Source organism: Schistosoma mansoni, chromosome W, assembly GCF_000237925.1.
Source record: "Schistosoma mansoni strain Puerto Rico chromosome W, complete genome".
In the NCBI taxonomy this organism is placed as follows: domain Eukaryota; kingdom Metazoa; phylum Platyhelminthes; class Trematoda; order Strigeidida; family Schistosomatidae; genus Schistosoma; species Schistosoma mansoni.
The window spans coordinates 18,130,438-18,194,276 of NC_031502.1; the positions used below are offsets into that span (position 1 = coordinate 18,130,438).

General features: G+C 37.7%; 2 protein-coding genes and 1 non-coding gene across 3 annotated transcripts; 2 read left to right on the top strand and 1 right to left on the bottom strand.

Annotated features, from left to right (window-relative positions):
- Positions 1-8,625: 8,625 nt before the first annotated feature.
- Smp_094980 (putative smile protein) lies at positions 8,626-27,023 on the top strand (the record flags this gene model as incomplete). The annotated part of the gene is made up of 2 exons (XM_018788841.1): positions 8,626-8,799; positions 26,925-27,023. The coding sequence occupies 2 exons, from the start codon at positions 8,626-8,628 to the stop codon at positions 27,021-27,023; spliced, it is 273 nt and encodes a 90-aa protein (XP_018654344.1).
- Positions 27,024-29,774: 2,751 nt separating this feature from the next.
- Smp_tRNA_00747_Gln_TTG.1.1 lies at positions 29,775-29,840 on the top strand. The gene has a single exon. It is a non-coding gene (tRNA).
- Positions 29,841-35,727: 5,887 nt separating this feature from the next.
- Positions 35,728-50,482, bottom strand: Smp_174220 (hypothetical protein; the record flags this gene model as incomplete). The annotated part of the gene is made up of 4 exons (XM_018788843.1): positions 35,728-38,703; positions 40,551-41,192; positions 43,586-44,005; positions 50,054-50,482. 4 exons carry the CDS (start codon positions 50,480-50,482, stop codon positions 36,214-36,216), a joined length of 3,981 nt encoding a protein of 1,326 aa, XP_018654345.1. The 3' UTR covers positions 35,728-36,213.
- Positions 50,483-63,839: the final 13,357 nt, after the last annotated feature.

A 63,839-nucleotide genomic window follows, 5' to 3' on the forward strand; every position in this document is an offset into this window, starting at 1 on the left:
TTTGAATCGGTGTAGAGATTTCGTCAGACACCAACCCATTACGGCTGGTCAGACTTCCAAGACAAGTGAAGTTATTGACGCGTTCGACTACTTCACCCCAAAATCCTTAGTTCAGGTAATGACGCAGACCAGTCTTGAAGAAACAACTTGCATTAAGAGGGGGAGAAACGCATCCCAAACATCCTGGTAGTAATCTAGTAAAGAGTCTTTACAAGGCTTATGTACTTCTGAGGTACGCCTTTCAATGACAGACACTGCCACTGAACTTCTCGGTCTACAGAGTCAAATACTGCTTTCACATCAAGAAAAACCATCATTGTCTGACGCCGATAAGCATGCCTGACGAATAGTGACTATGTGGTCGATGCAGCCACGACCGTGTCTGAAGCTAGCCTGGTTTTCTCATGTTTACAGTTCACCAGTCTTTGTTAGGCACCCGATAATTATTGAGGCTAGCATTTTAGACGCTATATTAACCAAGCTAATCCCTCTATGGTTATCACAGAATGGTTTTGATCCTTTCTTATATACTGAGACGACCAGTGATTGCGACCTGTCAAATGGGATTACGTCCAGTTCCCAGGTTTCAGCTGCAATATTAGTCAACCTAATCGCTAATGAGGTGTGGCAACTTGGACCGGTGCATATATATCCCTGGTCCTACGTTGTAGCTGACTGACATCTGGACCACCTGCTCTTCGTTGTTTCAGATTACCTATAACTTTTTAAACTTCAACTAGAGTAGGTAGGTCTATTTCAATGTTTCATTCAGGTTGTCTGGGAATGGTGGGCAGCTGTAGAGTAGCTTCAAGCCAGCTGAACTGCTCCTTAAAGTGTTCCGTCCATCGTTCTAAACATCTGGGCTGAGAGCAGATAAAAGTACCGTCTTTTTCCGATATTGTCTCACTTACACTTGACTTCCTAATTCCAGTTTCTTTTATTAGTCTGAAAAGCTTTCTGGTGTTACCTACAGCCACTGCCTTTTCCACCTCTTTTGCTTTCGTTGCACACCACTGCTCACGATTGCTCTGTAGACTTTCGGTTAACCTAGATCTGATTTGTTTACGCTCTTCATCGTGTTCAGAGCCTGATATGATGAGTTTACGAGAATCCATCAGTGCAATAGACTTAGTAGAAGTCCATTGGTATTTTGTAACCCTTTGTTTCCAAAGCTGATCGTATATCTTTCCAAGCAACATCTGGTTTAGCCTCGTTTCAGAACTACCTAAGTGTGACCTCAGTTGTTCCTGGAGTCCAATTCTGACTTTCTCGTTACTGAGTTCAATTCTAGTGGGTCTTCTTAGTGTGGGTTTTCTGCGTCCAGTGAGGCGCAAACAAACGCGTACTCGTATTAGAACATGATCAGAGTCTAAACATGTATTCCAGAACGAGTGACAGTCTTCTATTGAGCCTCTCCAACGATGACTGATGGCAATATGGTCTATTTGAGTTCATCGTTGGTTTGGTTCAGGGGGTCACTATGTTAGACGATTTCTCTCCTTACGCTTAAAATTAGTGTTTGCTAAAAATAAACGATTGCCTGAGCACAGTTGCAACAGACCATCACCATTATCTGTTCGCTGAGCCAGAATACCATAATATCCACCTAAATGTATTTCTGTTTGGTTTAAGCTACCTACTCGGGCAATAAAGTCACCTGCTACGAGTATTATGTCTGAGCGTTAAGTTTTTTGAAGAAGTTCAGAGAGCATTCTGTAGAAGTCATCTTCCACTTCACCCGGGCTGCAGTCAGTGGGAGCGTAGGCGAAAACGACCAAAAGACAACGTGTGTCCTCATCCTTCCGAGTTCTTATGGGGCCGTTTAGCCGAACAGCATGTAGGTGACTGTTAACGGGGATCCATTCTAATAGTGCTTGTTCTGCCCTCATACTTGGTGCTATGCCTACACCTACCAGTTCGCAAGAATTTGCCGTCGGGTTGCCAGATAAACGGAGGGCGCATCTCATCAGCTCCCCGTCTTAGCTAGGTGAAGTCAAGTGAATGACCACACGAGGATCCTGTATGTGTGTTTCGGAGACAGCATGCGTCAACCGTACGAGATTCTGGGGTGTTAGCCAAGGAGACCTGCTGGCGCACACTGTGGAAAGCTTCTTCTAAAGGTACCTGTAAAAGAAATTAGGTTAGAGTCGGTCTTAGTGACTAGAGTGCCAAAGGGACAACTGTTTGAGGTCGGTCACATAAGACCTTCTTGTGGGTAATTTTTGTGTTAGCTCTGTACTTGTCGAGACCTTACCGCCGGAGACGGTAATCCTTGGATTAAGGTGGTGTGCACTTTTGAGGTCGACCTTTTCTAACCCCACCCCTTCTTGTGGGGAGGCGGCATCGCTGTTATGCTGGTTGTCTGAGAGAAACACCTTACTGCCGTCACACCTCTGTACAGTCAGCAGTACGACTTCGCCTTCGGATCTTGAGTTTGCTGCTTTTAGTCTTACCGCTCTTCAACCGACCTGTCCGACATGGTGGGAACTTGAGGAACGATAGTTCCAGCCAGTATAGCTCGATTGGTTCATCACGTTAGGCAAGCCCGACCACCACGTCAAGGTAGCAGCAACGGTCGGAACTTGTCTCAATACATCAACTCCCCTGACTATGAGAACGCGCTTGAAAGCGTGAATAGGAAGACCTTATGGGAGTTTTCTTCGAAACTACCGTATACCTGAGAAGTTCGTTAACATCATCCGAAATTCATACGACGAACTACAGTGCAAAGTCGTGCATGGAGAGACAGCTGACAGATGCATTTTCAGTAAGGATCGGGGTCAGACAAGGCTGCTTACTCTCCCACTTTCTCTTTCTTCTAGTGGTCGACTGGATTATGAAGACCTCGACATCTGAGGAGAAGCATGGAATACAATCGACAGCTCAAATGAAGAATAAGAGGGAAATTTATACGTGCTGGTCATGGATAAATTATCGTCCCAATACACATTATTAACGTAAGGATGTAATGGGATTATAAAACTGATGTTGATAATATAAGTTTAGGTCGAGATAACACGTGTAATGACCGTACTGAAATTTAGATTAGTTAAAAAATATGAACACTAAGACAGTTTCTATTATTTAACCTATGACCAATTAATTAATATTCACTACCCAAATAACTTTTGTCTGACATCGGTAGCTTGCACCCTTATGCCTGTTCTGCACACTCTCTTAACGTTATCCAGTCGATGGTAGAACACACTTCTGATAGCATTTGGATCGCAATCTACCGTGTGAGTGAAGATAAAGAGTAGTCCAACCCTCCAATTCTTTGTAAGTTTAACTAAATATATTTTCACACCAGACAAAGTTTTAGTAAATCACAGTCCTATTGCAATGTTAACAATTTATTTGCCTTAGTGAAAGTCGATTTATTCTGGAAAGTATAAAAATTAGCAGCTGTATGTAAGTATGTTTAAACTCTACTCACCAGAAGACTTTCAATATTCGCCATTTCTGTGCGTAGCGACTCATATTCAGAAATGTATGTTTCACTAGATTCTACGTCCAACTTCAACTCCCCAATACGGTGTTTCATGTAGTGGACCTTTGACTGTAGCATTAATAATTGAAGCTCAGCCTTTAAATCATCTCTTGACACATTACATTTCTGTAGTTGAACGCGCTGGTAAGATAATAGATAAAAACAGATAGTTAAAACTTTGATGACACCGGCTATTACATTTGATTTTCTATTAATTACAATGCTAAAAAGAGCATTCTATAAATTGTAATTTAAGGCTAGACAGATAATATACTTGTGTTATTGTAAGCACGACAGAATCTAATCCACCTTTATCTGGCGATTACATAAGCAATTAAACAGCTCATCATTTACTAAATAAAGCAAGAAAATATGAGCAGTTTTGTCAGCATTTCTTAGGTTTTAACCTTAGAAACCAGTGACGACGCGACCCACTTAGTCTAATGTGGTAGAATACATGTATGCAAATATCTACTACCAATACTTTGAGTTGATATCTCTCAAAGTAATAGCTATATATACGTTTGTGGAAATGGTAGAAAATATGGTGAATAGATGTCAACTTACAATATTCAAAGATCCTACGTTCGTGTTGTTTTAAATTGAGAGTAATACTTGAACCCGTGCTCTGCACATTAAATGACAAAGTACGTTTAGTGGTGAATGAGCTTTTTGGTAGTCCGTGAAAATTTACACTGAAGATTCAGAGCAGTTGGAGAATATTAATTTACCGAAAGTTCGTACTGCATAGTAAATACAAGACTAATATGTATACGATGATAGAATCGGGATATGGAGAAAACGACTGGGATCAAAAAAATCCGCAAGAGAACTACTAAAATTAATAACTTGCTTTTAAGTTTTGAAGCTCAGATGAGAGATTAAACAGATGTTTTCTCTTCCTGCTGATTTCAAGAAAACTTCTTATATGGGACAGTTGCTTGTCCTCCAGAAATTTACAATATAAATTGAACTTACAACTGGATCATTAGTGCTAGCCCTATAATATAAGAAAAGCACAGTGAAAAAAACTTGTATTCCAGCTCTTACTTCTTGTAACACACCGATTCACGTTTTGTGGATTCAAGCTGATCAAGACTACGGATAACGACTAACTCTAGCCGTTTTACCAGGTCACTGTTTGTTTGTGAGACATATAATTCACCCATACTTTGATTTGAGTCAACGGCAAACGTCTGATCAAATATAACTGTCAGAACATAGTAAAAATAGAATATATACTTGGTTGAATAATTCCTTGACCGATAAGTTTTGAGCACTTGAGTCGAAACGCAATCAAGATTGTAAAACGACTTACTTATTCATGAAAAGAAAACATAGTAACTTTTCAAGTAAGCTTGAATTAGATTTTAGATTCGACAAATGATTACTTATTGTTGTAACTGCAGTCTTCATTAAAGTTGATTGCATGAGCGAATAACTCATACTATCTTCCATTGTGCTAAAAACAGAGTGAGAACATACTAGCACGTCGGAATAGTAGGCAAACTTGAACATACAATGCTGGACGTGCAGGAACGGTTAAAAGCCAGGCTTCCTTAAAGTCACCCGCCGTTTTGTCCAAACGACCTTGAACGGCCATTTCGTAATTCATTAGGGTGTCCTATGGGTTGCACGAATATTGGACGTTCTCGTAGTAAAGTAGTTTTATGCTGCAGCAAAACCACAAAATCATTGTGAAGAACATTGATTTAGCTCTGTATCTTGTAGTGCGTACGCTGAGTCGATTTTTTCTTCGTAACGTCCTAACCTTCCTATTTTTGGGAAAATTGTTTCCGGTTTGGGTGAATTTTAGGGAAACGGCTATGTTCAACTTTAGATAAATGCCGTCAAAATCCCAACATTTCACAAGATCTGAGGAAAATCCCCAAAATGTTAGGGGAAATTTTGGGGTTTTTCCCCAAATTTTGGGGACAACTATCATATTTCTTACAACTTTGGGGAAAACCTCAAAATTTACGCAAAGTTCACCAGGCGTTCCACAAGGTAATGGGATTGAGCTGATCTGGGATACCGATTTCTTTACTGAACCTCAGCGTCCTTGTTTAGACCTTGATAAGATCCAGAAAACAACGTAACAAAATAAGAATAACTTAACGATTCTAGATACGGGAACTTTGTGTTTATCTCTGTTTTACTCAAAAATTAAGACGAAATATCAAATAACCGGTTAGTCATAAATGTTAGTAGCACTTTTATCAGTTTGTAAATTATTGTTGCTACGAATAACTGATTATTAATGATTACCCAGTGTTCTTTGCAGTGCTTCATGTTCAAGATATACTGTGTGCTGAAGAAATTCTAAAAAATAGGGTAGAATAATCTATCCCCTTCTCAGACTAGCCATAGTCGTTAAATTTATGCCTAAAATAAACTGCTTTTTGATCAATTCTACTTTGTAGTTATCGTGGTTTCAGCTGGTAATTTTGGTCGAGGGCATCTTGTTTTGCTTGCATGGAAGCAAGAAGAGTTGCGAGCAGATGTAAACTTGATCGTGGATATAATGTGATATGCCAGTGTCCTTGCCGTCATACGCTACTGGAACACATAAGAAGACGAACTCTTACACGTAAGTTCGATCAACTACAAAATATAGACTGTATAGTTCATCATATTCTTAGACATTGAAGTCGATGCCACAGGTATCCTTAGCTTAAATGTAGATGGTTATCTATAATTTCAGGTCACCGTACAAGTAGTACAGATTTGTTCAACTGCATTTGCCTCACAATTCATGTATATACTTCAGGCTAAGCGCATCTTAAATATGACTGAGTACATTTTCTTCTGTGCAATGCGGTTGTTTGTCATGGCGTAACTTAAGCAGTTTCAAATATGATGTTGAACAGTACTAACTAGTTCCCGATCTATAGAGCTTTATTAAGAAACTTCAGCTGTCACAGCAACTTTTGAGGAAAACAATATAATAGGCAGTGTTTGGTGAATGAGCGATATTCATATATCGTTTTTCCTCTCAATAAATACACCATAAACACCTAAAATAATGAATTTCTTCAAAACATCCGTCTTAATATTGTCATTAAGTGAATGACAAACACGATTTGTCAGGTAGTTCGATTTCAAGGTTTTTAGACAGTCATACAAAGAAGAAGGTTCTAAATATTTCAGCAGTCCATTCCGTTAATTTTTCAGTGATTGGGAGAGTCTGATAATATAACTCTTTGATTGCCATTCTTTGATAATCAAAGACACGATGGAAAACAATACGTCAAAGAATTAGCCTTGTAATTGGTTGGCTCGAAAAATGTCTGCCCTAGGATAACTCGAGAGGTATTTTCTTCGAAAGCCTTCAAAGCGTCATAAAAGTGTTTGTGTTATATACAATATTACTGGACGAACAGTGGGAAGACTGGCAACCTTAAACATTACCAACATATGAAAAGTAGTTTATAGAAAGACATACCTCAAGAATAAATCTTCAGGGATGAACATCCTGGTTGCGTACTTCTTGTTCCAAGTAAATTCCCTGAAGAGTTTGCGAGAAATTGACCTTTTCAAATTCGACATGCATCAGAAAGAAAACGCCAATCTTCAGTATATGTTATCATCGATAATTTTGCAACTGCCGGTCGAACAAATGTACACAAGTAATGATACGTTGCCAAGTGATTCATAATAATAATAATTTATCCTCAAATAACAGTCTGTTACATGAGGCATGCCAGTTTACAGAAAAGACCAAATTGTTACAGAACCGACAATTTTCACAATAGTAGATTACTTAGCTGGGTTTATATTTTATAGGATATGAATATAGATAGTTTTAGTAAGAAACGTATTGTCAACATCACATTTGCCGCGCTATATGAATGTGGCGTTGTGACATGAAGTTGATGGTCAAGCATAGATCCATGTGAAGTTGAGCGCCTCTAGAAACCACAACACTATATCTCTCTGGAATATGGTGCTGAACGAAGATACCCGTTCCATATCTGTTTTCGATGGCGTATCTCAAGGGAGCTGAGAAAAGGTGTAAGAAAAAAAAAGACGAGAAGCAAAACAGACAATGTTCACGGAGGAATAGTTAAGGTATAACTACTTAGTCTATTTCTCTGCTATTAAGGTACTTATTGAGCAACAGTATTCTAATATGTTAGGGAAAATATGTGTAAACAAAATGTGAATGGATAAGCAACTGTATAAATGAAAGTGGTTCTGAAAGAACTGTTGGTTCGTGACATCCAACTTGACACAAGGAGCCATAAGTTAACATGTTCTGCCCTATAGAAACGGGTGGATTGAAGTTATCTCCCCACCGTCATCTATGCTGGTCAGTAACGTCACTCCCCCCCTTTTGTGATGTTAGGCTCTCTTACGTTCGTGGTAAGTATGAATATTGGTTTAATCAAGACCCATAGTTCGAATACACTGTCTCTACTGGTTCCATGTTACAAACAAATCAGGTGGGTAAAGCATTTGTATTATGGGTTAGACATCCACTAAGTATATCACACTTCCATGAAGATAACTAATGGTATAAGCTATAAGAGACAGGTCAGATTATATGTGGTTAAGAGATGGTAAAAATTAATAACAAATCAAAGGATATAAAAAAGAAGATTGTAGAATTTTCAGGGTAAGATAAGTGAACATTGAGCACTCCACAAGAATTTAGGACATTCTGAGATTCTTTCGATCGGCCTTAGTTGATCAGCATCCATACGATTAGTGAGCTATCTGTCTACTTGCAATAGAAGAGAAGAAAAAGACATGACACTTAGGAAGGATGATGTATCTTTAACAATTATAGAGATTCGGAATCTGAAAGTGAGGGTTAAGAGCAGAAGGCCATGAATAATAATCAATGAATGGTGGGCGAGGACAAATCATGTATTTTGCAATTCGGTTATATTCCTATTAATACCAATGGAGTTCGTTATATTCCCGTTCCGTCTAGATATTAGACGGTCCATAATAAATTGCCTCATTGGTGGGCGGGAGTTAAAGGACTAGTTAATGAAGCTCATTTCATCAACTCAAATGCAGTTCTCAAGAGACCGATAATTCTCCTTTTTTGTTCATTGAGGTTTGGGTGAGTAAGAAACTAATGACCTTGGAAAACGCACCAATTTGGTGTACGCTGCACCTTTGTTATGTGGAAGGAGGTTTTACTGTGTCTGTTCTCTTCAGTAATTTACTTTAATTCGTTGGGTTGTGGATTCGTCTTTGATGATGTATCTGCTATTAGAGACAATCAAGATTTACGTCCGTCTACAAGCTTAACAGAGCTTTTCAAAAATGATTTCTGGGGGACTCCTATGAATGAGGTCTGATGAAAATTCTTCCAAGTTTTATTTTCACAGGAAAGAAGCCATAAGTCATATAGGCCGTTCACTGTCCTTACGTTTAGAGTTAACTTTTTGTTCCACGAGCTTAGCCCCTCAGGATACCATGCCACTAACATCGTCCTTCATTCTGTAGTCGTGTTTTTGTTTTTCAAGTATCTTTGGGTTTCAAGTAACGCTTTAGATTGTGTTTGTGCTATTTGCAGAAAGAATCAGCGTTTTTCAGCTCCATTTTATTCTCTGCACATCCTGTTCACACGGAAGCTGTATGAAGAGATTAGCTAAATGTATCTTTAACCATTATAGAGATTCGGAATCTGAAAGTGAGGGTTAAGAGCAGAAGGCCATGAATAATAATCAATGAATGGTGGGCGAGGACAAATCGTGTATTTTGTAATTCGGTTATATTCCTATTAATAACAATGGAGTTCGTTATATTCCCGTTCCGTCTAGATATTAGACGGTCCATAATAAATTGCCTCATTGGTGGGCGGGAGTTAAAGGACTAGTTAATGAAGCTCTTTCGAGTCTGGTAACAAGGTTATTAGTCTCTTAAATGTGACAAAAGTGTCACAGTTACAGATAGTTATTGGCAACCTTTTCCACAATAAACTATACTGCACTGTGAAAAACTTACAACGCATTTGTTTTGGGTGTTTTACGGTAATAGTGTATATGTGTTGTTTCTTAGTCTATAGGCTGGGTCATGGATCATAGTTGGGCAGAAGGTTAGGATTGAGTCCATTTATTGATGTGTAGACTATTATCAGATAGCTCCCTAGCCTACGGCGCTATAAAGGCTCTAAAGAGTTGTGCTTACATCTACCCGTGCAATCAAGAGTAGAGTCACTCCCTAACAGTGGGGGTGTGAAGCGCCATTGATGGAATCTGATGGCTTTAAAATAGCCTACATCGAATCCTTCAGTTTGTTTAGTTCAGACTTATCACATAATAGTAAGTTTACGTTTGAGTGAGCGTAAATAAGACAGATTCCACCTCGTCCTTTCATTCGATCACTTCCATATAGGAAAACGTTTTCAAGGGATATATTTAAGTCAGAAATATTACTGTTATTTCATGCTTCAGGTATCATTAGGGGGAATAATTTTCGAGTGAATGTGTTCAGTTGGATATGCGTCGTCACACGGCTCACATGTTAGTACTTTACTCAACGAACTGCCGGGATCATGGATGTCTTTATGCTTTATGGTGACAGTTGGAATGCTTATCTTATCCAAAGGTTTCTGATCTGCAGACTCCTCCAGATCTACGGAGTGACCTGCCGTTTGTGGAGTGACATCATGCTTATTGTTCATGAGCTTTATATTATTCGCTGTCTTTTGGTGGTTATTTACTATAACACTATCATACGATTCTATTGCTTCGCGTCTTCTTACAAGACGTTGACAGGGCGTTAGTTCAGGAGTGACGTTTATGCTTGTTATAACGTATGCCCTCTTAATACATAAACGTCCAATGATACATAAAATACGTACGAGCAGTCTTGATTGCGTATCGGCCCTGCTACTGCCTAGCCCAGCCAGTTGAGTCCAGAACACAAATAACAGCCTCAGCAATATAAATCATTATTCACAAGCATACTGGGTTAATATACTAACCAAACAGACCACATTATACCAAAAAATAGAAAAATAACATTTGTACAATAATTGGCCAATGTGGCTGTGGATAGGGGGAAAGTAATCAATAATAATAGTTCAAAGGTCAAAATAAAGGTTATGATAGGAGGAACACGAATACGATTAGGTCAGTTATTTAACAACTATACAATAGGAAATAGGCATATTACATTTGTCCATAAATAGACCTCAGATTTACCACTCATAATTCACCAGGGGATATAACAATGCTCTTGCATGGAATTAATGAGCGAATTTTTTGCTCGAATCAATAAATTGTTTAGCAGCGTTACAACAGCCAAACCTAAATATCCGATGGTCGAGGTGGTTTTGTCATTACGAAGTATTGTCGTTTTGACATCTTATGCAGGCGTTCAAGCTACCATCAACCTCTTTATAAAAAGATTTAGCTGGCGCGGTATGAATAAAGGAGTGAGGGAGTGGGCACTCTTCTATGTCAGGCACTAAACACTAAGGTGACTAAACAATAATGTCTTTTCGGTTCTTACATAGCCTCCGACGCATTTTACGTCTTCATTTGATAAGGCTTCATAGGGATGAAAGTGATGCTCTTATATCCTTGCACGTGTATATCACTTAAAATGATGGTCAGAAGCAGTACACATATAAAGTACATAATTTCTAAATCAGAGGCCCACGCCTTCGTCGAAATATGGGTCCCAAATTCTGGTTTACCTTTTGAACTTTTCTGCAGACCACAAACGCCAGTTGATGTTTGGACATTTCCATTATTACTTAACTTCATGGAGTCACTCGAATCTGAGTTACCACCTATTATTTAAAAGCCCATGACCTGGTGGAAATACTTCCCGTTGCAAAATTATTACAATGAACTGACGCTTTTCCACTTGTTTCACTGGAGATTCGTGATTCAGTAAGAGCACAATTGGAAACAATTTGTGTTATAAAACAACAAACTATTATCTTTTGAACGATTTTTGCTTGATCTATCCAGAAATGATAGAATAACACTTATTTTTTGGTGTGTTCGGTAATTTTCTTATATTCCTTATCAATTTGTCTATTTGTTGTAATTTTGATCGGTTATTGAGGGAACAATTATTGGTTGAATAACTGAGCGGTAATATTTATTTAGGTAATAATGTACATTTGTATTTATAGTGAAACTTAGAGCCGTTATTTCCCCAATCACCTTGTTCTGATTTCAAAGGGGTAATAGTGGGTATCCAAACTACCCAGACAGTTATTATTCAGCCAACCTTAGCTTGGATTTGACAATGTTAGAAGAAAAAATTTTCACTTTTATTACACAATAATGTAGAAAGCAGGGTACAGCGAAATACTAGTGATGCGCAAAAAATATACGATAATACAAAAGATCTACCAGTGTCCTACACCCAGTGATCGTTTAATTGTTCTGGAAACTTTACTGTCCTTCAGAAGGGCATCGTTTTGAACGGATTCTGAGATACCATAAAAGTTTCTTCTTGATTTTTGATTATGGAGATGGGTATCTTGATTTTAAGGCGCGTATCTTTCGACTGTACATGAAGAAAATCGATATAATTACGGTCATTTCCAAGTAATCGGCTTTAAGACTGTGTATGGTGACATTATCATTGTTTCCGTCCTTATTGACTGTTTAGTACTAAGATTTGTGACGTAGGGTTTTGAAGGGTTCTCTGTATACCATTTCAAGAGAACGTAGTAATAAATTGCAATGTACAAAAACGTGTACTACCTCGTAAGGCTGGTTGAACGAAAACATCAGTTGACTGTGATCAATTGGAACCTGGTTTAACTGAACGTATAGCGTTTGTGAGCCCACACGTCTATTAGTTCAGATCCATTTTCTCTGAAGATGAAGGATCCACAAATTTTTCTGGAAGTCGGAGTGTCGTTCTTAAAACGCGTTGTACTGTAGTGTATCCGAAATCAGTTTTCACTGTACTGCGAATACCGAGTAAAACTAGTGAAAAAGCGTGAGTCCACTGTAAAACATTTGCATCTGAGAGTGAGGCTTAAAACTGTATATGAAATCGTCCTGGTTGGTAGGAAGTCGTTCGAAATCGTGTGATTCCTAACGGCGAAGTATTGTACTAACATCCACGCCTTTAAGTGATAACTGAAGAGCAGTCAAACTTGCTACTAATCGTTTGATGAAGGCACAGGTCTCTGTTTTAGCGGCAATGTACTTGATCGGTACTACTTTTGGCCACTGTGTGATCGGTCAACACCAACCAAGATGAAAGTGATCCAAACGAGCGTCGAGAGTTCCGAAAAAGCCTAAGGGGCATTTGTTGTGTCCAATCACATTGTATTTCCGGTCTTTTACACAGGAGCTTGTCCACTCCCCCATATCTTTATTCAAACTAGACCAACAGACTCGTTCTGCCATGCGCTTTATGGTTGCACAAACACCTGAATGTCAAAACTTGTGCGACGTATTAAGGACGTTACGTCGACTGTGTTTGGGCACGATCGGACGATCCCTACATGAAGATATGTCACATAGTAAAGTCCATTTACCTGTTCGCATCCGTCTCACTCATAGTTTTAGGTTTGTCGAAGACCACTGTTGCTGAAGATCAACATCCTCTTTTCGAAGCTAGAGAAGGTTAAGAAAGTCGATTCCTTAGAAATTATTTAAGGAAGTTGTAAGAAACAAGGCGTCTGACATTACATTGTTTGCCCCAGAAGTTTGTTGTATACCTGAAGTAAACTGCGAAATGCGGGCGAGTTGTCGAAACTCTCGAGTAGAGTACTTATTTGAAGGCGAGCTTAGGGAGATGTTGAGGGAATTATGGTCAGTGAATAGAGTAAATGCTCGGTCTTCAACAGAGTGTTGAAGTGCCGTAAAACACAATACATGGCTAGGAGTTCCCTACCGAAAGTGCCATACCTCTATCATCTCAGGAGGATTGTCAAAGGTTATCAGGTTGTGTTTACCAATTGTTGTAAGACTGCTCCATTTGCCGAGTCGGGTGTCTCTATTGCAATAGTAATAGGTTCTTTGATGTCCTGGTGTAAGAGCATAGTTTTTTGCAATAATTTCCCTAACTATGGAGAACGCTTTCGCGTTGTCATCCAAATTGATGGGTTTTGCGTCTTCCCAAAGTTGATCTTTTGAGGGTTAAGAGACGCACAATTCGGTCAGAATCATCTGTAAAAACTTACTAGGCCATTGAACGTACTTAAATGCTTGAGAGTGATCAGTTCTGGCAATCCGGAATGGCCGCCACTTTTCAGAGGGCGAGTACGTGGAACAGCAATAGTGTATCCGAGAGTTAATAACTTAAATTGACCTTCGTCAAGATTGTTCGTTTCCCCTATCTTCATACACATTTATCATGGACATTCTTTTTGTGGCAACACTCTCATCATTTGACTCATTAGGAATCCATCTCCTTCTACGACATTCTCTTGTTTACTTGGAATATGTAGATAATATATTTCTGTTTAATGTAGATGCACTCTACCACTTATGATACGAATGTCTTTAAAAATATGGTTCTTTGTTTGGTGTACTGTCATTTCAAAGATATTATTGCATGATAGAATTGAGTGCAGTAGTATGATAATTAGAAGTATTTGAATTGTAGTATAAACTAGTAATCCCCGGAATAACGCAATGTAATCAAGAAGTATTAGATGAGCCCGAACGAATGTATTGTATTTGGAATTCAATTAAACATCACATCCGCCACAGCTCGAATTGGAGTGTAAGTGTCTGTAATCGATTGCTCGTCTTCTTCTTAAGTTCATCTTACATCTGTCCGACGGTGTATTGGATGTAGACTCTGTATTATCTAGAATGCACTCATTAGTATTAGAATTAACAACCGAAATTGGAACAGACTCACCTGGGTTCTGGAATTGTATACAATCAGCATGCCGGCTTTGTAGTGAAACCATTGATATTTAGAATTTGCATCATGGACTTTCCAACAATATCCTCCCCCACGAAATAATGTTGGGTCCTTACTTCGCAATGTTTTAGCCAATATGACGTTCCCAATTTGCATTATCTTCTCAAATCTTACGCATCGACTACTGCATGTGAGTATTTGGGAATAAACACTGATATATGATTTGAGGTATTCCATCATGTGACTTTGACTTGAATAAAAATCATGATACATATACTTTTTGTTATTCATATTAGAATATACAGATGGATATGCATTGATATATGTAATTAACACATGTGATTTAACTAGGCTTGATTTACCTGCGAAACAATCGAATAGAAAACATTCATCTGCCTCATATTCATTAGGATAATCTTGGACTTGATTTGGATTCTCTGTCTGTGCAAACTTCACTTCTGGGCAAACTGGTTCTCTGGTTGCTCCGGGAAATTTTGCTTTCCCATCTGATTCATCGTACCACTGACTAGGGATTCTACTCGAAACACATTGTTCGTGAGAATATGCAACATCTGATACGAGAACATCGGAAATGTGACTAGAATTCGACTCATTAGGAACATATTTGTCACATTCATTAGGAATATCATTAGAGATAAATTGATTGTGAGGACCACTGACACTTGACATGATATCAGAATTCGATTTCTCTGAAATATTTTCCTCAGATTGAATAAGAGTTTCATTAGAGAATAATGGATCATCAGGGAATTCTGCATCTACCAAAACTGAATCTGGCTTTTGATCATGATTTGACTCATTCAACATTTTGTTCTCAGAGTTGTAAGAAATTCCATCAGAAGTATGTGAATTATCACGACAAACCATATTTGGTACAATAACATGAGAAATCCGATAAGTTTGTTGACTAAAAATTTTTGTCTCACAATGATTCTGGGTTTCATTCAACTCTGGACTGTTATATGACGTTATACTACTTCTAGATAAAGATAACTGATCATTGGAAGCGTCCATCTTAGCATTACTTTCAGCGAAATGAACCATGGTATTACAAACTGACTGAATGTGTCCAGTTATACCACATTTAAAGCATTTAGAATTACGAAATATACATGAATTACATGGGTGAAACTTGCCGCAGAACAAGCATTTACTAAACTCGTGCTCATCATCATGGACTGTTTCACAGCTCAATGAAGTATTATCTGAATAACTTTGATTACGCATCGAACTGCGACGACTTATTAAAGTGGAATTCCTGAAGTTCTGGAGAGTCATTTTATCGGATTTTTCTCTCTTACCGCATCCGGAATTTGTATACTTTATATGATCCAACAGTAGTTGCTTGAGAGTTGCATAGGGGAGTGAAATCGGTTTGTCTGGAAGTGCCAAAATCTTTATAAGGCTGTATGCTTCTTTCCCGATGAATGTAAGGAAATGGGCCACAATATTAAAATCCTCATCATCTTCCTTGGTCATAGCCCAGATTTCGAACCTTTCCATGTACTCCTCAAAAGCATCAGAAGTTGAATGAATGTCCAACTGTTGTATCGCAGGCTCCATCGCGACGCCAATATGATAATTAGAAGTATTTGAATTGTAGTATAAACTAGTAATCCCCGGAATAACGCAATGTAATCAAGAAGTATTAGATGAGCCCGAACGAATGTATTGTATTTGGAATTCAAAATTACAACAGTCATCAATACGAAGAAGTCATTGATTTATTTAAACATCACAAGTAGACAATTGGTCTACTCGCTATCTACTTCTTCTTATTGGCCACAGAGTTGAAAGTAGCTCATGGACCAACAAACGGTGAGGCCTCCATTGTGATTAATCGGTCTATGTGACGATTGATACTTAGGTCAACGGTAATACTAGGAATATAGATAAACTGGTCGGTAATCGGAATTCCGGTTGAGCAACATGGCATGAAATGTCCATCAGTAACTCAAGTCTCAAGAAATTGGAGACAACGAGACAACAATAACCGACAGACGAGTATATAGTGAAGCTGCTCTAGCCGTTCTTCTTCATAGGTATGAAACATGACCTTTGAAAATAAAGGATATTCATAGGTCATTACTATTAGGTCGTAGGTGTCTTTGAAGCGTTGCTCGTACACTTTTGAAACATCGATTCAACAATCATGAGGTTAGACAAAAGATACCAAGTGAGCATAGAAAATCAACTGACGTGGTTGTGAATCTTTATCGACTGAGATGATTAGGACACGTAATACATATGCCCATCTATTGGTGATCTTGATCGGCGATGATGGCTAGTGTCGGAGTTGGCTGGAAGGAAGCAAAGGGTAATGAAACGAAGACATGATATCAGTCCATGTAGACATTAGTTGTTAGAATGACACATGCAGGTATAAACTAATCCATTGGGGTTCGCATGATTATCGCAACCAACGATTAGGATCTTTGAATGATATGGTTCAAAATGGACCAGGAGCATTCTCTCTTTGTCTTCTTTTAAACTTTTAGTTTCTGAATTCCAAATAATTTTCTTACTTTATTGATTTACTAATGTAGCTGTAAATAATTCCCCAAAATCAATAGCTCATTAAGTGTTCGACATTGGATGCTGACCACGTTGTTTAAGTGAACTTGTTTAACTGAAAGCTTTCGGTCATGCATCCGTACTAGATCACGTTTCGACTCAGAGTGGGACAATGCTCCTACGTTCACTAGCCAGCTTAGAATAAACGCTTCGCGATATATTGGTAACGTATCAAATATATCTTTCCTACCTCTTCTCGTCTGACTTCTGATTTCCATTGGTCGGGGATAAGCTTCGCATATAGAAGGTGCTACTGGTAACAGGTTGTAAAATCAGAATATTAGTCGTATCTTCACTAATTTACACTTCCTTCTTGAATTTTATCTTCAATGTCTAGTCAATTCCATTACCATTAAAATTATTACTATCTCCACTACTTTGAGATTCGTCCTGACAGTTTATTTTGATGTACCAGCGGGTGATAATAACTTGAACCGATGTACACATTTACTAACTTCTAATTTGCCTTTTACTAACTGACTAAATTAGTAATATCACATAAATTATAAAAGCAGCTTTGACTTTTCATTTGTTTTCGGCAAAATATGTTGCATATCAAAATGAAAATGAACCTAAAAGTTTCAATTCCATGGAAACATTAATATAATTTCCTAATCAGTGAATTTAAATACACCATCAGGTCATTCAGAGAAAAGATTTATTTTCGGAAACAAAATTGTGTTATTCAAAGGTTGACCTGGTTTTTCGTTATAAAATACATTTGTTCATGTGGGTCCGCATTTCAAACTTTTATGTTGAATACATGAGAGTAAATAACACAAAATGTCATTTGTAGTATCAGTTTATTTGTTAAGCCCATATACTTTATCCTAGCTACTGGCCAAGCCAATTCGCCTGTCATGAGTCATATTTTGATCTTGTTCATTATTCGCTTATTAACCTTGGCTATATTTTTATATGAGCGCATGTGTATACACATTTCGTATCTTATTCATCGCATGTCTGTCACTCATTTTTGTCCGACTATAAATGTTGATTAACGCTTGCTTAAATCGAGTTGGCTTCCCAGCCATCTCCAATATGCATCATCTTTCGCCTCGTTCACTTCCTTCGCTTATTCGCCTGTTCACTCGCTCGTTATTATTCGCTCAGGTGTTGCTAACTTTCTAACTTGAGTTATTCGACAATAAACTGTATTGCTGCTATCCTTTGTCTTCTGATTTTACGCGCCGTTAAGATTAGAATTATATCGATTATCGAAACGAACGATTAACGAATCGCGGCACTACATAATTGGAGGCCTCGCCGAACGAACACGACGCAATATAATTGGTTGCCTCGCCGTACGAGCACAACGCTACAGAATTGGATACCTCGCCGAACGAGCACGACGCAACAGAATTGGATGCCTCGCCGAACGAACATGGACCAGAATCGACAACCTCTACGTACGAACTCACAACATAATTGGCGACCGCGACGAGCGAACACAAATCCAAAATGGAACCGCCGACGACATATTCCGTTACGACTCGAATGATCATCATATGCTCATTATTACAATAATGCCATATAATCATCTAACGTGGAATTATTATTTTTGTTCGTATTGACATTAAACTATGACATTTACGCAATCGAATCACTGATCAAACAAATTATAATTATATGGACATTACACGTTATGATATTCGAAACTCACTGGATTATTTTTATTATCCAATGACGTACAATTTTCCTGATTCAAGTGAGTTCGTTCCAATTTTTTTCATGTCATTTTCGGCCTAATATTACACTCTTTCATAGACATAAGTTTGGAGTCACACTCCCGATAGTAGGAACTTATGTTCTCGATGCAACTAATGTTCATTCATTTCATTGGTACGCAGCAACCGTCGTCCCCTACATTCTCAGCGACAACCTGAACCGAACTTCCGCAATTTTTATTTCACGATAATCCCTACTTTAATGTCTATACACAAATCAAATATTCAACGCCGCATTAACAGCCGATTATTAATGATTATGTTCATATTATCTATTCTGAATGCTGCATCATCCGTTACCCATAAACACTATTCGATTACTGCAATTAGTATTCTATTTCCATTGCATGGTATACAAGAACATAGAGTTTAGAGCTGGTCTCTCAAAGATACACTCTTGTTCGTCTCATTCAAGTCAGTCTCACTCACTGTCATCGATAATCATATGTATTGGTATTTTTATTACGCCTTAAAACGGTTTCGTAACAAACGAGGTTGAGCACATATCCCTCTAACTACACAAACCACGCTAGGCTTCATGACCAAAAAGGAATACGACTCCGCATATCTCGTTTCATCAGTCACTATCCTGTTCCTCTGGTCATTCTACTAATACATATTTAGCGATAACTCAACGCAAACGACAACGTACACTGACTTCGCATTTTATTATCATTATCAATAGCAGTACAGCAACGAATATCAACCGTTGATGCAGTCATCATCCTACGGCTGGATTATTTCTTATCTCACATAAACTTCAGTTATGTAAATTCGAATACACTCATCGCCAATCGACGCTATATACTCTACTGCGGCTCATCAGAACGTCATAGTTCACTGATCTGCATCCTCATATTCAGTCGGCACCACAGACCAATTACTGTTATACACTATTTTCGCGATATTTCGAATCGCTCATATGAACATATTATTTTATCATTCAGACAGTCACGACATATATGCATGTTAAATTTTTTTTTCGTACGCTTACTAATGTACTCGTAATCATGTGCTAGCATTTCAATTTTTGTCCGCACCTTGACAATATTCATGTACATTTTTACATAAGTATGCACTCGTTTAATACGCTCACCCCTCACATACCACTGTAATTTATCAGGTATTGTACCATTTTTTCCAACATTTTTACGCTATCCACATACCGCTTCAGTGTTATTTTTCGAAAACAGACATTTTTTTTATAAATGTGCTGTTTTCTACAAGGGGGCTATGTAGTATCAGTTTATTTGTTAAGCCCATATACTTTATCCTAGCTACTGGCCAAGCCAATTCGCCTGTCATGAGTCATATTTTGATCTTGTTCATTATTCGCTTATTAACCTTGGCTATATTTTTATATGAGCGCATGTGTATACACATTTCGTATCTTATTCATCGCATGTCTGTCACTCATTTTTGTCCGACTATAAATGTTGATTAACGCTTGCTTAAATCGAGTTGGCTTCCCAGCCATCTCCAATACGCATCATCTTTCGCCTCGCTCTCGAGTTGGCTTCCCAGCCATCTCCAATACGCATCATCTTTCGCCTCGCTCTCGAGTTGGCTTCCCAGCCATCTCCAATACGCATCATCTTTCGCCTCGTTCGCTTCCTTCGCTTATTCGCCTGTTCACTCGCTCGTTATTATTCGCTCAGGTGTTGCTAACTTTCTCACTTGAGTTATTCGACAATAAACTGTAGTTGCTGCTATCCTTTGTCTTCTGATTTTACGCGCCGATAAGATTAGAATTATATCGATTATCGAAACGAACGATTAACGAATCGCGGCACTACACATTACAGGCCAGCAAATATCATCTGCATGCAGATCAACAAAAGGTCATTGAGAGTTATCCAATAGAACAGGTAATATACAGTAATTTAATTTCAAGTCTATATTTTATCTTACAGATTGGCGACTTCAATTATGTGCAACTTATATGTTTTCTTCGGATTAGATAACACATTTATTCAACCCGGTTGACAGATGGAATAACATTTATTGCATTATCCTAATTCACTAGACTGTTTCTCGCAGTTTTAACACTATTAATTCACTCCATAAGCGTAATGTATACTTTAAGAATACGAACACTCCAGTTCATTATGAATCTTGTCAAATCCTGAAACATTTCAGAAAGTTTGTTAACATAAATGTGCACGAATATCAGCTAACTTTGTTCTTTCGGCAATTGTATTATATATTTATACGAATCCACTCCTTTGTCATTAACTTAAATGATTGGTTAATATCTTAGATATCGTTACAATTCAAATATACAAGGATATCAGTTGTTTTACGTAAAAGTAATGAACTTTCCAAACCAATTATTCAGAAGTTAGCGTTGTATAAAGAAGAGATGTAGTATTAAATATAAGATGACTAGAATAATTATTTCTCCAAGTTAAGATATGGATTAATTTAATGAACTGAAAAGAAGAAATAAGAGAATTAAAGATATATAACTTCACCTTTTAGCGCAAACAATTATTTTTGTTTAAAGTAATACATTCAAGCCGTCAATAAATATCGTGATAGAATTGCAAGTCCAAAATACTGTACTCTTCCTAAAAAACGAAATTAGATCAATTATAGGATGATAAAATTCTGGTTAGTGGTAAGTATCACATCTGAATAAACTTTTTGATATTATTTAGTTTCAATATAAGTTTAAAATGGAGTCCCTCAGTGTAAAAAGAACTCTTTAAACTTTCCTATAAATCATCTACTGGGAACAAGGTATGTACTTAGATTTGATTTTCACCTAAATAGATTTTCAACTTTCAAAATGAATGGGCGTATGTGATAAATAATTTCAACCAAATTAGTCATACAAAATATCATGAACTGAATGAATTTATACGATATCATCAATTATGTACTTGATACACTGATCAATTGCTCTCAGTTACATTCCGCAGGATGTCTAAGTTTTAGCTTTGCTGTGAAGTCTCGGAATAAACAAAAATTGATTTTCAGTGCACCCAGGACCTCGATTTTTCTTCAAGAAACTATTGATTGTGACAGGAATTATGTTTAGGCTACAATTTAATTGAACCGATATGGAACTTAAGTCTGTCAATTAATTTCAAAGTGCGAATCTTCAATACGAACATCAAGACAGTCCTACTGTACGGAGCTGGCGTTATGAATTTAAAAAAGAATAGTCCATATGCCAATCTGTTGTGATTTTATGTCCGGCTTTTATCACGTGATTTATCCACTAATCGAAATACGACTTTTCTAATCTTAACACTGTGCCAAATCAATGACGTTCGACCAGTATGAGCAGTCTAGCGTCCTTATTGGTCCCTTGTCCGCCTAGCCCTTCCAATTGAGTCCAGAACACCAATTGCAGCTTCTGCTATGCCTATCGTTTATTTCAAGCATACTCGGTGTATATACCAGACAGACAGACCGCATCACACCATAAAATAGAAAATGATATTTGTACAAGGTCAAGCCAAATGTGGCTGTGAACGTGGGTGACAATAATCAATAAACTGAGTATAATTTAGGGACAGTGAGTCGTATAATAATAATTCATAAGCCAAAATAAAGCTTATAATAAGATAAATGTGAATATACACAATCTAATCACTCAATGGTTAAACAAGAATGTATATAGAATAATCGTCCGTTAATAGGTCCCGGAAGTTACCCGTACTCATGTCTTTGCTAGGATATAACGACTTGAACTTGGAGAACTGCTGCAACCATTATCAAAAATTACAAGTACTTATAAACAACTGTCCGTTGGCCAGATAACATCAACAACAATCTACTGTAGGAGAGGACAAACCAGCTTCCAGCCGAAGAGGAAATTACGAAGAGACTCTGGAAGTGGATAGGACACACATTGAGGAAATCACCAAACTGCATCATGAGGCAAGCGCTAACTTGGAATCCTGAACGGAAACGGAAAAGAGGAAGGCCAAAAAACACACTGCGTCGAGACTTGCAAGCAAACATGAAAAGGATGAATATTAACTGTAAATAACGGGGTGGGATTGCCTAGGACAGAGTTGGATGAAGAATACTGGTGGGCGGCCTGTGTTCCTTCATGAGAGTCAGCAGGCGTAAATAAGTATGTAAGAATAAATCTTGTATTTAAACGGATCAATTTCTTTGTTTGTACGCAAAATATACTTATAGTTTTTATCTGATTATTTTATACGACTGAACTAATTAATATTAAACTCTGATTATATCTACCAAAATAACTTTTCTAACCGAATCTGTCTCAGATAGATTTATGATAGAAAGTAAAATAGACAGGTCATTCTTTACATCAGTACCTCACCCTTTTACAGTTTGCAGATGACATCAATTACAGAAATTAAAACTGATTGTAAGAGTTTCTATTCATCAACTGTTGAATGATTAACAAAGATCTTTTCTTCAATGACTTTTACTAATATATGTTTTGTAATACATATTTTATACCTTCACTAGTTTTTACTGACCGAATGTTCTATCTTTTGGTACCTATTAAATGGGAGTTTTCAGTAGATATTAATAAGCGTATTTCCATCTATAATAAATTCGAGATTTCTTGTCGCCCCATTATTTCTACACCCCCCCCCGCTTAAGGGAAAATATATTTACCATTGATGTTTACTGGCCTCTCATTTATTCGCATTGGAAACTAGAATTACTTACCATTCTTTCTGAGTAAAAACCAAAAACACAAGATAGTAAATAGCTCATGGGATCAGGCAAAAAAGTACAAGCCAATAATGTTTCAAATGGCAGACACACAAGCAAACGTATCTGGACATGTATTTGTAGTACGCGAACGCAATTTTGTAAATATATTTTATTACTCTACATGTAATCTGTATTATGAACAATAATAGTTTATGTGAATACTGAAACTTAAAAGAAAAAGAACTAATCGAAAAATAAAAAGTTTTCTTATCAGAAGGGGTTTTGTGGAGATTTAGTATTTTTCATAGTTAAAAGCGTGAGTCAAATGAAGCTAGACCACCAGGGAAAACATGGAAGCACTGGACGGCCGTTTCGTTCTATTGTGGGACTCCTCAACAGTGCGCATCCACGATCCCACACTCGCGAGATTCGAACCCAGGACCTACCAGTCTCGTGCCAGAGCACTTAACCGATAGACCATTAAGCCGGCATCCAACGGTGTTAATGTCTAACTTCAACTGATCCACGAAGTTGAGCAACCGTTCACCAATTGTCTTCAGTGAGTTGATATCTCTACAAGAGACGAGGTTTGAACTCCCCCAAATGCCCTGGTACGGCCGAGAGTGGGGAGAGTCTGCTCTCCCTCTCGAAATGCTCTCATATGGCCACGCGAATATATAGCCTCTGCCAGGGAAGTCCTACTCACTGCCTTCTCGTGGCGAGGGTGTTGTTTACGAAATTGAGGGCACGAAAAGCGAATGTCCGGCGCTTTAACCGGGTTGGTGGATGTGGAGGATCCACCTAGGGGAGTTGGAGAACCCTGATTCCAAACCAATGGTGCACATGGGCTCCAGTATCCTGATGGAACAAATGGTGTATAAATCAATCGTTGGTCACCGGCTACCATGGGACTGCATCTCCTCACGATGCTCCACTGCCTTGTGGATCAGACCTTTAGGTCAAAGGCTTCGGGTGTGGCCCCTTAAGAAAACCACCTGCTTCAGTCTGGGCACCTGGACAGTATCACAGCCCTCACACAAATCAAATGAGATTTGTGAGGCGCATATTTATCTGGTGCTTCCTTGAACCAATATTTATGTGTTTAAATAAATAAATAAAATAAATACTGCTTCTCACTAGAACTTCTGGATATACCTCTAGAAGAGTTACCAACTCATAAACATCTTGATAGGCAGCATTTGCATCCAAGTGTCTGAAACCCGGTGATTTACAATATAGGGTGGGTTGTATCTTAACAGTTAAAGCTTTTAAAATCTCAGTTTATAAGTCATGTGCTTTATGTGCTCTTTTTTAATTTTATTTAAACATAAATATTGGTACAAAGGGGCACCAGATAAATATGCGCCTCACAAATCTCATTTGATTTGTGTGAGGGCTGTGATACTGCCCAGGTGCCCAAACTGAAGCAGGTGGTTTTCTTAGGGGGCCACACCCGGAGCCTTTGACCTGAAGGTCTAGTCCACAAGGCAGTGGAGCATCGTAAGGAGATGCAGTCCCATGGTAGCCGGTGACCAACGATTGATTTATACACCATTTGTTCCATCAGGATACTGGAGCCCATGTGCACCATTGGTTTGGAATCAGGGTTCTCCAACTCCCCTAGGTGGATCCTCCACATCCACCAACCCGGTTAAAGCGCCGGACATTCGCTTTTCGTGCCCTCAATTTCGTAAACAACACCCTCGCCACGAGAAGGCAGTGAGTAGGACTTCCCTGGCAGAGGCTATATATTCGCGTGGCCATATGAGAGCATTTCGAGAGGGAGAGCAGACTCTCCCCACTCTCGGCCGTACCAGGGCATTTGGGGGAGTTCAAACCTCGTCTCTTGTAGAGATATCAACTCACTGAAGACAATTGGTGAACGGTTGCTCAACTTCGTGGATCAGTTGAAGTTAGACATTAACACCGTTGGATGCCGGCTTAATGGTCTATCGGTTAAGTGCTCTGGCACGAGACTGGTAGGTCCTGGGTTCGAATCTCGCGAGTGTGGGATCGTGGATGCGCACTGTTGAGGAGTCCCACAATAGAACGAAACGGCCGTCCAGTGCTTCCATGTTTTCCCTGGTGGTCTAGCTTCATTTGACTCACGCTTTCAACAAGTTTTCTGTTGATATTAACCAACCACAAAAAATAATATTGAAATGGGAAACTCCAATCGCTCATCATGTAAATTGAGTGTCTATAGTGGGGTAATTCTGGGTCCAGCAATTCTGATACTCAAAACGTCAAAGTTATTGGAAGCTTCTCTATCTATAAATATGGTAGGAATTTTAAATCTGGAAAGGTGAAGACCTGGTCATCAACACCTCATTTCAGCCTACTCTTGTTTATGGGGTTCAAGATGGTTGCTCATTGACCCTGGCTTTGCTAAACATTTGCACTGGAAGGGAGACGATATAGGTAAATCACTAAGGACGATTACAGGGTAATATATATACTCATCCAATCAATCAAATCATGATCAACTTGCTCGCCGAACTCGATAATAACTAGTCCAAGAAACGACAGCCTGATGTTTTGGTGAAAAGCTCTAACTAGTACAACTCGCAGTTAAATGTATTATTCATAGGCACCACTCTGCATGAGGATTATGAATAAATGCTATTAGGTAATTTACTAGTAAGACAAAACGAACTTTCGCTATTCGGATACTTTCAACAATTGCATTTCTCAAACAAGATACTATGCTTTAGGAGCAAAACTCAGAAGCAGTTAAATGGAATCTTATATTTCGGTTGAGAGATTATCACTCAAGAAATGGGGAGGCTGCTGGTTGTAATCCACTTGGTTCTCAGGTCTTCATATATCCAAAATATATGTCCCGGTGTCTAAAATTCAACTGGTTTAGAAAGTGATACCTGATATACTTTATCTAATAAAATACCAAAGTAAATAAAAGAAAAGCTATCGGACAAACTGATGACAAGAAAAAGATATTTTAGTGAGATAAGCTTTATTTCTCTTTTGCTTATGTTATACGACATTATTTATCATATATTTTCTTATTTTCGAGACTTATCTCGATATTATAATGAACTAAATATCACTGTCGTCCACAGAAAAATCATTTTATAAGTAGAGAATTTTTATGATACATACACGTGATTACATATATCAATAATTTAGAGTGAAAAAAATTAAATAACTTGACAAATCACAACAAACTGGTTAAACGACTTTGATTTTTTTAATACGGTGCCAATATTGCGCTTGGAAAATTGGTTCATGATCGGAATAAAAGCACCTAAAGATATCATTTAGTCAAGAAGTTTGAAGTGATTTAGTTTATGTGAAGGTAAGATTCATTTGTAGTTGGTGTTTTGAAGACGAACGATCTCTGGGAGGCTATTTCTTCCTAATGTTGTATGTTTTCGATGTCTCCCACTAATATTATTCAGGATCGAATCCAGAAGATTCATTTTTAGCTTTAACGCAATAATATTTAAATACTGATTTAAAATACACCAATGTGTATTTCTCAACATTATGTAGTGTCAAACGTTGAATATCATTAGATCATAATGGAGGGTAGAATTTGGTGCATAAATAAAACATGTTGACTTTCAACATTTGAACTATCAGTATAAGTATACATAAATTGTTCTAGCAAAATGATCTAGTGTCAGAAACAATTGCTTATCAATAATGGAATTTCACCTACATTTACACGTTCATTTAAATTACTACAGAAATTTCGGCATGTGAGGCAAGCAATGTAAAAATACGTTTTTGTCCTCAGTGTACCTTCAATACTACTTCTTTATTTGAGTTAGAGGTCCAGTCTGACTCAACATTGTCGAATGTGATTACTTCAGCAGTTATATTTTTCAGTCGCTACGCTAATGTTAAAAAAATTTAATTACAACATTCAGTGAATTTATTATTCAATAGACCCAGACTGAACTTTTAGAGGGAATAGTCAATGTATTCATGAAAAAAATCTAGAGTAAATTACTTGTTTTTTCAGTGTTTACATTATGACTGCCCATAAAAGATGTATATCTTGTGAATGCTAACTTATTAATATATATGATGAATAATTATAATCCTGTACAATTGATTGATCACTCGGTAGTTATCAGTATCATGTGTGTCAGGTGCTTTTTAGTGCAGATCGAATTCTGTCGACCAAGTTGGAATGTAACCACTGTGTTGAGATGAGATGGTGGTTGGAGGTAGTTAACAGAAAACCATGGACCTAAGTTTCATGTTATTTAGCAAGTTGTACATGTAATCTTGAGGGAACTGATGCTCCCTGACGGATTCGATCCCGTATCACCCAGCTTCACAGTCAAAGACGACGCCACTGAGCTATCTGGGTCGGATTTCTTGTCGAATACCTCCAACCAGCATCTGAATTACAATCCTTCATCCATTATACATTGATTTCCTTATTTTTCAGGATGGTTTTTTTCTGTAATAACTTCCTTTTCGTTTAGCTTAATTCGGCTCAGTTTATGCTGTTGATATGGCTAGTAAATACGGACCACTTTATCAACACTTTCGTATTTCTATGGTAAAATAATGCAATGCCATCTAACCTAATTTTAGACTGTTAAAATATTTGTTGGCAAGGTAAGAGAATACAGGTGAGGATAAGAGTTGTGTGTGACTGTTGTTGAACAGTTTCCTTCTTTATAAGCAACAACGAATTCGGTATTTTAAACGTGAACTATTGATAAACTTAGAATCTCCGGCCTTTAAATACTAAACATATATCAGTTAAAATATAGACCTCATCATAAATACAAAAATATTATATTTGTAATATCCCAATGAGTAGAAAAACTAGATTTTCTGACGTTTCGTGACTCAGTGTAAGCCACTTCTTCAGAGAATAAATAACCTGGTTTTATTTAATCTATTTATTTATAACAATCTACTCAATGCTCAATTTACTCAAAATTACCAAATCAAAACTTGGTAATGATACCTATAGACCTTATCAGTTAATTTCCTTCTAATTAGTATCATTTTCGATCGACAAATCACAAACTACAGTTTTGTGTTTCCAAAGACTTAAATCATTATTGAATACCTGTTGAAATTTAATCTAACTGAAATAAACTAAATGGTTACACTGAGTCATATCGTCACTACAACTTTCATCAGAATGTATTCATTGTTTCGCCATAAACACAATAAAATATAGTATCGGAAATATACAAATGGGGAGACCATAGTTTATGGACGAACCAATTAGATTTAAGATAACAGGTCCTGGATTTTAGCGCGAAATTTATTCATACATTTGGCTAAATAACGTTTTGGCATTTTAGCTGATGTCAGTTCGTGATGAAAACCCTAAACCTAATTCCTAACTCTAACCATCAACTGTAAATCATAATTCTAATTCTCCACACTGGTTTATAACCCCTATTTAGTCCTAGTTAGTAGGTGGACATTCTCAAGCTCGCTTCAGTGTCACTGTGGCGTTTGTATGAACCAATGATTCCTCTGTATTGATGACTGCTTGATTTTGAATTCCAAATACAATACATTAGTTCGTGTTCATTAAATACTTCTTGATTCAATTACGTTGTTTCTGAGATTACTAGTTTATACTACAATTCAAATGCTATTAAATATCACATTGACGTGATGGAGCCTGCAATAGAACAGTTGAACATTCATTCAACTTCTGAAGCTTTTAAGGATTATTTTGAAGGGTTTGAGATATGGAGCATGATCAAGAAAGATGTGAAGGGTGGTAAAATTGTGGCACATTTTCTTAAATTCATCGGTAAAGAAGCCTACAGTTTACTGAAAACTTTGGGATATCCTGAAAAGCCTATCTTACTCCTTTATACAACTCTCAAGGAACTACTATTAAATCGTGTAAAGTGCACCAGTTTTGAACGTCGTGAGAGAGCGAAATTTCATAAGATGATTCGTCAGAATAACCAAAAGGTTAGGGAATTCATCCTTGGATTGCAAAGACGAGCTGCGAAATGCAATTTTGGTGATCGACTTAAGTTGATGTGAATTCATGTGCAGCTAAGAGATCGATTAATTGCAGGAATTAACATACCAGGTCTGGAAAAAGAGCTGTTAAGAATGCCAAACTGTTCCTTTAAAGATGTTAGAACTGCATGTATCAATACGAAGCAGTGAATGAACTTGATACCCAATCGATGAAAATTTCTAATAGTTTGCTCAGACATCATGATGAAATACAATCTCAGGGTCGATCAAACTTGCGTTCGTCGGATAGTGATTCCTATTCTCGTGAGAATATGAAAGGTGATTCAACAAGGAATTGCAAAGCAAACAATTAATGCGAGAAAAGGTTTGGAAAATGCTTATCATGTGGCGAATTTCATTATCGTAATTCATGTGCATTTCGTAATGCTGAATGTTTTAAATGCGGCAAGATAGGGCACATTCAGTCAGTATGCAAAACTACTGTTCACTTTAAATTCACTTGGTATTGTTTGTTTGAATCGCAAAAGCAAGTGGCTATCAAGACTCAGTGGCCGAGTGGATAACGCGATGGCGTTTGAAGCGAGGGTACTGGGTTCGAGTCCCAGAGTGAACATCAACTCTGAGATGCAGGTACATCCAGCTGACGAGTCCCAAATAGGACGAAACGCGCGTCCTGGATTCCACTGCTAGCCACTATCCATCTCTGCTTACTGTTCACTTTGCTTCAAGTATTACTAAGTCTTATAATCTAGATCCCAATAATTCGACTGTTCCTTGTCATCATTTATCTTTATACACCATGTCGAAAGGTAACGTTCATATTCAAAAGCGGTTATATACCTCCCTCGGTTCATTTCATGACTTTATTGTGGACACAGGTAGTATAGAGTCCATTATTTCATTCAAGAACTTGAAATCTTTAGATCCTAACTTTGTGGTCAGACCCACTGAAGTCTCAATATTGGGGATTACTGGACACGGATTGCCCATACGAGGATGCTGTGAATTGCTAATAAGAGATGATAATTCTCCATATATGCCTTGTGAATTTTTAGTTAGTGAAGTTGAATTGTCTTTACTAGTTTTTACAGAGAATCCTGATGCTTTACTTAAAGATTTGATAGCTGTGTGTGCTAAGTGTAGTGGAGGTATGAAAATCCAGCCTATAAAATTTCAAGCACAGGGTGATCCAGTCTTTCTTAAAGGACGAATAATTCCTTATGATCTTTGAGAAGCAGTACATAAGACATTGAACGATTTGTGTGCAAAAGGTATAATTCAACCAATTCAGTCTTCAGCATGCGGTACTCCTATTGTTATGCCATTGAATTTGGATGGCAAGACCCCTAGAATACGTGTGATTATAAATTAACACTGAACTCCCGTATGCTGAAGCAAACGTGCACGAAGATGGAGGCTGAAGATATTCTAGATCGAATTCATGGTTCTAAAATGTTTTCGAAAGTTGACTTTAAAGATGCTAATCTTCAAATCCCCTTAGATAAATCTACATCTATTTTGACAACAATTAACACTCCTTTAGGTCTGTTCAAATAAAACTTCCATCAATTTGGTCTAACTTGTTCTCCAACCATATTTCAGGATGTTATGAATAAAGAAGTGTGATAAATTGAAGTATTTGAATTGTGGTACAAACTAGTAATCCCAGAGAAAAGGCAATTTAATCAAGAAGTATTAGATGAACATGAATGAATGTATTGTATTTGGAATTCAAAGGAGTCATTGGTTCATTCAAACGCCACACCTTAAATTGGAGTGTAAGTATCTGTGACCGATTGTGCGTATTCTTCTTAAGTTCATCTTACGTCTGTCCGATAGTGTATTGGATAAATACTCTGTATTATCTAGAATGCACTCGTTGGTTTTAGAACTAACCACTGAAATTGTAACAGACTCACTGATTCCTGGAATTGCATACAATCATCATGTCGGTTGTGTGGTGAATGATTGTATTCTTCCGAATTCCATTAGTTCATATCCCGAGTTTAATTGTTAATACCTAACTCCAAATGTTCTGAAACTGTCACTGTTATTTCACTAAGTACACGTACAGAGATCATTAGAACCCAAAGTACATACACAAATTTTAATGTGTGAATAACAAAAATTGTTTTATATGTATTGCCATGGTTTGAAAATACCGGCAGCGTTATCATCAGCCACTGATTTACAAATATGAATGAGTAGACTATTGATAATTTCTGATTTATATTTATGTAACGTTAAACATACAAACAAAAATCATTTTAGATGATAAATATAAGTGATGAAACGCTTATTCAAAGTACATGTCACCTACTCACAGCAGACTTACACTTTAACTGATGCTTTTCTTATGTTAAATATCCTACAGCAGTAATCAGTCAGCAATTGAATGTCATTATAATTCACTAATTAGAGGTAATAAGATTTCCATGTGATATTTGCACACACATATTTTAAGAATTTGTAAAATAAAGGATGCTCAATATTAATTCAAGGATTCTCTATCATGTGTTCATGAATAATGAATAAGTTAGTTTTACATTAGGTGCCAACCATCATATATATACAAGGTAACAAATATATATACAAATGTAGAATGTTGTGTACAAGTCGCTTACGTCTTCACTCACACGAACGACAAATAAGATAGGATGAAAATATGAGAAATCCCTTGTTACTTAACAACAGAATTAAAACTGTGGTTGGTTCCATAATGTATGGAGATGGTCTAAATAATACTTATATCCCTGTAGGTTGACAGAAATGCCACATTTTTAAATGTTAGGTGATGGATCCGAAGATGAAATAATGATTTCAACAGTAGTAAGAAACTGAAAGTGAGACACATTGAAGATGAATACGGAGCGGACTAGTAAATATTGGAGGCTATGATGTTCATCCCATTATTTCATGATACCAGACAAGCGAAAATAAAACAACAATGGTCTACGGTACAGGTAATTTTCCTTGAAGTAACATTAAGTGGTTAAAAGCTTTTTAATTGAACACTAATAGTCGAGACAGATCTTATACAGAATTTGGCAGTCAAACATGTCGTCCATTAGGGTTTACCACATCCATACTATTATTTAGTTTTTTTCACGAATATACACTTAGAAATAGCACTTCATCTGTCTGACTTTCAAGGGTTAACCTACTATTTGACTCACCAATTGCTTTAGTTTGCAGATAAAATAGTTCTGTTTGCTGAAGATGCCGACAATATATGGTGTTCTGGACAGTTTGAGTGACAGTACAAGAATATTTGGGATGGGTCACTTTCCTTCTCGGTGCAAACTGTTTCAGGACCGTTCTGCATCCAGCCCTAGCGTGACAATTGAGAGAAGAGTAATCAAGCGTTCCGGTCACTTTACTTGCCTCATCAATTCTTGTGGATTAATGACTGAATAGATCTCGTGACGGATTCCAAAAGTTAGATTGGCTTCCGCACCGTCACAGTTTTACTCTTGTGATTTGTTGCGTGATAAATCTACTTATGAAAGCTTTGACATTTTAACAAATTCATCTCAAAATATGTCCAGTTTAAAAGATTCTGGACCGATTGATTTATCACGTTGGTAAAGACAATCACTGTCGTCATCATCATCACAATGGATGGATAATAACAGTAGCAACTTGTCAATGGAACAAAATCAATCTATTAGTGAAGAGGAGAGATGTCTATCTACTTGTTAAGGGGCGATTATACTTATGTAGAAGTCTGTTGGGTTTTACTCTATGATTGTGAAATATGGCTTTCAAAAGTAGACCACATTTCTACAGTACTAGTATTTGATCATAAAGGTCTTCGTGTGTGGTAAAACAACTCAGTGAATATGAAAAGTCAGCTGATGAGGCTGTGGATCTTCTTCAACTGAGGCGACTAGGACATGTGTTACATATGCCAAATCAATAACTATCTCGGGACGCGATCGTATCTGGCGTAGGAGTGATCAAAGCAAGACATGTCATTGACCTACAAAGTCATTGAGTGTTGGTCCGAAGCATGTGAGTAGGTACAGAATACTTGGTTGGGATGCGCCTGACAATCGTAATCACTGGTTGGAGTGGCACATATAGGTTCATTTTTTATCTAGTGTTAATATTATTTCGCGTAAATTGTCATTATTCTTAAGCACGTTCCCTATAGTTAGTTATTAATACAGCTTTCATCTCAGTGTTTATGTAACCTGGAAACGTGAGGTGAGTCAGTTCCTACTCTGGCAATGGCTTACCGACTAGATTTCAAAGATGTATTTTCCCGTTGCTCACAGAATAGGAAAAGTCAAGGTCATAAGGCAAACACCAAAGGTTCGTTGGATCTAAGAATACTGAATGAATATTTTGGAAAGGAAACAACTCAAAAAACAGAAACGAGGACAGTTCAATGGTTTATAACAGGTTATTATGTAGCTGGTTTCCTTACTAATGAAAACCAATAGCTTGCATGAGAAATTTTAAATGGACCAACATTTCAGTAGTTGGTGTTGAAACAGAGCATCTACGATTGCCGTAAACAGGTTATTCAAGTGGGCTAAATAAATGATAATATTGGTGAGTGACAGAATCCATGTTTTTCTAAATGCAAACCAGTTTATTTACCAATGAAATATCTTTCATTTTGTATCAAAAGTGATTTCCAAGAATAATTTTTCTAAAGTATGATAAATCATACTTTTTTGAGAAATCACTGTCTGAATGAACTTATGCTCAAAATCCACATATAAGAAAAAAATATTTACGGTTGACATGGTGTTCTCAGACTAAAGAACGCTGCCTGTTAATAATTCACTTCAAGAATTCCGAGCACTTGAATTCTAACATGTAATCGGTAATTATGTCGATCCTTCGATATACTATTCCACTGAAAATTCATTAACTTATGAGATAAAATCACGTTTTGTCTCTACATAATCCACGGGTATTCAGTGAATTAATACCAAGTTTTTAACATTATACTAAGGAACTGTTATAATTCCTGCGACTTCATGACGAACTTTGTGACGAACAGGCTGTTAGAGTTGACCTAGTAAATAACCTGTATTCTTAAGCATGTCTCAAATTCGATAATTTGTATAAACTCAGATTTTCCTAAACCTTTTTTTTATTTTATTTCTGTTCTTTTTTTTGTTTGTTTTGTTTCTTTTTTGGTAAAAAAAAATTGTTGAAATAACCCGTGCTGAGAATTCTATATTGTACCAGATTATAATATTGAATAAAGCCATTAATAATAATAATAATAATAATAGATCATAAATAACTAAGAATCACTGATTAGAACCAGACAGCATAAAACTGCAGTCTAGATATTTCTAAAATATTCACTGATTAAGTAGTGAGAAATCTTATATTAATAATTTACAATTATACCATCAGTAAATGCAAATCGTAATGGGTAACTTTGGCTCTTGTAAATGGTTCGTCGAAAAACAAAAGTTTTAAAATTATCATTCATGAGTTATAGGACCGAGATCCCACATGTTTATATTTGTATGTCCTAAATATTTGTTTAGTAGTTGACAGATTGGATAGTTTAAAACGAACAAGTCATAAGATATGAACTTAGAACTGTGACAGTGGCTCAGTGAAACAATCATACCCATAATATTAAATGGTTTTCGATTGTGGACTGATATCGATACCAAGTCACAATCTTGGATTAAATATCTGTATTAAGGTAGCCAATGACACTTCGTTGACTAAATTGACAAATAATGTACACAATTACTGTTACGCGTTTAACCAAAGATTTTATGCATCTTACTCAGTATCCCTTATTTGAATTTCAGTATTACATAGAATTTTTAACCTTAATAGTCACCAACATATTGTACACACATTTCGGCTCTAGATGAACAGATCAGTGAAAAGTATAGAAAACAATGTTCACCATTCTGATAAATGAACGATATATTAAGTAGTAAAACTGTGGTAAGATATATATATATATATATATATGATAAATTAGATAACAACGTTAAATAGTAAGATAATGGTGTGGAGGCGTATTTGGAATAAACAAACAACTGTACAACTAAAGACCACACATCGTGAAAAATCGAGTTAACTATTAGGTGAGGTATAAAAATGAGCAGCACGCCAATAAAAAAGTAAACGAGAACGATTAGCTTTGTCTTAAATAAGAAGATAAAATAAGTATTATGGAACAGAATATTTAAAAATTACTTGGTATGTGCGGAGATAGCATAAGTAGTAGGTAGTATGATCAAGGGTGCAAAAAAATGGTCAAGGAAAAACAGATTTCTAAATGGACACAGCCGTGAATTTACTTTCAAAACAATATGTATTCTAAGTAAATAGAAGACATTTATTTGAAGCAGACTAATGAAGGTAAATACATAGGAGTTAAAAAATAGATATTTTAAACATTGAAGTGTAGGGAAATTGACCCAACGTCTTTAAAATAATGGACTGCTAAAAACAGCGAAATTCACATTTGTGGGACTGGTTGTAAAAAAGGGAAATACAGAGGACCTATGAAACGTAGCTAACAGTAAGGAAAAAAGAAACAAAATATGCCATGCCCTACGTCCCATGCGCAAAAACGTTTGAGGACATATATATTTATGTATAAAGGAAAACAGGGACAAGTTTTGCCTCAGAAAGCAGTATGCTGAAATGACAGTAGTAACCTAGCAACAAACGGGGATAAACTGGTTTCAAATGAAAACGGAAAAGAATGCATCCTAATGTGATTGAAAGAAAGTAATGCAAAAGTGATACACCGTAACTAAGTTTTAATGGTGCTATTATTTGTAGGAACACAATAATAAACGGGAACTAACAAGCTCTAGGAAAAAAACATGAAATTCATGTTCGAGTTCTGCAAAATCACTAAACTGCTTCCTAATGTATACAAAACATATGCTATCCGAGTATTCCCATTTGATAAGTGATCAACTAAGTAACTAATAAATAATTATTTAGGAAAATCAATTAAGTTCTTTAGTATCTTGCTTAGGGCAGAGATCGGTTAAAAATGTTCTGTTGGGAGGGGGTGATATTACTAGTTGATTGAATTGTTATAGGATGTGAAAGTATGACAGCAGGTAGGCATGGAGACATAATAGTTGCTGTGGGACCGGATAAGAATGGAGTACAATCCAAAGATTTTCCTGCAGGGTTAGACGGTTGCACAGATTGAATTGGTTGGAAACCAAAGTGACTGGAGACAGAGCCATTGTTAGAAAGTTGCATGGATGGTCCAGATGGAGCTACTGGATGAGAAAAACAACGAAATTCACCGGTGTTGTTTGCATGTGTTGTTATCACGGTTGCAGTAGACAAAATGGGCAAACTGATGGTCGATCGATCGGTAATATCCGTATACTGATCGAATGAACTGCGCTGAACCCAGTTGACAGATCGAGTTGGGGTCTGGGATCTTATAGGATGTTGGTTGCGATCCTGGACAAAAAGTATGGGGACTTCATTATTTATTACGGAAGGTCCAGGGGTTAACAACGAGACATTAAGCTGTGAATGGGACACAGGTTGCTTGTAATTAAGAACAGTAGGAACCGATGTGCGAGATGAGCATGAAACAGAATTAGCAGACGATGGGATAGCTACTTTGGAAGGAGAGGAAACCGATTTTACAACTTGAAGTAGGGGTGCACACTCACTGCTGGCTTCCAATGCTTTAGGATGAGAAATTAGGATATTGAGAGGAGATGATGACCCATTTGATGAAGAAACATTAAGTGATTTTGAATAAACTAGAGAACGAGGAATTTGTAGTTCTGAAGTTTTCATCAATTTCGGAAATGAACTGTCACTACTGCACTGGGTTGCATAAAAGTTGTTGGATCGGTAGGGTTCAAAATATGATGTACATGATGTGGAGTTCCTCTCCGTAACGCTTGTCGGTAGTGAAACGTCGTTTGGAACAAAAGACGTAGAAACAGTAATATGTGTGTTTCCCACACTTGTTGTACTCGAAGTTGTTATATGAGACACGTTTTTGGACCAAGAAGTTAAATTAGCATGTGAGACAGAAACTGATGTTTGCATTGAAACAGAAGACATGATTTCGGATGAACAGGTTACAGGTGCTCTGCACAAAATCATTTGAGATTTATTTGCACCAGGGATGAGCAAAAACTGTTGTTGAGTAATTGTAGCTTTTGGATTTAAGCTCTGGAGGAACGCGACGGCTTCAGATAAATTATCGCCATCAACAAAGAAAGCGCGGGTTGTTGTGGAAGAGCGACTTTGGTGTGAATTAGAAGTAAGTAGTTTGGTAACACTAGAAACAGATGTCAAAGGGCTGATAGAGATGGTGTCCAGAGATGGAACAGATTTTACAGTTGCTTGAACTGGGCAAGTTGTAGGTTCCATAAGAACAGGGAGAGCTTGACAAAATGACTTTGACGGTACTATAGCTTCTGAGACTACAGAACTTATGCTACTCGTAGGACAGCTACCTGAAATTGGGTGAGTTAAGATTTGTGAAGAGTATGAATCAGAAGTGCTAGGTCGAACACTGGAAGGTACTGAGGATTTACTGCCAAACACTGGAGATGGGTATGAACCAAAAGACGCAGTTGGACTTACTTGAGACGTGTGTAAAGGAGCGGAAGAGCTAGAACATGGTCCTAAAGATGAAGAAGAATGCCCTGGTTGATGTAGATAATTTGTAAAATTCTGCCCTGACTGAACATTAGAGGGAGTAGGTGGTGCAGAAACACTCTGTTCGAAACGATGAGTTTTAGTGGGATGCACTGGACTAGGCAACTGTGAAAAGACTGAATGTTGTAGAACAATGCTAGCATTCGAGTTTGACAGATGAGGAGAAGACGGGTAGGACTGAGCGAAACTACTAGAGCAGTAATTGTAGTTATCGAGGTTGTTATTGTTAGTAGTGATGTTTTCTGAAGAGGCGTTGTTTACAGAAAGTAGTGGAGACATGACATTAATACTGGGAGCAGAAAGTGGGGAACAAGGGCTTTCAGATGCCAAATTAGGTCTAGTTAACTCTTGAGTTTCACTTTGCAAAGATGACACGTTAACAGAATGAACACTTCTGTCATTTGCTGATGGCGAGATAGGAGTTCTGAGTGAAGGCGAAGAAATAGACGGTGACTGCTTATTTTCGGTTTCGCTCAAAGAGACAAAATTGATAGAGGTAGGGTAATTGCGATTCTGGAAATACCCACTTGAACCACTCGAAGGATGTGGAGTCATACTGCCCGGCAAACCATAAAAACGCTGGCCCATCATACTGCGTTCAGATTCCTTTAACATACGTTTTGCCCGCAGCTTCTCTCTCATGGCAGCCAACGTCTTTGTTTGTCGAGGTGGAGGCATAGACGGTGACCCACAAGAACTAGTGGAATTGGAAGAACGTGATGGCCGCGCAGAACGTGAAGAATTACTGGTGCTATTTTGTCTGTTAGGACAGGGACTCACTAGCTTTGAATCCAGTGAAAGTCGCCGTGCATGAGTCTATAAATAAACATTGTATTAATGAGAAAAAGATATTTCGAATCGACAGAAAAATATATATGCATGCACTTATCTTATAAATGATTATTTTATATTTGTTATGAAAACGTGAAAAGTAAGGAAACATGAAACTTGCACAGTTACTCTTTGATGAGTCAGTATGTACAATTTTAAGTCATATTTGTCAGATAGTTATTCAATGGTAGTTTTATGTAGTCTCTCTCATAACTCCTACCGATCAAAAAGTCAGTTAACTATCAATGGTTTATTCAATTTAGTAATAAACATGTTTTAGTTACGTACCTATTATGATTCATAAATTGTGGTACGATATAGTCTGATATTTCACTTCTTTAATCACGTGAGCTGTGAACTGCAATATTAGAGCAGTTAATACCGCACGTTTGGTCTTTTAGCTATATGATTAGAGACTGTGAAAGTGGTAATTTCTATGATTTACTGATAATATGAAAAATACAACCAAGTTGTGATTACATTTACCTCCAATTTCATGGCGACTGATGCCAACTTGACTGAGTACTTTTAAACATTCGCTGAATTTGAATTAAGTTATACATTGGGATTATTCTTAAACCATTTTTTTCAAATTTAGGCTTTAACTTCTATTGAACCAAAACGCACAGAATATAAAGTTCCCTTATTACTTGAATGAAAATCTTGGTATACTCAGTTCACAAATGGTTCACATTTTAAACCAAAACCAAGAGCAAAAGATATGATTTATGTTTTAAATCAGTTTTAGTTCACTTCTCAAAGTCTTGTACGCAAATGATGTGAACATGCCACAAAGAATGCTGAAATCAGATAGTCACGGAATAATTAGCTTATAATGATTGAAATAGCTAAATTTAGTCACATCAACCTATTGGCATCCACATTTGATTTCTACAAACGGTAGCTTGATAAGCATAGAGCATGAATAGATAACTGCAAGCGTCGCAAGTTCATAATCAGATATATTATTGAGCTACAAATGATAAGTAACATTTTACACTTAATCAAATTATTAGACATGAAACAATTTGAGACGAACACCTTTGTGTTATATCCTAGTGGAGATTAAATTATAGGTAACTTCTAAGAACTATTTATGGACTAATATTATACATATATTCCTACTATATAACTGTTAAGAAACTAAACTATGTATATTTATATTCCTCTTATTATAAGCTTTAATTTGACCTGTTGGATACTGTTATATGGTTTACTATTCTTAAGTTATTCTCAATCTATTAAGCTCAGTTTCTCACAGTCATATCCAGTTTTTCGTTTGATCTTGTACATATGTTATTTTCTGTTTTATGATGTGATGTGGTCTGATTTTGCTTGTATATAAACTAAGTAGGTTTGACATATATGATTCGATATAACGGAGGTTGATACTTGCTTTCTGGACTGAATCGGCTGGATTAGACGAGAAGCCGTTATCTCCAGGATCAATAAGAACTCTAGGCTGCTCGTACTGGTTTATGCGTCATTTTTCCGATCAATAAGTCGGTGACTCGAATTGGCGATCATATCGCGTGACATATTAACAATGAACAAGGGTCACAAGTTATAACGCTTTGTAGATCATAAACTAACCTAACAATAGAACCTAAAATCTGACCTCTATGTCTTAAGGTGCTAAGCTCCTATTTATCAAGTACAAAACAAACAGGAGGACTGTGTATATCAAAGTGATACCTTACCAAGCTACTCAAATGTTCGGTAGAGTTTAATTTAAATAATATATAATGCCGCTCTGAATCAAAAACTTGCTCAGTTTAAAGAAATTACAACAGTAAATGCCATAAGAATTATCGACAAATATTAAAACTCACTGGCTTCATGTTTGGAGAATCTGTTAACTTAAGTTCTTCCGACTCAAGGGTCTTATCACAAAGTTTCAAACCTTTATTTGAATCCCCTACAGATGAAGGTGAAACTAAAGGCCCGTTGTAAGCAGGACTTAATGACAGAGAACGATCATCACGATTTCTATCTGACAAACAACAAACAGAATCTGTGAATTCACTGTTTTCCAGATCAGCTGGATAAAATGATTTGCCCGAGCTGGGTATACTGTTATTTAGAGTATCATCTAGAGGAAAAGGGCAGAGTTCTGACAAATCCGAAGTTTTATTCTGAATAATACCTTCACACTCAATGTCGTTGGATTCCATAGAACATTCTGACTTCTCTTTCAATCTTTCTCTTGGTTGTATTGGTGAAGGGGAGCAAACTATCATAGATTCATTGTTACCATCACTCTGCAAATATGAAAGTTTTGTGCTTCGATTTCTTTTGCTTTGGGAATTCTTAACAGATGAACCAGAAACAGAATGTGTTGAAGAAATAAGAGAGGCATCTACTGGTGGTGAATTGGTAAAAATTGATGGATGATGAAAATCGTTGTCGGGTGCGTTACAATCGAAATTCTTCGGTTTTGATCGGGATGAACGGCGTGAATTTGTTTGACCAGACTTTAAGAAAGCAAAAAAGTGGTTACTAGTTATACAAATAAGCAAAACTATGTAGCTCACAAACTCGAAGTAATAAGCAAGAGACACAATAGTACATCTTCTTCAATCCAAATGGAATTTGGTACATTATTAGGGAAAAGCATGACAAGATCAGTAATCACTTTAAGACAGAATATTCCAGACGGTGTTTATGTGACAGCAACTCAAAGAAGCAACAACTTAAAACCTTTATTTGAGCTATTACCGTTTTTTAATAAGAGTTTATCGTACTAGACTTACCTGGAATTTCGGTTGCAAAAAATCCCCATATTAAAGGGACTACCGTTTTTTGTCACCGCTGTACTGGGGTCAGGTAAGGTTTATTGGCTAAGCTACTTTCATCTAACTTTGCTTTTGACCAGTTTGGAACAAACAAAGGTAGTGTGGTGCTGCTAGAACCAGAAAGACGTCACTGAAAATGATGACCATGACCTGTGATTACATATAGACTAAGCAGTTAGGTTAGCCGTTGTCCATGTAACTTTAATTGGGAGGGATCAGGCACTTATAACCTCCTTATAGATAAACTATGTACACAATTTGCTTCATTTTGAGGAGGATAAGAGGAGAGGTGTAGCCAAGAATAGTATATAAGATCCAGCTGATAAAAAATAATATTTGTAATGACTTGAAAGAAGATTGATACGTCACTGTTGCTAATTGAACTAAATGCCGATTACTGCCACAGCTACCAGTAAGGCTGTGCTGATATGACTGAGAGATAATTGCTACCTGCTACTTACTGCAACGGAACACGGGTGCTATGCCGACGCAAAGAAAACAAGACTTTAAATGAAGGATTACTTATAATTCATCCCTAAATTATATATTTGTTTCCTTTTTAACATGGTCAAGAAAGACTTCTTCTAGTCAAGTGAGTTTCTCTTACCTAAAAGAAAGCTACAGCAAGATCGCCACTGGCTTATACTCTGAGCCATGTTTGATGATGCCTTAAGCCCGTGAACTGCATAGAGAGATAATAGCATTTTTAGACATAGTTTATGGTTGAGACTAATGATAATCCAATTGCATACTTCTATCGCTTTTCATATAAAGAGCCCTTGTTTGATCACCATTTCGACTAACCTAAAATTTGTTGATACTCTCAATAAACTATCATTTTGTTCTTTCAATAGCTATAATTGGAGTTTCTGTTGTGCGAAGTTCTTAAATTTTAAACGAAATCCAGAATCAGATGTTTGATATGATGGTCAAAATACACTCTGTTAAAGATCCGAACCCGATAAGTTGACTCATTAAAGAGGTTTGTTCGATCAATTAACGTAGTAGAGTTAAGCAATATGGGGACACCAATTAATTCTACCATAAGATGAACGTCTAATGAAAAAAAATATAAAAACAAGTAGGACTTGCCACATGGAGAATTAAATTTACAAGCAGATTCATTATACCTCCTAAAGAAAAAGATGAAGTCTAAATCGATAGTTTCAATTGCCTTATGAAACCAGTTATTATGCACGTATTACGAAGACATTTATAAAACGGGAAAACTGACGATGCACGATACATGAACTGAAAGTACTGAAACCAAATTAACCTCTCAATATGTAGTGGTATGATTTATTGATGCTTATTCAGGATGCACAGGTTTATGTATTTGATTTCGAGTTACACTGTGTGTGAAGTCCAGTGATACTCCTCAGCTGCCAAATACCAAGGCGGTTGGGGAAGGGTATGAATCTCTAAACCATTGTCTGAAAGCCTTAGTCACTAAGCCACCGCCCCATCTAGGTGCTAGTAATCGAGATACATTTGAAAACTTCTAAGTTAAATAGAGATAAACGAATAACAACAATACTGTATATTTTCATACAATGGTGAACCTATTTAACTTGTCAACACTTGTGTCAAAAGAGATAGGAGGCGGAAGAACACCAATAAGCAACGAAACATCCAGTGTATGGAAATACTCAGGATTTAGAAAATGAAGCTAACTAACCTGGTTCCTGAAACTTATTACTTTGTTTAAAGAACATAATCGGAATATCGCATAACCATAGCAATAATTAAACTTCGTTGTTCAGCCCTCTAGAAAAAAGGCGCTCTTTGTACTCGTAACTTCGAGCTTCACCTAACAATTAACATGTCCGTTGTTTTGATTCAAGCTCAATATCAACAGAAAGTTACCGTAAATCATTCTTTTTTCAACAAACATGAAAAGTGATCAAAGTTCATGCTTGTCAACTATTTAAACACTACCCTCTTTAAAGTGTATTTACCATAAAATATACATATCCCTGAAATCAAGTAACAAATAGCCATAGTTCTGATGAGTTGGCAGGATCATATTTATTGATTTTGATAAATTTGATCTTGATAGAAACAGTGCTTACCGATTTCTTAGTACGTATTTCATGAACAAACGTTTTTTTTTTATTATTGTTTGTATTTGATTGAAGCAAATCACTGGAAGAGGTGTATCTATACCGGTTGCCTACATGGGCTCGTAGGCCAGCTCGGTTACGAATACGTGGGGTGAATTCACCTTTAGCTTGGCGATCAGAAAAGTCTTGGAGGGCTTTTGTAAAAAATTCGTTGTTGAGGGCAGTAGGATGTAACCATACAGTATTTGACTGCTCAGATGACTCAATCCCCGAAGATAAAGAAAGTGATGGACTATAATCATTTTCATCGATTAAAGCAGAATTATTAAGAGACATCTCTCTGCAATGATCAAACAATGGTAAAAGTTGACACAGCATCTGCTGGACATCCAAAGGAAGAGAATGAAATGTCTCCCTGTTAATGAGCAACTGAAAAGGAGCAGAATGGATTAGTAGGGAAATAAAAACCGAGAACATATATAATTTACCTTTAACTGTTTTTTTCTAACTTTTGATAAAATAAGACAAATGGTAAAATGGTTCACTATTCCACGACAATACTTCCAGATTTGAAAAGTTTATTTTTTGATATGGGATTTTGATTATATATACACGAATATTTTGCAGTGACAAATGAATAATCAACATTTCCAAATTAAAAACCATGACATATAACAAAGATTTGAAACTCTACACTGGAGGCAGAAAGGAACTATATCGGAGCATGGTCCCATGCAGTGGAATACTGAAACAAATTCTATTTCACCAGTGACATTATGGGAACTCCAAATGTTTGATCACCATTATAACTGATTCCACCCAGTAAGACTAAAAACAGCAAACTCAAGGTCGGAGAGTGAAGTCGTACTGTTGATTGCACAGAGGTGTAAAGGCAGTAGGATGTCTTCCTCAGACAACCAGAATAACAGAGATACTGTCCTCCCACAAAGGGAGTGTGGGGTTAGAAAACGTCGACCCTAAAAATGCACACCGCCTTATTTTACGGATTATATATATTTTTATTTATTATTTATTTAAACACATAAATATTGGTACAAAAAGCACCAGATAAATATGCGCCTCACAAATCTCATTTGATTTGTGTGAGGGCTGAGATACTGCCCAGGTGCCCAGACTGAAGCAGGTGGTTTTCTTAGGGGGCCACTATAAATTTGCCTCTGTATTTCCTCGAACACACATTCGCCTGTCTGCTTTAAATTCACTCGCTGAGCATATAACTTTGTTGTCTGTGCTATTTGCTAATAAACTGCAGTTGCCGCTTCTTATTGCCTTTTGATTTTAAGCACCGTTGAGAATTATGTAATAACGGTTACAAAGGTGATTGACCAACGAAACAAAGCCACTACAATAGTACTCGTAGCAGGTGAACTTAACGCCCAAGTAGATAGTTGAGACTAAACAGAAAGACATTTAGGTGGATATTTTAGTATTCCGGTTCAGCGAACAGATAATGGTGATGGTCTGTTGCAACTATGCTCAGACAATCGTTTATTTTTAGCAAACGCTAATTTTAAGCATAAGGAGAGAAATCGTCTAACATAGTGACCCCCTGAACCAAACCAACGATGAACTCAAATAGACCATATTGCCATCAGTCATCGTTGGAGAGGCTCAATAGAAGACTGTCACTCGTTCTGGAATACATGTTTAGACTCTGATCATGTTCTAATACGAGTACGCGTTTGTTTGCGCCTCACTGGACGCAGAAAACCCACACTAAGAAGACCCATTAGAATTGAACTCAGTAACGAGAAAGTCAGAAGTGGATTCCAGGAACAACTGAGGTCACACTTAGGTAGTTCTGAAAACGAGGCTGAACCAGATGTTGCTTGGAAAGATGTACGAACAGCTGTGGAAACGGCAATGACATCTATTAGCGATTTAAATCAAAGGGTTACGAAAAACCAATGGACTTCTACTAAGTCTATTGCACTGATGGATTCTCGTAAACTCATCATATCAGGCTCTGAACACGATGAAGAGCGCAAACAAATCAGATCTAGGTTAACCGAAAGTCTACAGAGCAATCGTGAGCAGTGGTGTGCAACGAAAGCAAAAGAGGTGGAAAAGGCAGTGGCTGTAGGTAACACCAGAAAGCTTTTCAGACTAATAAAAGAAACTGGAATTAGGAAGTCAAGTGTAAGTGAGACAATATCGGAAAAAGACGGTACTTTTATCTGCTCTCAGCCCAGATGTTTAGAACGATGGACGGAACACTTTAAGGAGCAGTTCAGCTGGCTTGAAGCTACTCTACAGCTGCCCACCATTCCCAGACAACCTGAATGAAACATTGAAATAGACCTATCTACTCTAGTTGAAGTTTAAAAAGTTATAGGTAATCTGAAACAACGAAGAGCAGGTGGTCCAGATGTCAGTCAGCTACAACGTAGGACCAGGGATATATATGCACCGGTCCAAGTTGCCACACCTCATTAGCGATTAGGTTGACTAATATTGCAGCTGAAACCTGGGAACTGGACGTAATCCCATTTGACAGGTCGCAATCACTGGTCGTCTCAGTATATAAGAAAGGATCAAAACCATCCTGTGATAACCATAGAGGGATTAGCTTGGTTAATATAGCGTCTAAAATGCTAGCCTCAATAATTATCGGGTGCCTAACAAAGACTGGTGAACTGTAAACATGAGAAAACCAGGCTAGCTTCAGACACGGTCGTGGCTGCATCGACCACATAGTCACTATTCGTCAGGCATGCTTATCGGCGTCAGACAATGATGGTTTTTCTTGATGTGAAAGCAGTATTTGACTCTGTAGACCGAGAAGTTCAGTGGCAGTGTCTGTCATTGAAAGGCGTACCTCAGAAGTACATAAGCCTTGTAAAGACTCTTTACTAGATTACTACCAGGATGTTTGGGATGCGTTTCTCCCCCTCTTAATGCAAGTTGTTTCTTCAAGACTGGTCTGCGTCATTACCTGAACTAAGGATTTTGGGGTGAAGTAGTCGAACGCGTCAATAACTTCACTCGTCTTGGAAGTCTGACCAGCCGTAATGGGTTGGTGTCTGACGAAATCTCTACACCGATTCAAAAAGCTCGTTTGGATTTTGCGGAGTTACGTCGCCTATGAAGAAGGCGAGATATCCGTCTATTAATTAAAGGACGAGTATACTGTGTAGTAGTTCGTTCTGTTTTACTTTACAGCTGGGAAACGTGACCATTAAGAGTACGGGATACTCGTAAGTTACCAGTATTCGATCACAGATGTCTTCGAAACATTGGTCGCATTTGCTGGGATCAACGGGTAAGTAATAGTGAGGTTAGACGCAGGGTATTGGGGAATGATGGTAAATCAGTTGATGAGGTTGTGAATCGTCATCGACTGAGATGGTTGGGCCACGTATTACATATGCCCAACTGACTACCATGGCGCGCAATGCTGACCAGTTCTGGAAACAGATGGAAGAAAGTTAGGGGCTACCAAACCGAAACGTAGCATCAGTCAATAAAATCATTAACTTCTTATCTTAGCCATGTTGGTAGATACAGATTACTTGGTTGGGGTCCATGTGACTATCGTAACCAATGTTCGAAGACTCTGAGTGACAAGGCGGAGAATCGATCACAATGGGGTAAGTGTATACACTCTCTGTCTTTTCTTAAACCGTGAGATTAAAATTTCTTTATATCTTTCTTTCGACGAACTAATTCTTTCTTCCTGTATTTTATCCTTATATGCAATCTATCTTCTAAATATTACTACCACTGAAGTAACTGCTTTCATGAATTTGATGTTCATGTTGTTGTGCTAATGAGATGTAGAAATTTGGACCGATGCATACACGTGCCCGGTCCTACGTTGTAACACGTCAAACAACCCAAAACCATGTACCTGTCCTCGTTGAAATATCGCATCACTCTGCCTATAACTGGAAACCAGCATGCATTAGGTAATTTTTTCCAGAATGTATGATTTATTGTTGCTGGTACTCAAAATATATGCAATTTCAGAGTCTTGTTTATATGACTTTATTGTTAGTAACGGGACCACAACTAAAAAATTGAGATGTTTTTGAGTAATGAGATGGGTTATAGGAAACCTTAAGTATAATTCCTAAGTACTCTGGTAAATTGACTAAAAAGTCTGACATTGCTTGGTCGTATGAGCCAAATTTAGAATAACAGACCTCGACAGGATAAACAATGTAGATAAGTCACCACGATCTACAGATTTACACAACTGAAAGATGAAAGTTACTATCTCAAAGACTGATTTGGTTATGTGGGTAAAACCGGTGAATTTGTTTCTATTAAATGGTTAGGGAACACGTTTAACAAGGACTTCACCATTCGTCCAGGATATTTAGAAAATATAAATACCTTGAAAATGAAAACAGATTAAATAATAATGTTGCAAGGCTAACTATTATGTATCTAATAAACAAAATAACACAGATGTACGAAAGTTGAGCAGATTTCAATTTAAAAATTTCTAAAGCTGTTGAGAACATTGCCAGAGACGGGGAGCTGTATGAAAATCTAAAAGTGAATGGGATCGTTGTAAATCCGTCACCTGAAAAGACATCAATCTTTGGTTTCGAGGGGGGTACCAGATACATATGCGCCACACAAATCTCATTCGATTTGTGTGAGGGCTGTGATACTGCCCAGGTGCCCAAACTGAAACAGGTGGTTTCCTTAGGAGGCTACACCCCGAACATTTGACCTAAAGGTCTGATCCACAAGGCAGTGGAGCATCGTAAGGAGATGCAGTCCCATGGTAGCCGGTGACCAACAGTTGGTTCATACGCCATTCGTTCCATCAGGATACTGGAGCCCATGTGCACCATTGGTTTGGAATCAGGGTTTTCCAACTCCCCTAGGTGGATCCTCCACATCCACCAACCCGGTTAAAGCGCCGGACATTCGCTTTTCGTCCTCTCACTTTTGTGAACAACACTCCCGCCACGAGAAGGCAGTGAGTAGGACTTCCCTGGCAGAGGCTATATACGCGTGGCCATGTGAGAGCATTTCGGGAGGGAGGGCGGACTCTCCCCATTCTCGGCCGTACCAGGGCATTTTGGGAATCGCCTGCGACCGCCGGGAGTCGAACCCGGATCGACTGCTTGGAAGGCAGCCATGATAACCGCTACACAAAGTTTGAAGGAACAAGGCGGAGATACAGAGCCTGACTATTTTTAAGCATTTTGAATGATGGAAACAAAGATGTCAGCTACAAGCTACTGTGTAGACGTCAGGGTGTCCTTAGGTTCTCGCCAATGACCATAAGTTATAATGAGAAACTTGTGGTAATCATAGAATCCCAGAAAGTGAGTTTAAAACTATGCAGTGGCGAGACTATAATTTATGGACGGACCAAGATAACAGGCCCTGGATTTTAGCGCGAAATTTATTCATACATTTGGCTAGATAACGTTTTGGCATTTTAGCTGATGCCAGTTCGTGATGAAAAACCTAAACCTAATTCCTAACTCTAGCCATCAACTGTAAATCATAATTCTAATTCTCCACACTGGTTTACAATCCCTATTTAGTCCTAGTAAGTAGATGCACACTCCCACGGTCATTTGAGCATCGCTCAAAGGTCGTCAATATATTATAGTCTCACTGAGAGAGGCACTAAACACTACATAATGAAGTGTTTTGATAGTATGCGCTGAAAAATACTTTACTTAAGCCGTATATTTATTTGAAACAGAAACCTTTTAACTACAAAGTGGTTTTTGTTACTGTTATTAAGTATCTCCACCCTTTTTTTTAGCTATTTCAAGGACTGATCTTTCTGAGTTCACTGGATTTTTACTGAAGTTGTATACAATAAGCAAGCTTGCTGAGTGAAATGCTTAATATCGGAAACAACTTACAGCGTGCTATAAAATTTGCCAGTGATACAGTTCAGTTCATGACTAATCTCCGTCTAAACCATGAATATTTTAGTATCAATTATTTGCCATTTGACGCTCACATCCTTAATCTTAGTACACTTCTACCCCAAACTTTTCCTTTCATGTTATTACGGAGTGTGGATATACAAGGCACTCAAACTTTCCCCATTTTTTTGAAATCACAATGTAATGAGAGGCTAAGTGACTCACATATACTGCGTGAGCAAGCATATCTGGGTGGGATGTATCCAAACACCAATGTGGACATCTGATAAATGTAGACTGAGTGGATGAGTCCATATCTTCAAGGTGCATTTTCGGCTATCATTACCATGAGCTGCCTTCAAAAATATCTATCTACCAGAAACACTCATACCAATAATAATAATAATAAGACATTTGAGGGAACTTTTTAGCATACGAATAACTCTAACTCGTAGTCGAGATGAAGACATTACAAGCATCTACGTGACCTAACTTGACACGATGCTATCTGAGGATCATATGCCAGCTGACTTGATACTGAAGTTGTCGATCAACTCTAGCATAAGTGCAGTATGAAAGTATCAATTAAAAAAAGACCAGTACTTACCTTTAGGTTAACCTTCGTCAATAGTGAATCAGGATTCTCTAGATCTAGTGTATCTACAAACGCAGATGACTGTTTCCTCTTGCTTGTGGCTCTCCTAATCGTACATCCTGGAGTAAACCCAGACAACTGTCTTTGTCGTGATTTGCTTAGCTTAGTAATAGAGTTGGGATGCGGACCTTTTTGAGCAGTATTTCTCAACATTGAAAAAGAGCAAACACCCACCAAAGACTCAATGTTTGTATGAAATGAATCATGATCACCGAAATTTCCAATTAAATGTGGAGATTCATTGTGTGTGACATTGTAACCCTGGTCACGACCACCACAACGACTACTAGGTGAGTGGCGCAGGCGAATCCTTAACTTCGGAATAAAAGGTGTATCCCTTGCAGGTTTGGGTGGAATAATTAATTTGGATGTGGCATACATATCCGACGTGACATATATATATACAGCAATATTCTGATTAAGTTATTGAGAAATGGTACGTATATCCATATTAATTTTGACCAAGGCCGAATATAAAGAGGAAAATGAAATACTTATTAGACCAGCTGGCTAACCGCCAACCTAACAGTTACGAGACCAGATATACAATCCCGCGCAAATACGTCCAGCAATTAACTTTGAAGTAACGCTACAGTTGGTTGGATAATATGCATATATCATTTATGATCAGTTATTATTCTTTACAAGCTTCGAAGTCGTATTTGATTAAAAAACCTAATAATCTAGCTTGTTTTTATTAGGTTCTTTTTGCAGTGTGTAGGGCCAGTGAAATATAACAGAGTCCTAGTCAAATCAGCCATCAAGTCTCACAGAGCCCTTTTCTCAGATATGACTAGGATTTTCAGGAAGGGCCGAACCAAAACTCCTTAGGCCACCAAAACCGCAGGGTGAACCATGAAAGTTTGAGTGATCTGTGATATTTTGCCTGGACCATCCCAAAATTTGTTCCTAAGTTAACCAAGTATACCTGACCATTCACTTAGCTTGGATCGACATCTGAAAGTTTGAAAAACAAATAATTCTATCCCACTCAGTGTGATACAGGAAGAGAGTGGTTAAACAGGCACTCATTTGATGCCTGGTATGAGCACAACGGTATAAACTATTTGGTGGATTCGCCATCATCTTGTAAAATGAAGCCCAGCTGGGATGATAATGTAGCGGTAAATAAATCCAAAAAACCAATAGCTCTGCAGGTCTTCCACACTGGATGCTGACCACATTAGCTTTAACGAATTCATCTAGCTGAAAGTGCTCGGTCATGCATTCGCACCAGATCACCAGTGGAAACGCCGTGCTCAACTTCTCCTGAGATCACTAGCCAGTTTAGATCGGTCAATTCTTGATATACTGATAATCTATGGAATATATCTTCCAACCTCCATGCCTCTGTCTTTTGACTTCACTGGATGGGCAAGATTCAACTATAGGTGTTATTGGTAAGGTGGTTTCAAACTACAATACCTGTAGCATCCTCATTGATGAGACCGACGTGATCTGGTACACCAACCTATAAACTGTGAGTCTGTTCCGTTTTGGAATTTCATAAATCATTGCTTTATTTTAAATTTTATGTTATTTTTTCCACGTTTATTCTAGTACTTGATATTTCACTGTGACGGAACAGGGATACAAGGCATTTAAGTTAAAGACTATATCCCCACCTTCGTTTAAACTAATGTTGTCTCCAGTCATAGTTAGGCACACAATCGATCCATACTACCAACAAATACTCTATAAGCACCCTGAGATATACCAACCGCAACCAAAATTGCCGTGTGTAACCAGAAATGTTACATATCATGACTACAGGATCACCTGTATTCTCGAGAGCACACCGACTGGCTCCCGAAAAGCTGAGGTTGGCTAAAAACGAACTCGACCACATGATAGAGTTAGGAATCATTCGACCATCAAACAGACCATGGTCATCTTCCTTGCACATAGTCCCTAAAAAGAACAGCAGCGATCAACGTCCAACTGGTGACTATAGACGTTTGAATGAAAAAACCATTCCCGACCGTTACTCGTTGCCTCACATTCACGACTTGATAGCTACCTTAAAAGGTACAACTGTCTTTTCAAAAATCAACTTGGTCAAAGCCTATAACCAAATCCTTATAGCTACTGACGATATTCCAAAAACACTATCATAACTTTTGTGAATGCATTTCGGCCCAAGAAATGCTGCCCAGACTTTCTAAAGATTCATCAATGACGTCTTTCGAGGTCTCAACTTCGCACATGAGTATGTTGATGACTGTCTGACAGCAAGTCCGAACAGAGAATCACATCTCCAGCATCTGTACATTGTGTTCGAACGACTTCAAAAGTATGGCATTACTGCAAACATTCAGAAATGCCAAATCGGAACCGACTCCTTAGACTTCCTAGGATACACTATTGATACTCAAGGCATCCGACCCCTTAGAAGCAAAGTGGCGGCCGTTCTGGATTACCCAGAGCCGACCGCCATTAAACAATTGCACACATTTAACGCTCTTGTAGGTTTCTATGGACGGTTCATTCCGAAATGCGCATTCCTTATGAAACTGTTAACTGACCAACTTCGTTGAAATGCGACATCCATCAATTCGGACGACACCGCACGAAAGACACTCTCCACAATTAAGGAACTTATTGCAAAGGCAACCTTGCTAGCACATCAGGACACTGAAGCGCCCGTCAGTATCGCCGTAGACGCATCCGACTCGCGATCGGGGGAGTATTACGACAATGTGTTAACCACTCCTGGCTACCTTTAGGATTCTTCTCGAGACGATTGTTAGACACTGAATCGAGGCATTATACATAATAAAAAGTTTGATATGTTTATACGTACATATTTACTCCAGAAAAACAAAAATTTCTTCTTGATATGTGTTTGGCTTATATTTTTATCTTTAAAAAAACCGAAAAAATTTTTAATCGCTTTTACGCTGTCGCAGGTGTACGATTTTATTTACTTTTTTTCTCCCGCTTTGTGTCTTTACCCGGGTACGAGTGTATCTCGACATGCACTTTCGTATTCTTTTTTCTTTTACAGGACGGCTGGAAAATACGATAAAAAACGATGTAGTTTACGAGGAACCGAAATTTTCATTGTACTTTGTTTCTTTATTACCATTTTGTACTTCATGGCCCCTTGTAGTAAGGAAAGACGACCAGACGCTGCTAAACATAGCAAGCTTTCAGAAGAGTGTTTACCAACAACAAACTCGTTGGGTTCAGACTTCCGCACCAGATCACGAGAGAATCGATTGTATTAGAAAAGCTCAATCGTTTCCATTTCTCGATTCGTAACATTGTGGGCTGTACTGAACCCCAATCACAAGACACAACAATTATTTTGTCTCCAGGTTAGGAAGTTACGTCGTGATGAATCTACAGTTTTGTAACAAGGTCTTTTTTACTAGTGGCAAAGATAAACGCAATTAGTACCGACACAGATATCACTCTTGCCGTTCCACTGTACTTTTAAGAGTCATTGAGACTTTGTTTTGTATTGCAGGAACTCGCTTATTGTCAACTTTTTATTCTTCTAAAAACTATATAATGTTTGATTTGTTCTCAAATCGTATCACATTCTACCACTTAATCAACTGAGTAACACGCACAGTAGTAACGTCGCGACTACTCCTCACAAAACATCTGCAGAGATGTGTGAATGTCTTATTTCGGAGTGAATTACCGGACAGATATCGCTGTATCCAGAGGCCCTGCTGCTTTTTTGCTTCTCTTTTTTCAGCATCACGCTATGGGACTTCCTACGCTTAAAGAAATCTTAACTTACGCGTTTTTCAGAGTGACAACTCAAACCAAGCGTCGTTTGTATTTACTTTATAACACCTATAAAACTCTTAAAAGGTTACATCGCATAAATAATTAGTAGGATCATAATTCTAATAAAATAATGCCGAGTTTGGTCCTGATTTACGTTTCTAACGGTTGTAACGTGAACGTGATGCCATTTTTTGAAACAGATTATAAAGACTGAACCCATAACCCAATACTTAAACCAGCCTGGTCATTAAATCTCTGTGACACCTACACGAATGTACTGCGCTTTATTTTTTGATTTCATCTCTTTGACAACCTTACATAGCATTTGTAATATGGGTTAGATATCTATTTACTATTTAATGAAGATAACTAATGGTAAAGGTTATAAGAGACAAGTCAGATTACATGCGGTTAAGAGATGGTAAGGACTAATAGCAAACCAGAGGATATGAAAGAGAATATTGTAAAATTTTCAGGGTAAGGAAAATAAAACATTGAACAACTCACAAGAATTTAGGACATTTGAGCTTCTTTTGATCGGCTTTAGTTGATCAGCATCCATAAGATTAGTGAGTTATCTGTCTACTTGTAATAAGAAAAATAAAAGGACATGACACTTAGGAAGAATAATTTGGTTTTAACCATTAGAGAGATTCGGAAACTGAAAATGAGGGTTAGGAGCAGAAGGTCATGGTTAATAATCAATAAATAGTGGGGGAGGATAAAGCATGTTTTCTGTAGTTTGGCTATATTCATACTAACAACAATGGGGTTCGTTACATTCTTGTTCCGTCTAGATATTAGGCGGTCCATAATAAAGTGCCTCATTGGTAGGTGGGAGTTCAAGGAATAGTTGGTGAAGTTCTTTAGAGTTTAGTAACAGGGTTATTAGCCTTTTAAATTTGGTAAAGGTGTCACAGTAGGCGATAAAGTACTGGGAGTATACTATCGGTAATACCCTTATGGAGGAGAGCAGGTCGTCCACCAGTATTCTTCATCCAACTCTGTCCTAGGCAATCCCACCCCGTTATTTACAGTTAATATTCATCCTTTTCATGTTTGCTTGCAAGTCTCGACGCAGTGTGTTCTTTGGCCTTCCTCTTTTCCGTTTCCATTCAGGATTCCAAGTTAGCGCTTGCCTCATGATGCAGTTTGGTGATTTCCTCAATGTGTGTCCTATCCACTTCCAGAGTCTTTTCGTAATTTCCTCTTCGGCTGGAAGCTGGTTTGTCCTCTCCTACAGTAGATTGTTGTTGATGTTATCTGGCCAACGGACAGTTGTTTATAAGTACTTGTAATTTTTGATAATGGTTGCAGCAGTTCTCCAAGTAGCAGCTCCGTACAGTAGGACTGTCCTGACGTTCGTATTGAAGATTCCCACTTCGAAATTGGTTGACAGTTGTTTTGAGTTCCATATGTGCTTCAACTGTAGAAATGTGGTCCTTGCTTTGTCAATCCTCGCCTTTGCATCTGCATCAGATCCTCCTTGTTCATCAATGATGCTTCTCGGGTACGTGAATGTTTCCACATCTTCCAGAGTTTCTCCATCAAGTGTGATTGGGTTGCTTTTCTCCGTGTTGTACTTGACGATCTTGCTTTTCCCTTGAGTGTGTTGAGGCCTACTGATGCGGAGGCTGCTACTAAACTAACTGTTTTCACCTGCATTTGTTTATGTGTATGGAATAGAAGAGCTACTTTATCTGTAAAATCCAGATTGTCTAGTTGCATCCAAGCTGTCCATCGTATTCCATGCTTCTCCTCAGATGTCGAGGTCTTCATAATCCAGTCAACTACCAGAAGAAAAAGGGAGGGCGAGAGTAAGCAGCTATGTATAACTCCGGTTCTCATGTGGAATGTGTCTGTCAGCTGTTTCTCCATGCACGACTTTGCACTGTAGTCCATCGTGTGAACTTCGGATGATGTTAACGATTTTCTCAGGTATACAATAGTTTCGAAGAAAATCCCCATAAGATCTTCCTATCCACGCTTTCCAACGCGTTCTCAAAGTCAGGGAAGTTAATGTATTGTGACGAGTTCCTTTCAAATGATTGTTCAGCGATGACTCCTGGTGTTGCGATCATGAGACGTCATAATCCTTTTTCCGACCTCCAGCGCAGAGTTTAAATGGTTCAATTTGTTTATTTTGTTTTTCTTTTTTAGCAGGATTTTTTTCTGCTGGATTGGATTGCTGATCCCATGCCCAACCGTCCTTCTTTGCCCGGAATGGGACCGGCAGTATCTCTAGAAGAGCTACATGCGGTTTACCATGGAGAACAACGTAATACCGATATTTGTAATGTATGTGTAGAACTATGCGCTAGTTCGGTATTAGTACCAATAAAATGGTAAACCTGGCCCAAGAATCGCAGATTTGTCATTACATGGAAACCTAATCCATAAGATCTTACATGGACGTCACATCATTGTCTATTCTAACTCATTGATAGTAAGAATCAGCCATATATTGTCTAAGATTTCTGAAGAACACATTTGAGCTGGGTAGAAAGCAATATATTAAAAATAAGATTCAACAGGTTTTACATAGAATGCCCACGTTTGCATGACCGAGTCGTGACATGTTTAATAAATCGTCCCGCCATCACCATTATCGACCTCCTCCAAGCGTTAAATGTTGTATATCAATCTTCCCACTAATTATATGTTCCGCTTCGAGAATCGCTTGGTTAGGATCCAATATCACAACACATGCTGGTCACTTAATAAAACCGGAGAAGCGTCATTTCAATGTAATTACTGTTGTTGCTGCATCCGTCGTCAATGCGATACTGCGGACCCTAAGCAGTACTATGGTTTCGTGATAAGTTGTAGTGGTATTGGTTCCTAACCTCATAAGCTTTGAAGCTGATCTTACTGAGGACCAGTGGATGAGTGTTAACGAGGAAAATAAGGAAAACATAGCTCCAAAAACTCATAAAACCGAGGATTAAGATGTCAGAATGTCTTCGATAAAGTACAACGGGACATATATTGCCCAATACTTGGAATGGTTACCAGTCGAGCTAAAGTATCTTCTCTGTATGAAAACAAAAATATAGTGAACGGTGAACAAACTTCATTTGGGATAACTTTAGATTCACCATACGTTACAAAACGAATCACCCAAACCCGAGTTAGGCACTACAAACCCTATGCCATAGGAGATGCCACTAGATCAATAATGAACAGCCAAGAACCAACCGGCAAAGTACTTTATGAAGTGTTTGAACTTGCGAGTGTAGTCCAAACGGGACTAACAAAATGATATACACTTATGGTCCTGGTTACCGCGTAGCCTAGACCTTCACACCGTCAAGACAGTTAGTGTCTCCGGCATTTGTTTTACTTTTAAATTTGTTAGAATTCTAGCCACCATCAGTAACAAATGGTCAGTCGACGGAATTAGGGTCATCATTATACAAGAATCAAGTCACAGACGGTATTTCTCGGCATTCTTTACATACATTATCAGTACTGCCCCCGTCTACTATTAGTTCTTCATTTCCTTCCTCATTTCATCCGGTTCTTACTACCATTCCATTAGTCTGGAAAAAACAGCGCTATCGTCCAACTCCGCTACCGATGATAATTTACTAAAATCAACTGATTAAATGGAGAAGCACATCAAATATAATAATTTTGAACTGGCTAACAATGCTAATTATGAGACGTCGACAAAACCCACCGAAAAATTTCGAGCATCAGATATTGGCCTGAATAGTTTGTCAAAAAATCAGTGACATAAACTGCTGATAATGATGGCAATCTTTTGTTTGTTTGTTGTGGCTATTTTATGAGGAACGATATTTATTTCTTTAACATAATTATCATTATAGATCTCGCAGTTCACATTCAAAATGGATTATTGTTTGCTTCTTTTTTATGCATTCCGTCTAAGTAGAATTTGAGTATTTCCTCCGTACACCTCCAGGCCATTATGTCTCCGTTTTTGGTGGCTGAAAACTTCAGAAACGCAATAGACCTAACTGTGGAGCTTCGGCATTGGCAAAGCCCTCACAATAACGGCTTCATCCACGTCAGATGTTTTGACGGCCAGCTTACATCAGTAATAAAGAGGCAAAAACGCCAAATAGAATACATCTTATTATCAACTGACTTCAACCAGGACCCCACGAGACGGGTCAATGAGGCCACAGTCCCGCTGATCGGACGATCTATACAAACAAAAAATCAACGTTAGCCAGTTCATATAGGGTCAGCCAACTCGTCATAAATATTGATCTGTTAAAAACCCAAAGACATATCACCGTAGAGGGTCTCTGGGTGAAGAAACAAACCATCTAGTATCTCTAAAACAATATTAGAGGATTAGATGGTGAATTCGGACAGATCAGATACATGTGCCTTAACTAAGGTCCGAAGATCACGATTCTAAGTGAAATACGGCTCTTTGCCGAACATTTAAGATCACTAAGAGAGCATGTGTGGTTTGATACTTTTCCCATGTGATAGGGTATAGGACGGAAAACCCTAAAGATTATACTATTTCCTAACCAATGATCAGCTATTAGTCGGTGTCCGCGTTTAAGCACTAATAGTGAATACTGAATATGATACAGCCATATTCGAAGTGGTTGCAAACGAAGCACTTTAGAGGGAAGATAATGCTCCTGACCTTCCGTGCTCTATGCACACCATGCGATCGTAGTGGTGAATAAGTTCCCAAAATAAATACTTCTGTAAGTCTTTGACATCGATGGTGATATCATTAGGCACACTGGATGCCATGGCCATGCATCCACAGCAGATGGTGAGTGAGTAGGCTGTGGAACAAAATTTCCTGCAACAGTCGACCAGCTTAGATCAAACGCTTCTCGACATATCGGTATATCTTTGAATTCATTCATTCCCGACATCAGATTTGACTGGTTTGGTGTAATTCGATTGTGAAGGTGTTACATGTAAAGGCATTATCAAGCTTCGAAAATTTATCGATTCTTTACACCCATGAGGAAAAATCTTCAACACTTCTTATTTCCATCAGAGCGTTGGAAGCTAACAGTGGGCGACTACCGGAGCGAAGTGAGACACATCATTCAGGAATCTGATCTGCGCAACATACCCCAAGAAAAATAAACACCTGCTAAGGTCCTGGTATAAAATCCAAACTACGTTCGGGTGAAGAATAACTGTCCGTGGAATATATGTATTTACGAGCGACCCAATTGAAATCAGAACGAAGTGATCGGGTAACAACGGTTCTAAAATTCATCATATATACAAATGTACAATTTTACCCGAACAAATATTACCACTCAGTTATCCAACTAACAATTGTTCCCAGAATAATCAATCTAAATTACAATAAATAGCAAACTGATAAGAAATATAAGACATTTACCGAACGGTCCTAAAACAAGTGTTATTCTATCGTTTCTGGATAGATCAAGTAAAAATCTGTTCAAGAGTTTGCTTTATATAAGTGTTTCAAATTCTGGTAAAGTGCTCCAATTTACAAACAAAAATGCACAATCCCAGTCAAGTCAAGCAGCACAATCAAAGAGGGAACAATCAATATGGCAGCCTTCAGAGTAAAATCAATTGAAACAACAAAGATACAGTACAAGAAGAAACATAGAAACCCAGTGAAAGCAACAGAAAAACTGAGAAAACTATTATGAAATTAAACATTACAGTCTCAATTGGCATCAAAAAGATTAACAATATGTACAAATAAAAAAACCATTAAGAAGAAATTGCAAATATATACATGGAGGGATTTTCACCTTCAAAATGAACCTTACACCTGGCCTGAACGAGGCACAGAACGATCGGTAAGGCCCAGCCTGCCACAGACCAGAAGCATGAATATCAATACTACCGTGAGAAAAAGAAGAGAATACATGGACTTCCTCCATAAAGTGCAGCTTGCGTTTAGGATAAAAAAGTCTTACACGTTTGTTCCTTCATAAAATAGCTGGACAGCTTGTTAGAACCCAAAATATCAGGTCCCTCTTATGTCCTTCGACTTCGCGAAAGCGTTTCATGTGGTATTACACACAACTCTAATAGCGAAGATAAAAATGGGTAGGTTTATACTTACTCAACCATATCATGGGTCTTAGACCACCTAGGGTTCAGGATATTCTGCAATAAGGCAAATAGAGTTCACTGGAGCTGGATGGTTTCAACACCAGAATTTCCACCGGAGATCAACTAAGGTACACTTCTCTTGGTATTTTTCGATGAACTTCCAGGTAATATTAGCTTAGAGGTAGTGATCTATACTGGCAGCTCAATAATATTGAAGTCCACAAGATGCAACAAGGAATCACTTGAGCTCCAAAAGGATCGCGCAGTAAAGGAACGGGGTTTTAGACAGTGAGTTAAAAATTAACCTGCCAGAATATCACGTCATGAACATTAAGCCCTGTGGGACAAGAACAACCTACATCCGCTCCTGATTGTCTCAGAACAAGACCTAGTACTAGTAATCACAAAGAGATTAGATAATTGTTCAAGTTACTATAGAGATTCAGTAAAGCAAATATAACTCTCCACTTCCCGCAAAGACAACTAAGCGTAATCGGCCCAGAATTGTTTCTGACACCTTTTTAAGCATACAGATGATTTCACTTTGAAGTTAACAACGTTTTTGAAGTACAGAGATGAGTAACTATGTAGGTGATAGGATTAAGGGACAAGCCTTATAAAGATACCCTTTGAAAATTGAAGTTATTCTCACCATATGAGAATAAGAAGTGATCTGATAATAATCCACAACATACTAAGTACGTTAAGTCACCCGAACATGAACATCTTAATGGGGCATCACCATCACACTCCTATAAGTACCCTTTCAAGCCCCAAACATGAGCTCATCTAACTAATTCGTATAAGTCATCTATCAGCCTCACATTATTATTATTATTATTATTCACAAACACCTTATGGGTACATAAGTGCTGTGAAGAAACCATTTCGAGTTTCTTCGAAAATGCAATAATACACAATTTTCAATAATGTTAACATTACATATGCCATGTTTGAGAAAGGAAGGAAAAGGAAAATAAAATATTAATAATAGAATAGTAATAATAGTAATAATAAATCAGGTTCTGAGTAATTAGCAAGAATTTTGAATTGATTTTGAAGAAGGAAAGGAAGAAACGAAGGAAATAGAAATAAAGGAGACGCGGAATATGTAAATATCTTAACGCAAAACAAGAATAAACAACTATGTATGTATAGCAAAATGAGTAACAAAAATAAAATAAAACAGAATAAATTAATAAGTAAATAACTTATTATTGCGGTGAGATATGACGTTAGAATAAATGTTTGTGCGTGTACAGTCATAGTTTTGGGTGATGCTATGAAAGTCTCAATTAAATGCAAAAGATAATCTATATGTATGAGTCGTGTATATACATAGTGAAGATAAAACGGGTCTGACAAGTTGAATTCAACGTAACTCAAGTTATTGTCTCAATCCAAAGCTTCGTAATCTTAAGAATAATATTTATTTAGAAGGAAAAAAAGAGAGAAAAGAAATGAACACATGGTGAAAGGGTCCGACCATGATCATAATAGTGTAATGGGTATAGACTTTTGAGATGAACGAATAATTTTAAAATAATAATAACAACAATAATAAACCCTTATGGATAAATACGTGTAGATTTATGTAACAGTATACAGAGTGAAACCGGGTATTAGTATAAACATTAGTGCAATAATAATAATTTAGAATGATGCTATCATAGTCATAATTAATTAAATATAAATTTCTATATGTTATATATATGTTGTGAATATTTTTAAAAAAAATTATTTGTTTAGGTGGAACATAGGGTTTTTTGTTTTTAATTGTAGACTTTGGATGTTTAGGAGTAAAACATGTTTAGAAGGACAAGAAGAGATAAAGAGAATATCTAATGTGTCGAAAGACCAATAATGATATTAATAACAGTAATAATTATAAATACGAACATAAGCAGACTTCATATATTAAGATGAATAAAAGTGAAATAGAATAGACATGAAAAGTTTCAAAGGTTTCACTTTGCTTTTCAGTCAGTTAGATAGATGACGGACCTTTTTTGTATAAATCATTGTTAAGCACGTTAATATTCAATAGGTGACACAATCCACTTTCGGAAAGAAAATCATCAAGAAGACTTCGGAACCGGATTATAGTTTCACTGCATCGGAGGTTCATTGGCAGTCTATTCCACATGGTTGAGTAGCGAATAACGAAAAAATTCTGGCGTAAATTTGTGTGGGTTTTTGGAATCGCTAGAATATTTTCCTTATTGCGTAGATTGTGGGACGGTATCATAGAGTATGAAGGGGTAGATAGCGAAGAGTAAGAAGTACCGTTAAGAAGCCGGTAGAGAAAGATAAGGTTTAATTTGATACGCCTGATCCAGAGAGGTTCTTATTGTTCTCCAGAATTTGACATCATCCGCAAACAATAATGTCGACGACTTAAGTAATAGAGATAATTCATTAACATACAGGAGGAGAAATAAAGGGCCTACGGCTGCTGTCCAACCCTCTCTCGCAATAAGTAAGTTAGTTAGGCATGAACGCTTGTTACGAAACCCATGTTGCTCGGGAGTTAAGAGATTATATGAATCTATGTGATTCAGTAACTTAGCCCGAATTATCTTTTCAAGTAACTTAACGACTATGCTGGTCAGGCCGACAGCCCGGTAGTTAAATATGATACTTCTCTGATCATCCTTAAATATAGGACTAACTACAGCGTCTTTCCAGTCTCTAGGTAGTTGAGTGAGTGAAAGGGACATGTTGAAGAGCGCCGCTAGCGGTCTTGAAATAAAGTCGGCAAGCGATGACAGCAAACGTGGATGTAACCCATCGGGTCCCGGTAACTTACAAGGTTTGAGGTTAGTTATCAATAAAAGAACAATTTCCTCAGTCACGTGTACAGATCCTATGGCTGGTATCTCGTTGTAAATGGGACAAGTATTTGTAACACTACACGTAGAGTAGACTTCACTAAAATATTTTGCAAATGTCTCAGCTTTTGCTAGACCAGATTCAGCTAGTAAACCTGAATTTTCGTTTGACAGTAACGCGTGAATACCATCACTACGTTTCGTCCGCCTTTTAACGTATGAAAACTGTGGCTTCGGACAGATACAGCTATCAAATGCTAACTGTCGTTCGTAAGTGGTACGGGATTCAGCTATGGTCTTTTTACATATATTTCGGATTTTTTTATATTCGCACCTAAATGATGCCTGTCCTGTTGACAAGAATAAATCTCAGAAGTGTTTCCTACGCTTTGATAACTTCCGGGTTTCCTTACTAATCCATGGAGGGCAATGTGATAGCTTACGTGTTGACCATGGGATAAACGGTTGGGTTACGGATTCGAACGTAGCCTTAAATCTATTCCATTCGTCTTCGATCGATCCATCAGCACCGACCGACCAGTCAATCGAGATAGCACAGTCTCTGATTGCCGGAATATTAGATATTAGGACGGGGCGGAGCAGATGCACATTCTATTACATGTGTCCGGAACTTAAAGGAAAGTACAACGTTGTCACTATTCACTAGTGGGGGAAGGTGTTGAATGTCGACGACATCTTCCCAGTGATGTTTGAGAAGAAGGTCCAGCAATGACGAATCATGTTCCAAGTCAATATGTGTCGGTTTTACGATACATTGTACAAGTGCACACTGAATAAATGTTGATAGAAAGTCTCTATAGAAACCCCCACCTGAAGATGTGGGCTCTATCCAGTTGATATGGGGTGCGTTGAAGTCTCCAACGAAGAGACAACATTCTGCCTTACTCTAACAACAGACGTGTCTCATGATAAAGTCGTCAGCAAGACAACACAGACTACGATATATTCCTCCTATAGTCACTAACCCGTTTCTAGACCTAATTGTACAATATACCACCTCACACGTACCACTAACATGCGCCTCCGATTTGATAGATTGTATGCGAACGTGGTCCTCAACATATAAAATTATGCCTCCTCCCTTGTGACCT